General features: G+C 42.0%; 12 non-coding genes and 8 pseudogenes across 12 annotated transcripts; 11 read left to right on the top strand and 9 right to left on the bottom strand.

Moving 5' to 3' along the window:
- Positions 1–20436: 20436 nt before the first annotated feature.
- On the top strand, positions 20437–20525 carry trnay-gua (transfer RNA tyrosine (anticodon GUA)). The gene is given in 2 exon segments: positions 20437–20473; positions 20490–20525. It is a non-coding gene; the product is annotated as a tRNA-Tyr (tRNA).
- A 235-nt stretch (positions 20526–20760) lies between these two features.
- Positions 20761–20833, top strand: trnak-uuu (transfer RNA lysine (anticodon UUU)). The gene has a single exon. It is a non-coding gene; the product is annotated as a tRNA-Lys (tRNA).
- Positions 20834–24089: 3256 nt separating this feature from the next.
- On the top strand, positions 24090–24178 carry trnay-gua (transfer RNA tyrosine (anticodon GUA)). Its single transcript is given in 2 exon segments — positions 24090–24126; positions 24143–24178. It is a non-coding gene; the product is annotated as a tRNA-Tyr (tRNA).
- A 235-nt stretch (positions 24179–24413) lies between these two features.
- On the top strand, positions 24414–24486 carry trnak-uuu (transfer RNA lysine (anticodon UUU)). The gene has a single exon. It is a non-coding gene; the product is annotated as a tRNA-Lys (tRNA).
- An 8999-nt stretch (positions 24487–33485) lies between these two features.
- On the top strand, positions 33486–33574 carry trnay-gua (transfer RNA tyrosine (anticodon GUA)). The gene is given in 2 exon segments: positions 33486–33522; positions 33539–33574. It is a non-coding gene; the product is annotated as a tRNA-Tyr (tRNA).
- Positions 33575–33809: 235 nt separating this feature from the next.
- Positions 33810–33882, top strand: trnak-uuu (transfer RNA lysine (anticodon UUU)). Its single transcript has one exon. It is a non-coding gene; the product is annotated as a tRNA-Lys (tRNA).
- Positions 33883–42883: 9001 nt separating this feature from the next.
- On the top strand, positions 42884–42972 carry trnay-gua (transfer RNA tyrosine (anticodon GUA)). Its single transcript is given in 2 exon segments — positions 42884–42920; positions 42937–42972. It is a non-coding gene; the product is annotated as a tRNA-Tyr (tRNA).
- Positions 42973–43191: 219 nt separating this feature from the next.
- trnak-uuu (transfer RNA lysine (anticodon UUU)) lies at positions 43192–43264 on the top strand. Its single transcript has one exon. It is a non-coding gene; the product is annotated as a tRNA-Lys (tRNA).
- Positions 43265–46516: 3252 nt separating this feature from the next.
- trnay-gua (transfer RNA tyrosine (anticodon GUA)) lies at positions 46517–46605 on the top strand. Its single transcript is given in 2 exon segments — positions 46517–46553; positions 46570–46605. It is a non-coding gene; the product is annotated as a tRNA-Tyr (tRNA).
- Positions 46606–49983: 3378 nt separating this feature from the next.
- On the top strand, positions 49984–50072 carry trnay-gua (transfer RNA tyrosine (anticodon GUA)). The gene is given in 2 exon segments: positions 49984–50020; positions 50037–50072. It is a non-coding gene; the product is annotated as a tRNA-Tyr (tRNA).
- Positions 50073–50307: 235 nt separating this feature from the next.
- trnak-uuu (transfer RNA lysine (anticodon UUU)) lies at positions 50308–50380 on the top strand. The gene has a single exon. It is a non-coding gene; the product is annotated as a tRNA-Lys (tRNA).
- Positions 50381–51774: 1394 nt separating this feature from the next.
- Positions 51775–51881, bottom strand: LOC136746224 (U6 spliceosomal RNA). Its single transcript, XR_010816336.1, has one exon. It is a non-coding gene; the product is annotated as a U6 spliceosomal RNA (small nuclear RNA).
- A 979-nt stretch (positions 51882–52860) lies between these two features.
- Positions 52861–52979, bottom strand: LOC136746216 (uncharacterized; annotated as a pseudogene).
- Positions 52980–53188: 209 nt separating this feature from the next.
- LOC136746222 (uncharacterized) lies at positions 53189–53307 on the bottom strand (annotated as a pseudogene).
- A 218-nt stretch (positions 53308–53525) lies between these two features.
- LOC136746210 (uncharacterized) lies at positions 53526–53644 on the bottom strand (annotated as a pseudogene).
- A 215-nt stretch (positions 53645–53859) lies between these two features.
- On the bottom strand, positions 53860–53978 carry LOC136746218 (uncharacterized; annotated as a pseudogene).
- A 209-nt stretch (positions 53979–54187) lies between these two features.
- LOC136746211 (uncharacterized) lies at positions 54188–54306 on the bottom strand (annotated as a pseudogene).
- A 210-nt stretch (positions 54307–54516) lies between these two features.
- LOC136746230 (uncharacterized) lies at positions 54517–54635 on the bottom strand (annotated as a pseudogene).
- Positions 54636–54844: 209 nt separating this feature from the next.
- On the bottom strand, positions 54845–54963 carry LOC136746220 (uncharacterized; annotated as a pseudogene).
- A 216-nt stretch (positions 54964–55179) lies between these two features.
- On the bottom strand, positions 55180–55298 carry LOC136746214 (uncharacterized; annotated as a pseudogene).
- Positions 55299–71731: the final 16433 nt, after the last annotated feature.

The following is a 71731-nucleotide window of genomic DNA, read 5'->3' as shown; positions in this document are numbered from 1 at the left end:
GTCACGAAGAGTTGCGAAGGGGAACAGCCTCTAGACAAGATGAGGTCTAACTGGCAACCTGCACTGTGAGTGGGTGGAGACGAAGAGAGAAGTTAAAGGAGTAAAAGAGAGGAAGAAATCCGGCAGAGTGGGAGGGTTTGGAGAGGATGGTAGGTGAGGACAGCGAGGGGAGGGAGGAGAGAAGAAAGTCGAGTTCATCCAGGAAGGTGGTGAGTGGACCAGGAGGACAGTAGAGAACTAGAAGAAAGAGGTGAGAGGGAATTCAAAGCTGTTGGAGGCGATAGAGGAGAGAGAAGGGGGTGGCACAGAGAAGAGCAGAGAAGGGGAGATCAGGAGCCCTATTCCCCCCCCACCCAGTAAGACAGGGGGAGTGGGACAGGACAAACACAGAGGATAAGGCAGCAGGGGTGGATGAGTTCTCCGGGGAAATCCATGTCTCAGTGAGAGCAAGGAAATCCAGAGAGTGGTGGGAGGCGAAGGCGGAGATGAAGTCGGCCTTGTTGGAAGCATACTTTACACATTTGGATGCCTGTGTGTATGTGTGTTTACTACATGTATGAATAAACTTTATTGCAAACTGCTATGCCCTGTACATGAAAAAGCAAAAGCCACAAGTGTTTTTCATTTATACTATCATTCATGCTTAGTTGGCGCTTTGTGTGCCTATTCAAATAATGGTTTGTGTGTACTGTATTGCATACGCAACCTATCGTTATCTTTCAAGTCGGAAGCACTGCCCAAGGGGGAGGGGTTGCTGTATAACAAAGCTGTCGCAGGGGCAGAGGCAGCGAGCTGATAAGGGAGCCTGCCACGAGGTGCACCGCAAGTGTGCCTAGGCAACACAACTCCAGACAGTTACCTCAGGGATCCCGTAGGGCCGCACCTGAGCCGTCCAGGAGCGAGGACCATAGTCACGCTCTACCGGGAGCTGTCTGCTATCAGCATATACAAAGCGGGGCTACAGAGGTTAACTCTTATGCCCTCCACTTACAAGAACAAGGCCGGCTGCTCTACTAGTGCAGCTAGGAGCGAGGCCGTAATCTACTTGCACAATGTCTGGTGTAGGCAATCAAGCACTTGTGCGGCCTCCGTGCAATATCATGGCAGTGGACCCCTGATCCAATAGGAGCGGGTCACAGACCCAATGAGAAAAATACAATATAATACATAGCTGGCTAATCAGCAGAGTAGCCGAGCTGAACAATATACAATATAAACATATCGCATGACAGGAAGACCTTCATGGATTTTACTGCCGCTGCTAGCACTCCTGCTGTGGAGGAAAAAGCCCTGTGGACAAACAACCAACACAGCAAGCAGTCGGAATATATATAGAACTATATAAATACGACTATTATTTTTTAAAGGGTCTTCTTGTGAACGAAACTGAAACCGAAAGGGGCAGAATTGGGATTAGCTATCAATAATAACTAAACACACACCAGACAGAGACTATGTGTAGTGAAAAACGGTGGTGAACAACACTATGAAGTGAGCCAGCTAGCCAGATGAAATACGCAGTTTGAATGTTTATTACAAACACAGAGAGCTTACATTCCTGAGTCCAGCGAAGAGGCAAAAGAGGATGAACCTCCGCTGACGTCACATTTTATAGAACAGGAAGTGGGAAGGGACCTGTTCTGAGTGACGCGCGCAGGTGCCAATGCCAGCTTTGATAGAGTGATGTTTCGATCGGGTTCCTACGGAAGTGCGCAGAAACCCCTCCCCCTTGGGCAGTGCTTCCGACTTGAAAGATAACATAATGATATGATTATCTGTAACCCACTTTACTCTTATATCTGACAATTGAGATTCACACAGAAATGTTTTTACTTTGATTAACTTTAGTCAATCTCTCAATGAAGCTAAATAAAATGTATTGTGTTTGTTGAACGAAAGTTGTTGATTGATTTTGAAGTCGTGAAAAATGTTTTATAGTCTGTAATTAGTAAGCAAACTTCGGAGGTTTCAGGAGAAGCATGCAATCTGCCTTAATGTTTCTAAATAGCCCTATTGTAAATATAAACCAAAGATATTAAATGTTGTAATTTCCAAAACAGGGCAGTTGCCATAATATCAGGTACTGTCAAATGTTCTCTAGCCGAAAACTGTTTTTTTCAGTTTGTTACGCCATGGCGTCCAACTCGTAACACCTTTTTTCACTATGTCACCATAGAGACATTTCAAGCCAGGCAGTTTATTAGGTTTACAAATAATAATAAATAATCTAGCTGCTGTTTGACGTCTCCCATGTCAGCTTCTCCTTGTACTGCTTCGAGACAGGACAGAAGATTGCTTTAGTTTCTATGTCGCCACAGTTTCAATGAAGGCACTGTTCCTCGGAAGATGTCACAGAAAATATACAGTATCCTCTTGGACTGGGGCTGGTATTGCGAGACCATGACCGTGCAGGCCCCACACCCCCATCTCCACAGCCATACTTCGTCCCAGTCAGCCTCACTGCGGAGAATAAAGGAGTCAAGGAAAAACATCCTTGGCAAGAATTCATGAGCTCGGCAGGATGACACAAAGAAGGAAATACTACAGAGTAACGAAACAATCACCAATCTAGATGTACACGTAATGTCACTTAAGGAAATATTGAAAGTTTAAAGTTTTTAAATACTGATTATCCCCCAGTCCATTATACTGTGGGTGCAAATATTATATTTCCTCATAGTTTACATTTGCTTACTATAGTATGTTTTTCCAAGGTTTTGCATGTAAACAATACATTAGCTGTTCTTCTCTTATAATATTATTATTGTTATACTGTTTAAAGTTATTGGATCCTATAGGGTATGAAGTTAAAAGTCACACATGAAAGAAGACAACAACATGCCAAAAAATGCAACGAAGTATCCCATAACCACAATATGTAATCTTTACATGCAAAAGTTAATAGAAACAAGAATATCGAAGTTGCCATGGTAAGAATACATAATGTCTCCGTATAGAATAGTATTCAAAGTTATACAGTATATCTAACCTTTAATTAGTTATTTTAAATCAAACTTATGTGTAATGATTGTAGGCTATTCATATTGCAGATATTAAACCACTAAAAACATGATCCTAAGTCAAACTCACTAACAAGCCATTCAGCGGTGGTTCTAGCCCCTTTCATCTCGGGGGGCATGGCTGGGGCCAGTTGTAATCGTAGCGGGGCCATCATCGGGGGGGTGTATTGTCCATGATGTTAGTGGTGGGGGGGATGCTGACAGTGTTTTGTCCACGGTGCCAGTTAGGGGGGCCACAGGGGGTATGTGCCAAATTTGAGGTATGTGCCTATCCTGCGTTTTCTTTTTTTTCTTATTTCTTTTTTTTTTTACATACCAAAGTAAAGCTGTGACCTTATTTGGCAAAGTAGGGTTCAGGATTTAAATTCACAGTGGCTACCTGAACTAACAGTAATGGGGCACACAACAAGTAAACAGAGAAAATAACTACACTATTCCTACCCTCCCAAATCTTACAGGACAGGACAGGTGAGATGCCCCTACTCCAAGATACTTATACAATAGAAAAACTATGGTAATAATAATATAGCCCAAGACAAAAAATATTAATCTTTCTAGACTGTATTAAAGTTCAGCACTTCGGAAAAATAGAATTATTTTGTATTTCAATAAAACAAAAATTATTACTGGTATCCACACACCCAACCAATGTAAATGTCACGGACGGTGTTAATTAGCTCCTTAATCACCATTACTTATTATATTTATATTTCACTTCACTTTATGCAATATGGCTTGTGTATTTTGTTTGGTTCTATATTGCCATTATTTTGTGTGTTGATTATCTTTCACTTTATTGTTTAATTTGTTATTCACTTAGTATTATTTTGATTGTTTGCACGCGTGCCTTATTATTTGTGTTTCTTTGAGCCAATCACCACCGCACAACTCACCTGGGTCCACCTGCACTCTTCACACGCGTCCCCACTTAATCACCCTGCCCTGGGAGAGGAGAGGAGGGAGCGTCTGATACGAGCCGCAGAGACCTCCCACATTGGAAAGTGGACTACAGCAGACAGGAGGGGAGGTGGCAGACCTGGGAGCAGGACCCAGATCAACACGGCGCACAGGGACAGAATAGTGATGTCGTTCGCGAATGTGCCGGGTCCCGTCTGAGAAAGGATGTCTGTTCTTATGTTTTTATTTCTTATAAATGAATACAAGACAGAAAAAAAGTATGAATGTTGTGTTGATGTGCTGCGTATGATGACATTGTCCCGGTGCTCCCGTTTGGTGCAGCACACACACCTCAACACAAGATTCAGTCAGTGCGAGTGGTGCGGCCGAGCAGTGTGGCGAAAAAAAAATACGATCTTCCAACAGCAATTTCAACTAAAAAAGGAACACAATACAAACTCTTCAATGTAAAGCCAAAATTCACAACAAGCCAAAAAAAAATAAAAAACGGGTTAATTGTTGTTTTAGATCAATTGATTGGAATATAGCTAATAGGATCAGCACAATCCAATCAATCAATCACTCACTCACTTGGCCCTGTTACACAGACTGATTAATAGCAGTATGTTTAAGTCTAACCATAAATTCATAAATTAAAGCAAAGAAACTATTACTATGGGCAAGGACTTGTATAAAATCAAGTTTAAACAATGAAAACATGTAATCAAATACACATAATCCCACAAACAAATACATATAGATTTAAAATAGAGTCAGAGAGCTCCCGTCAACTGAACAGCTCCCCAGCATTTGGCGCACACTGCACACTGCACACTGCACATGTAAAAACAAGCAGCCCCCTATTATCTGCACACAAACCAACACAAGCAATGCTAGCCATAGAAAGAGTCTCTCTTGTGTCTTCTGAGCACTGCTTATATCCCCATCTGCTCCCGGTATGACATCCCGTGATTGGTCGCAATGCTCAGTCCAATTAGGGTTAATAAGAGCCAATTCAATCAGTGACAGAGCCGACTGGCTCATCACAGTACTACTATATTTACAGCATGACATAACAGCGTGGCGCTGGAGCGGGAAAGTGCGCTTCTTTTTGCACATCGTCTACATGCGCGAAAAGCCTGGACACTTGGGCTAAAAAAAAGACAAAAATAGAAAGTGTGAAATATGAACGTTAACATTGTAGCGCAAACATTGGGCTTCGAGCCACGTGTAACAGACAGTGCGATTCAGAACAAAGTCAAAAATAGCTTCTGCACAACAATACAACTCTTAGCTAGTAAATTCATGTGGAAAATGGACGCCCCGTCTACAGGGCTGCGGCAAGTCGTGGCCTATTTGTTGGGGAAGGATGTTGAGCTCGGTTTTCCAAACGAGCCGCTGCATATTGACCTATGTCTATTGTCTAAATGTCTATTTATTTATTGATGTATTCATTTATTTATTTCAACATGTATTGATTCATTGATGATTTTCTCTGTGTATTCATTTTTAATTCTGGCATGGATTATCCTGCATACAAAAGCAAAGGCCCGGGACAGTGCGAGCATGACTTATACAGCGCAGTGCAATCATGGTCGCTGCTTGACATCGTCCTGCAAATAAAAAAACATTGGCTGGATGTCAAGTCACACATTGCCGGGCCAGACCTCGAACCCGGATCCTCCGGATCGTCACCCTGCTGCTCTCCAGCTGAGCTACTCCGGCAACGGAACATCGGCGCGGAAGGGCGCTATTAACTGTGCGCTGTTTCTGCCGTCACTCATCTCCTGCAATGCCGTGTTTATGTGAGAGCTGTGACGCGCTGTAGCAGCAACTACATGTTTACTACATCTCATCTCCTCTGGGGTTTCAGTGTTTGTGAGACGGTGACACTAAACGCTGAAGTATAATGTCGGCCAATAAGCGCACTGGACACCGCCCATTGGCTGTGATTGACACAGCGGGTTTGTATGACGTCATTCACTGCTACAATGATCGAGTCCAGAAATACACCGTGGTCGTGCAAAAATGCTTTTTCTACTCTTGCGGTTTTTATTTTACACTACAGGAATAAATAACTAAACGAATATTAAATACATAGATACATGTCCCTGCCGATTCCAATGTTGGCGATTCATTGAACATGTAGCACTATTTGCACATGCATGTATTTATTGTCTCACATTAGAGATGAGATGTAGAAAACATGTAGTTGCTGCTACAGCGCGTCACAGCTCTCACATAAACACGGCATTGCACATGCCTGTAGCCAAAGTCCGTTTTTTTGTCTTCATTAAAATGATCCTTTACAGGAGTATTACATGCGAAGCCAAGGCCGGCCCTATCGGAATAGGCAAATGCTAGGGGCGCCCGAAAGAGTGAACATTTGTACGGAGGTTTGTTGCACTCAGTGCTTGTTATTGTGTGGAACCAAGTCACAGCAATTCCTGGTTATTAGCCAATAGGATGTGAGTGTTAATATGGGATGTCCTGTATAGAGCTGCTGTTAGGGAGTCAGTCAGTGAGTTGCACTGGGCAACAGCGGCACTTTGTACTGTCAAAAACAACACAAAAACAGCTATTGGGTTTTGCTGATTTCTATACATAAGCAGCTAAAATTGGACATTGTCAACCTCGCCTCTAAAATATAAAAGTGCGCACACGACCGGGGGTCACGGTGCCATAGCTTGTGTTCACCTAGAAACTCGTCCGGCAGCGGCGGACACAGCGGATTTCAGTGCAGACGCGTTTCAGCAGCGACACGTTTCCATCACACCCACCGGCACCGCGTCCAGTTTGCATATATAATGTTGCTTGATATGGGATTTTCCGCTGCTGATGTGTGGTTGTGAAGCAAGGATATGTTTGAGTCCAAATCTGCCTGATTTCATGGAGATTTTGAGCTGTTTTTTGACTTGTCTCCAGTTGTTAAAATCTTCCCCAGAACCCGCACCCTGAATTACTCAATCGTCTTCGCCCTCATTTTTCAACACTAATTTTGTGCAGTGCACAGTGGGACAAAGGGAAATGGTACAGACTTTAATCTAATAAGACACAAAATGCTTGAAAGTTTCTATTATGTTTATCTATATGACTACAATAATCTTTAACAAATTAAAATGTAAGTGGTCTGAAACAGTTTTAATACAAATATATACATTTATTTAACCAGTTGATTTTTGTACTTTGTGAAATGAATGTACTAAATATAAGCAACGGGGTAAATGACTAATTCACAGATTTAGTCCATGTCTGGACCTTGACTATACCTTGACCAAGAAATGTGGACCCTGACACAACATAATTGACTACCCCTGCTGTAGAACATTGCTACATTATGCATATTGCACTAAGGTGTCTGTAATATCGTTTTTTCGTGCAATACTTTTTTAATACTGTATTTATAATTCATTTTATGTCACTTGTTTCTTTAAATTATGTTTTTATACTGTTTGTGTGGGGGTTTTGTTTCTAAAATAAAGAAGATCTCAAAGACATAAAGCTATGCAGTCTGTGAGTGTATGAACACAATGACCCTGCGATGCAGGGGGCACCACTTAAAATCTTGCCTAGGGCACCAAATTGGCCCTGTGCGCAGCAACTGACGTTATGCAAACGACATCCAGCTGGATAGTGAGTATGGGGTGAAAAGAGCAGGAGAGACGGGAGAGAAAGCAGGCAGCAGCGTCATTGTCGCAGAATATTGAACATATGTTCAAAAACACTGCCAAACAGGGTAAGGTTGTTATATGTACTACCTAATCTAACAGTTGAGATAGATAACGCTAACTACGTGCTAGCAAACAGTCGTCAACTCCACGCAGAAGGTAGCTAATGTTTTTACTCGTGTGTGTCTGTGTCTGTCAGGATTACACAAAAACTACAAGACCGATTTTCACAAAACTCAGTGGAGGGGTGTAGCATGGGTCAAGGAAGAACACAGTAAATTCTGACCATTATCCATCCAGTGGGACTAGCTAGCTACAGTGACCGATTCAGAAGATTTTTACCCTGAATATGTGTGATGTGTCGGTGCTCCATTCACGTGTGTGTGTGTGTGTGTGTGTGTGTGTGCATGTGTCTGTGTGTCTGTGTGCGTGCATGCGTGTGTTTGGACTGAAAAAGGTGGTACATGATCTTGGTAAGCAATTTGACAGCATTGTAGTAAATATTTTCGGTGCATCAAAAAGCGTCCTCGTTAAGATACCAGCAGACAAGCTAATCCAGCACAAATTAGTGCATAAAAAGTAACCAAAATGAAGTATTTAAACCTCATAATTGAATACAAAATGAGGGGAAAAACTGCAAAAAGGTCCACTTTTTGAAAAAAAGAACCCCCCTTCCACTAGGCTGGCTACGGGCCTGTTGCAGGAGATGAGTGACAGCAGAAACAGCGCACACTTAATAGCGCTCTTCCGGGTCTTTCCGGAGTTGCCCGAGTAGCTCAGTCGGGAGCGCGTCAGACTGAAGGTATGAAGCCCCAGGTCCGATCCCTGGCTCTGGCAATGAGCTACACTGTTTCCACTTCCACACTTTTACTCTGTACAACAATCTGACGCAGAGCAACCATGATTTTACAGCGAAGTGAAATCATGGTCACTCTGCTTCAGATTGTTCTGCAAAGTAAAAGCTTTCATTACATGTCGTGTAAAAAAAGTGCAAAAGTCCAAAAGTGTCTTGACAAGTGTTGAAATTAAAGCTAGACCCACGCTAACGCGATTCTTTAAATCCCAGACGATATTTAAAATGGTGGGCTGCTCACATTTAATGACAGGCAGGATTTCACGGAATTTAGGTCTTTTGCATCATGATGCCCCAAAACAACTATTGTTATTTGAGGTATTTGAATCAATACTTATGAAAATCAAAATCAAAAACTCAAAATAATGTAACTTGTTTTCGTGGATGTGCTCGACTCTCATTGGCTGCTGCCGGTCTCGGACCCGAGTCGCATCTTTAATATGAATTGTGTTGAATCTACTCGCCTGCCTGGCGAGCTGCAGGTTTGAGCAGAGGGCAGCGGCTCATCGGTTAGGCCCCGACCTGCTGCTTTCTGTTCAACCGGACACTTAATGACTCCATTGAATGAACAACCGGCTTAGATTGTACTTTTCAAATTGTGTAAAAAAGAGTTGGTTCTTTAATATGTTATTCATACAATTCTATGCTTAACTTAAACCCTCTACAGTTAAAAATAATGAAAATGCTCTGATTAAGGTTGAGTTAAGCAATCGAGAGCTCTGTTGGAACAGATACCACAGGCAGTGCCCATCTTGCCCATCTTGCCAAAGACTATCAACATCAATATTATTAGCATTAGTAATGTAACTATTCTCAATTTCCCAGCTGAGCTCACAGACACTTTCACTGACCCCCCCCTCCTTCCTGGGGGGTGAATCCCTTCCTAATTGATAGGGTATTTCTGTTAGTGAAAGGACTATTTCCATACAATTTCATGACTTTAGACTTTAAACTATATCTCATTCAATGATTTATTTATTTTACATTAAGTTATACCTTCAGTAGCTTCCTTATTTTCCCTCATATTCCATTCAACCACCATCACAACTCTCATGCTGAAAGTGGCAGCACATGTCTTTCACACATATCAAACTCCCTTTTTCCAGCTTCCCAAGCCTTATTAACTCTTAAACCCCTCGTCAACTTCCTCAAACCTTCCTCAACATCGCTCAGACCCACTAAATTGCTCTGTATCCTAACAGCTGTTCTTTCTCCTTTTCCTAATTTCTTACAAGAAAATTCAAGTTATATTTATTGACATGTATTATTACTATTTATACACACATTTCACTCCATTATTTTAACTAAAATATTTACTTAACAAAATATCTTTTAGAAAATAAGCCTTTTAATTGATTTCAATAATGATTCCCAGGTACCTCAGGAAAACAAAGTTTCAAAAAATGTGTCCAGTCAATGATTTCCCCAATGAAGAGTTTGCGTGAGCACTAAGACTGTCCACCTGCGCGGCTCATATGTCCTTATTGTGTCAACTTCCTCCTATTGAAGTCCAATCTACACCGGTACATGTTCAGAAGAACTGTTCCCGAAACCAGATTGAACTGATCAATAGTTAATTTCTTACCTACACACTGTATTTAGGGATCTTATATCTGGGAATTTCAAAAACTCTTCATTGTGGAACTCACAGCTACCAAATGACCCTTTAATTTCCTGGAGTATCTGGTTATCTATTGAAGACTCTGTATAGGAAGTTGAAGAAAGTGTTTTGTGATAATTATATAATGTTTTATATTAATACTAGCATTAGAAGTAGTTTTGTATACAGACTGAGCAGATTCGATTTAGCAGGACAAGTAAAGGGTCAACAAGGTTGATTTGTTAGAAACTCCTGTCAGAAATGAAAGATCACCCAGTGCCGAAATAGCCTACAGATGTCTGCTGAGAATTTGTTTATGACTTAATCATTTCTCCAGATAGGCAGGAATTGTTTCTGTTAACGAGCGATTGACACTAGGTAAATGACGACCGTGGGATCGCATCTTCCTAGTGCACATCAAAGACGGACATCTGCTTTGGATCCATCACCTCTTCACGGGAGGACAGATCATAAAACGGACCCGGACCTGTATCTTCTGATTGGATGAACGGCCATAAGATGTTACGTCATTTTCCTATAAAGCTGCACTCATGTTGGTAAACATTAAGTTCTCACTGAAGGAATTATGCCTGACGTGGGGCTTCCGAGCGGCTTGATTAAAGTTCTATTTGCTTTATCTCCACGATTTCTCCACTTATTTCCGAGACGGTTCTACATCTATGTATTCATATCTTCACCATATTTTACTGTTTCCTCAGATTCCCATTTCAGAAATTAGCTCAAATTCAATTTTCAACATTTTATTTTGTAGTTCTGGTTTGTAAAATAGTATTTTATTTTTATTTTCTCCTTTAAATGGTTCAATGTTAATTTAGCTCACTTATTCAATGCTTGTCATTTTATATTTCTATAGTATCCTTCAAATTCGTACCCTTTGACTATTTCACTCATCTTAAATCCAAGGTCTAATTTTAACATTTATTTCAGGTATTTTATGCTGGCCCCAAACATTTTCTGAAAATAAGACTATAATATATAACTATTCTGTTTACATTCTCCTGCCTGGATTTTACATCAGGCTGTCAGGGCTGCACCAGAGTGCTGCTCCTGTGGATTTCAGCCTTTCATTTCCCTTTAATTTGACTTTATAGAATTTGTCCATAATATGATTTTTAACAAACAAATCCTTGTCCTTCTGGGTCTTAGACGACACCATTACTATTTATTTACTTTATTATTACTTTATTTTTATTATTTAGTGTATATTGTGTATTACTTTAACATTATTCTCATAATAGAATATATAATTTATTTATAATTTGTGATGCCTTATGCACTCTATATGCACTCTATATACAGTTAAATGTTTAGATCCAGCCTGGAGCTGAACCTCTGGAGCCACTGGGGAGCTGTTCAGTTGACGGGAGCTCTCTGACTCTATTTTAAATCTATATGTGTTTGTTTGTGGGATTATGTGTATTTGATTACATGTTTTCATTGTTTAAACTTGGTTTTATACAAGTCCTTGCCCATAGTAACAGTTTCTTTGCTTTAATTTATGAATTTATGGTTAGACTTAAACATACTGCTATTAATCAGTCTGTGTAACAGGGCCAAGTGAGTGATTGATTGATTGGATTTTGCTGATCCTATTAGCTATATTCCAATCAATTGATCTAAAACAGCAATTAACCCGTTTTTTTTTTGTTTTTTTTTGGCTTGTTGTGAATTTTGGCTTTACATTGAAGAGTTTGTATTGTGTTTTTTTTTTAGTTGAAATTGCTGTTGGAAGATCGTATTTTTTTTTCGCCACACTGCTCGGCCGCACCACTCGCACTGACTGAATGTTGTGTTGAGGTGTGTGTGCTGCACCAAACGGGAGCACCGGGACAATGTCATCATACGCAGCACATAAACACAACATTCATACTTTTATTCTGTCTTTTTTTTTTTTTGGATTGTTGTGAATTTTGGCTTTACATTGAAGAGTTTGTATTGTGTTCTTTTTTAGTTGAAATTGCTGTTGTAATTGTGGTAACTTATATTGGTGTGTTTATTGTATGGTTTATCTGATGTTTATATTGTGGTTTCTTTTCACTTACATTGGTGTTTATTGTATGTTTTTTTTTAGTATTTCTTTAATGAAGGTCAATTGCGGTTTTATTATAATAATTGGTCGTATGTATTTGAGGGAGAAATTAACTTAACTGTTTAATGGATATTGACTTTTTATGGATTGTTTAGTGATACTGTGATTGTTATTCTATTTGCCTAAATTGCACATTGTGTACCCAGCGTATTAAATTGGTTATTAAAAAGACTTGGTTATATACTTCCTCTTGGCTTTTCACTCTCCCTTTACATCACTAATTTTAGCTTCCAGGGTTATTCGACCGGACCGTCCGGTAAACCAAAGGTGGTGGCAGCTACACGCTCCTCTGTCAAATCCAGTTAGGACACGACCTTACTAGGACAGGTTTCGTTACAGTACATATTGATGATCCTGTACTGTTATCCTTACCAACAAAGGCAGATGTGACAAATGAATGCATAACAATAATATTAGTAAATTGGGTTTGATGTATAAGGTGTTGTAGATTATGCAATAGATCTCAACGTCATTTACTGATAGACATCACTCTTTATCACTTTCACTTTTGAAGGAACTGCTTTGTATTCTGTGTATTGTTTTATTGTAGTGCTGCTTCCTTTCTTGGCCAGGTTTTACTTGCAAAAGTGATTTTATTCTCAATGTAAGCTCAAAGTCAAATAGTTTAAATAAGAAAACAATGTATTGAAATGAGAACATCATGAACCTGTGTAATTATGCTGAAGGACAAGCACTGAAAGCAGAGAGAATTTTGTGTTTGGCATTGAATAGCCTTAAAGAAAACTATGCCGTTTTTGGAAACTTTCATATTTAAGTTGAATGTAGGTAAAAACATTCCAGTCACTCTGAAGAGAGAATACAGTTTACTGTGCGAATAAGTAGCCCCTGAATTGAAGATAAAAATCAAAAGTGCTGTTCGTAATTAGTTTACACTTTTACATCAGATGTCTTGTTTTTGCTTTCCAAATTGAGGAGTTGTGGCATATAATGTAAATGAAGTTACTTCACTAGTAGTGTGATTTCTACGTTGTGTATGTGTGTTTGTATATATGAACTCATACATTTTTTAAAGATTGTATTTGGAAAACAAATTCAGGTATAGCACGTGTCCCCCTTTTGAATGGGTTCTATATATAACATTTTAAAACGAATGATTCTGTATAGAACGCTATGTTTGGGGGTTCTTCATGTAACCCCTTTGAAGGGGTTCTACATAGAGCCATAAAGGGATCCACCAGAGCGATTACTCGAGGAACCCTTTATGGTTCTGTGCAGAACAATTTCTTCTAAGAGTGTGGAGTGTCGCCACACAATTTCTCTCAGAGGGCTTTTGACCAATGGCAATCCAATCCTGAATGACGTCACCACTATCCTGTTGTACTTTATGGGAGAGATGTATTAAGTAGTTTATAATGAGAAGAATAACAATAATCACCTGTTTTTCATAGTTGCCTATAGGTTTTGTAGTTTTGTATCCATTGTCTCCTTCATATTAGGAAAGGAAGTTGATCCATAGCCTACTCAGAGACAACTGAGAGTTGGTCTCTGAGCAGCAGCACAAAGGGGTCGAGTCTCTCAATGTCCGTGTGTTGGAGATATTCCACCATATTGGTCCCAGCCTTTAAAACAATGTTAATGAAAGGTACTCACAGTCATTTTAAATATTACATCCTGTAGTGTTTCCTTTCAAAATATGATCTTATTATGACTTGAACTAAATAAATCCTTTGACCCACTAATACCAAATTACAGTTAGGGGGGCCACAGGTGTGATTTGAAAAAACGATCTTCCATGTCTTTCTGTTGTGTTTTGACCTGGGGATCTGTAATTGTCCAAGTGGCTACTGCACATGTACTTATTTTATATTAAATGTGTTATTTAATTAGGCTTGGTTCTGGTGAGCATGTACAAGACGTCAGCTTTTTAAATAACTGTGTGTATTGGATCATACACATTTTAGAAATACTCTCTCAAACTTCCCGCATTGGTACCTCACCAGGGAGGTAGAAAACAGCAATAGCATTGAAAAAGTGTGATTGTAGTTCTGCTCTTCTGCAATATATTTCTACAAGATCAAGAACGGGCTCTGAAAACACTGAGGGTACAGGACGAGGACAGCGAAGCAATGAGCAACACTTGATACAGGATAAGAGCAACGGATACTTAGAATTTATAGGTGTAGGCCCCGTAGTAAAATATTCCCATCCGTTTTCATGGTACAATACTTTGATAATGACCCCCAATAGTCTTTCAAATGCCAGAATATCTGATAAACATTTTTTTTTCTGAATTGAAAACCCTAGCTGGCTATGCATTCGTTTGGCACCATCTAACATTTCGGAATCTGTGCATTCTTTACCCTTCCACAGGCGGTACACACTGGCAGCAAAACATAAATTGTTACCTTGGTTTATGTCTATTATTTTACTAAATAAAATACCTTTTAAGCGCCTCCGCGCACCACCACCACCTTGCATATTTCTAATCACAGTGACCGTTATTCGCAAACTCCCATGTGTTAGAATTTCGGTGTGACTTTGTAGTAAATTAGCTATGCTCTCTAAGAAATCTGCAGCGTCCAGCTCCCCCACATTTCGCCTCCTCGATTAGAAAGGATTATTTAATGACCCCGAGCTCGGTCTCAGCTGTACAAAATCATTAGGACCCACATTGTGTGATATTTCATTTAGCAATCCTTGCACAGCTCCATGCACAATACGGACAGCATTCATATAAGATTGTACCAGATCCAGGTTCACAAACCTGAATTCTTCATAAAACTCCATATCCCGAAACCTATTAATTTCTCGGTCATAGCGACGAATAATCTCCAAAAACCCCCGAGGAGGGTCCCCGCCAACGCCACCCTCAGCCATTTGTTCATCATTTTCATTATTCATCTCTAACATTGCAGCATCACCACCCCCAATCTGATTATCATTGTTATTAGCTACCGATGCTAGTTCCTTAGATACATCCTGATCTATATATTCCTGAATTTCCAAGTTTACCGGATGGCCTCCCGTCTGGAGAGTGTGCAACAGTGTCTGTGACCGTGCTAATTGTGACACATTTGTTCTAAATTTAAGCCTACGCAGCATTCTTTTCGCAGCATTAATTTTATTTCTCATTACCCCCCTAATTACACAAGCAGACTGACAGTTTTTGTGCTTCTCCTTTTTCATTGTTTGTCAATTGTTGTTTTCAGAATTGGTTGTTTTTTGTAACAACCCTTCTCGATCGTGCAGAGACTGATTGATTCACAGTGTTAATTACAGATTCATCAAACTCTCATCAGAAACGGGGCAATTCCCTATTTGTTTTAACAAATTTGTCAAAACATGTATTTTGCACTGAGCGGTGTTTAACGCCTCCACAAGCTGACTTGCTTGCTTGCTAAACACCAGGGCCCTACAATCACCAGGGGTCTGTATGTCAACACAGGGTGATTGATCACATTTCATCTCAGTATCCCCACTAGTGGTGGCTTTAACCGTGCTTTTACCCCGTTTACCTCTTTTTACAGTAGCGGAGCTCGGTCGGTTCACTTTCACACATTGCACCCCCACATCGGTGGTGTCGTGTGCCACCCGGTTTGTCTTACTCAGGGCTTTTCTGGGCGCTGTGTTTCCCCTTTGTGTGACTGGTGGCTGTCTCCCCCGCTGTAGAACGGACCTCCCTTTATCAGCACGATCGGATCTCTTCAGCTGTTTTCCACTTGACACGCCTCTCAAGCAGGGCAATGCAGGCTGTGCCGCATTTTTAGCTATAATAAAACAAACATGTCAATTACACTTTATACAGTGACTTTTCACTACATTTCGAACAAATACAAAATATAATAATATTATTATTATTATTATTATTAATAACATTGGTAAAAACGGTGAATGTTACACACCTCCATTCAAAGTTTGCTCTGTGACTTGGGGTGGGTGGGGGAGTGCTTAGTTATGTGGGTTAAACAACTGTCAATTCAAAAAACAAACATTGGTCCCATAAATGTACACAATATAATGTTTTAGAAGATGTAATTAATTTATAATATATAACAACTTGTTCTATGGCATACCATGGAATCTGAATAAAACTGGCCATTAAACGGACCCCATCATCATCAAATGGACCCCAGTCAGATGCCATTATGAAGAGTGTGTCCCTTCATATATTATATTGGATGTGTAAAATTAACTGCTTGGAGCGGCTTATTTATGGGGGGGCAAAATGGTATTTCATAATTTTTCTAAGAATCACACAAAATTGTATTCCACATAACATACCAGGAAACCGCCAAAAATGTTGTTCTCATTACAGAATTCAGTTGGGGCGGAATGTTGGGGTGTCTATTTCACTCCGATAAAGTTGATCTCCAACAGACATCTGTATCTATGCGTGCTATGGTCATGGTCTCACGTTCAAAACAACGTGTACACACTGGGTGAGGTGACCATTTGGAGAGATAAATTGTTATCACATATTTGTTATGGACACGAGCCTAATGGGTACAAATGACTGTACCCACGTGGCACCCATACACGCACCCAACTCCGTCCACACTCCTCCTCCTCTGTATAGCCACTGCCCCCCATTTACCCACGTGTCCCCACACACGCCCCCAACCCCGCCCACACCCCGCCTCCTCTGTAGAGCCGCCGGCCACCATTTACAGTATAAAGAGCATGCTGGTAAACACAGAAAACATGTCACCCGTTCGGGACAGAACAGGTCTGCGGTAACTGGTGGAAACCCCCATAGCGCACTATGGCTACACCAGCTAAGAAGACACCCCCTAGCGACCACGCTGCTGATGAAGATGCGGGGGCACCTAACACAAAATTAAGATGGTCGGAAGACAGGGACCCAAAAGAGGTAACACTTTATTTTACTTTAAAAACGTGTTTAGAATATTATTATTAATTTTAAACGTATGCCGGTGTTTACATGCTGTTAGGCCGTATGTGTGTATATATGAATTTCAATGCAAAGTGAATTTAAATGCATGTTTTCTTCTTTGTATGTTTATCAAAAGAATAGTGTCAGCGCTCCTCCTCTGAGCCCCAGGGATGCTCTCCCAATGTCTGATGAAGACGAAGGTGTCAACACTGGTGATGAGTCTGAAGATGATGACAAGGACCATGAACATGGCAGGGAGGATAAAACCTCAGACACTGATGATGGAGTTGGACCATCAATGGAAAGAGAGGTAAATATAGAGGTCCTACAACTGTGTTTAGTTGTGTACTTCTTTACTGACCGACACACATTACAGTTTTAAGTGTTATTTTCTTTTCTCTTCATTAGAATAGTGGAGTACCAGACACCAGTGATATTGATTCCTCTGTCAACTCTTTAAGACCCCGAACAAGATTGAACATTGCATGCTTCTGTTCTTGCCTTGCTAGAACCCACAAGAGTTTTGATTCAGACAGGGAAGTTCCGAGATATAATTGTAAAAACTATGATGATCATGTAACACTAGTGATGACACACACCATAAAGGGCATTATTGCGCTAGTGTTACAACATTGTATTGGCCGTGAATTAGTTGATAAGTGTGAGGCCTGTCTGATAGGTGACCCCAGCCAAGCACAGCATCTCTGTCTAACTTTAGATCACGAGCAAGGGAGTGTCTGGAGTAGTGTCGCTCTTATATGTAACAAAATAAGTGTCACCCGCTTTCTAAATGTTGTGTTATGTGTTGCACGTGCCCTATGTGGGCTATGCATCACCAGACAGACTGAGAAACAAGTGAAATCTCTTTTGCATAGCTTAGAAACATGCACAAAGGAATTAATGTTTAGTTCCCCCCCCCGCTGTACCGAACCCATAACGAACCGAGACTTCAAAACCGAGGTACGTACCGAACTGTCAGTTTTGTGTACCGTAACGTTACACCCCTAACAAATGCTGTTAAACGGCATATTTGAAACAATACATTTTTGGGAAACAGTCGCGGCTATCTAAGTTTATTTATTCAACGTTGCAGAACCTGAAGGGGAGGGAGTCATATCTCAAAGGAGATCTGATAACACTTTATTTTAAGGGGCCAGAAGTATGCATTAGTTAAGCACAAACACACTCGTAATTAATTTTTAACTTTACATATTAGTCATTATTTATTAAACATTTGAAGGATCCACATTCATGCAATAAATAAACATAAACCTAGTAATTAATGATTAACCGAATGCACAGTAAATGCATTTTAGCCATTATTTACAACTTAGCAAACCATATATTATTGTAGTGTTATGTTGGGTGTATTTTGATAAGAGCATTTTAGCTCTGAGCTGAAGCACTGATCTAAAGAAGACCTCTTCCCCCACCAAAAGTTATCAGATTTCCTTAACTCATCAGCTTGGAACTGGTTTACATCAAAGTGACAGTTTTGGGGAGGATGGCACCGAGAATAGGCCAAATAGTTTGGAATCCTGCTATGAGATAGGAGAAAGGGGCCTGTAGGTAATAAAAACTCTTTGAAGTGGACGAGAGCCGAAATCCCGACATAGAGCTACGAACCCGGGCCAACCGGCATTTCCAAAAGATGGCATGGATTGACATCAGTCATAAATCAAGCCCCCCCCCATTAGGACACTGGGGGCTGAAACCGAAATCCAATCTAAAAAAATCAAGAACCAATCACCTATTGATCTGACAGACTATAAAGAACAGCGCACGGTCTCTCTCTCTTACTCTCTCTCTCACCTGAACCAGAAACTCGCAACCTGTAGCTCTGTTGCCAGAACCGGAACCAGAAACCAACCAAGTCTTTGCCGGCAACAGAAGAATTAAACTGGGAGAAGGAGATTGAGCCGTACGAAGAATTCTTTTAAAGGACTTTATTAAATAAAGAACTTTACAGACCCACCTGATCAGTGGAGTTTTACAGCTGGACAATTGACTAAGTCGACTGAATACGAAAGTGCCAGTCATTTAAATAGCTATTTGAGTCTTAAGAAACTTGACCCTTGGAACAAACAGGGCCCTGCTTTCCTCAAAGACTTTGTCTTCAAGTAACTACGGTGGAACCCTGCTTACAAAGAAGATTTTGTGCACAACCTTGGAGCCTTCAAACCAATGGAAAATCTGTTTGGAAAAGACTCTACATTCGCGAAACCCCAACTTCCAGGTGCATCGACTGAGTGGAAGTTCTTGGACAAAGCTGAACCGGACTGCCTTTGTTCCAACCACACGGACCTCGTGCCGTGTGCTGTTATCTGAGCCCGAAGCCAGAGAGGCCTCTCTGCGACGAAGTTCAGATAAGTTTAAGAAATCAATTAGAAATGTTAATCTGTGATTCATAACTCTAGAATGTGTAATATCATTTAGTTTTCTTAAATATAAATGTGTGTTGCATTCAACTGTTTTGTTGATAATTTTAGAAATAAAATCTGTCAACGCCGAGAAATATCTTCTCATTCCTGTTTAACTGTTTAGTCTGAAATTGACACAAGTCAATAGACGTTAGATTATTGGTGGCCCTGCCTATCCTTGATCATTGAATAATAATCAGTTAAGGGAAATTGTGGTAACAAGTAATGATAGGATCTTTCTCGGCACCTAAACGTAAATGAGACTGATATATATATAACGAGAAGTTACCTGACATAAATACTAACCTGCGTAGTTATTTAATGTCTGACTAACAATACTAACGAGAGACTCACCTTCGTCTTACTAACCGGTATTGTAGTTAATGTGTTTATAACCTTTTTTGTTTAACGATTTGTGTGTTATCATATGCGATCCCATGGTCTTTGATTTGGTCACGGAAGTGATTTGTCTTTGATTTGTTGATCTAGAGTTGAATTTTGATTAGCTTTTCCCTTTTGTATAATTAGTGTAGTGCTACATTTAGTCTTTGTTTTTGAATAAATTTAACAATTTATATCTTTGGAATTGGTGTCTGTGTCCAATTATTACAGAAATTGAGTTCTACAAGATTCCAGGATTCGTGATAAGGTGATACTATAAATTCACTTCTTAAATTGAAATTTATAAGTGTACCTTACGATACAACTGATAGCACTGCAACTCAGTGTAGGTGTGCGTTCAGTCCGGCAAACACAACATTTCAGTTATGAAACGCTTTCTACAGGTGATGTATAAATGTAATATTTTCACACATTTGAATAAGTTTGATTTGATACAAGATTTATGAAGTTGACCAAACAAAATGACATAATATTTTTCAGGGGATAAAAATCTCACGACACAATTGGGTAGTCCTCACGGCACACGGGTTGAAAACCACTGAGCCAAGCCACGGTGCTTCTTGGCTTTGCACGACCACTGAGACTGCCAGGGGAAGACGGTGAGAAGCTTCCCTTCGATAGCTCAGTTGGTACAGCGGAGGACTGTAGGTTTCAGGCAGCGGGCATCCTTAGGTCGCTGGTTCAATTCCGGCTCGAAGGAAGGCGTGATTATGGTTTGACATCGGTTTTGGACGAGCTCCCAAATGTCAAGCCATTGGAATTGCATGAGGACAAGGAGAAAACACCGGAAATTCGGATTTGCTGTGGAGAACTCGCATTGCCCAAACATCTCATATGCATGTGACCCTTTTCACCCTGAGCCCAGTTTTCTAAACCGGCCAGAAAGCGGTCTGGAACAATCATGAAGCCAACACATTGTGAAGCACTTCACTGAAGCCCGGGTAGCTCAGCCGGTAGAGCATCAGACTTTTAATCTGAGGGTCCAGGGTTCGAGTCCCTGTTCGGGCGCCTTGTTGACCGAGGGCCATGATGGTGAAAAGCCTGGATGGCCTTCCAGGTGACAATGAAATATGCAGTTGCGTCTAGGCAAGGTGTCTAGTCCTCTTTGCTTCTTTCGGCAAATATCCAGCCTGGGCAAGTGTTGTCTTCCAGAGGCAAGTCAAGCCAGGAACTCTGAGAGATGTTTTTGCCGTTGACGACGTGTCACTTTAGAACAGCACAACATGCATCTCTACTTGACTTGGCACAATCTGTGAGGGTTGGGCCAACACAACGTGTCCACACATTTGCAGGCGTCTTGAAATACTTGGAATGACCTGTGGCCCCATGCCATGCAGAAGTCCACAGCTATGCGTGTCAGCATGCTCTGCTCCTCATCCCCAATGTGCCACTTGTAAGAACTTTGTAAAAAGCGACAGAGAACATGATCAGCAAAGAAACACAATTCTCCTGAGAACGACAATCATCGTGCCGATCGTAATCTCAGTGCATACCTGGATGCCCAACAAGCCAAGCCAGTGGTTCCCAAGCGTTGTAATGCCACGGCACACTTTGCTGAGACCAAAAACCTTCGCGGCGCACCAACATGAAAAAAAAAAAAAAGGATTTACTAGGTATTGTCTCACCTGAATGGCAACAGGCTGCTAAAACTATTATCACACGCACATTGCATGTTAAAGTATGTCAGTAAGGGAGTAATTAAAAGGGCAAATGTGTGAAGTGCAAGGAGTGGCCCTTAGTGGTTAGGTAAAAAAGTACACAGACAAACTAAATAATCCCTTGATACAAATCATTTATTTAGTGCAGACAGACCAAGACCAGCCACAATAAACTATTCGCAGTAAATATAAATTCACAGCAAAATAGGTTCAGTTCACAATATCCTATAACAAGCTGCACAAAGGCAGCGCTAGCAGTGGAAAGAACGAAGAACTGCAGGAGAAACGCCGGGGCTATTTAGAGCCCGATTATTCAACACAGAGGGGGAAAACCAGGGCCAAATGAGACTTAGAGGAACAGGAGACATCCAACAACAGTATAAAGATAAAAAGGAATTCACCACATGTCCCTTTAATCAATTGCCTTGCAGTTCCACTGTGTAGCGTTATGTTGGGTGTATTTTGATAAGAGCATTTGGGCTCTGAGCTGAAGCACTGATCTAAAGAAGACCTCTCCACCCCCAAAGTTATCAGATTTCCTTTGCTCATCAGCTTGGAACTGGTTTGCATCAAAGTGACAGTTTTGGGGAGGATGGCACCGAGAAGAGGCCAAATAGGTTGAATCCTGCTATGAGATGTCTGGAGAAAGGGGCCTGTAGGTGATAAAAACTCTTTGAAGTGGACGAGAGCCGAAATCCCGACATAGTGCTACGAACCCGGGCCAACCGGCATTTCCAAAAGATGGCATGGATTGACATCAGTCATAAATCAAGCCCCCCTCCATTAGGACACTGGGGGCTGAAACCGAAATCCAATCTCAAGAACTCAAGAACCAATCACCTATTGATCTGACAGACTATAAGGAACAGTGCACAGTCTCTCTCTCTCTCTCTCTTTCTCTCTCTCTCTCTTTCTCTCTCACCTGAACCAGTAACTCGCTGCCACAGCTCAACCTGTAGCTCTGTTGCCCGAACCGGAACCAGAAACCAACCAAGTCTTTGCCGGCAACAGAAGAGTTAAACTGGGAGAAGGAGATTGAGCCGTACGAAGAATTCTTTTAAAGGACTTTATTAAATAAAGAACTTTACAGACTGCGCATGCCCGCCTGTGCCCACCTGATCAGTGGAGTTTTACAGCTGGACAATTGAGTAAGTCGAATGTATATGAAAGTGTTCAGTCATTTAAATAGCTATTTGAGTCTTAAGAAACTTGACCCTTGGAACGAACAGGGCCCTGCTTTCCTCAAAGACTTTGTCTTCAAGTAACTACGGTGGAACCCTGCTTACAAAGAAGATTTTGTGCACAACCTTGGAGCCTTCAAACCAGTGGAAAATCTGTTTGGAAAAGACTCTAATTTCGCGAAACCCCAACTTCCAGGTGCATCGACTGAGTGGAAGTTCTTGGACAAAGCCGAACCGCACTGCCTTTGTTCCAAACCACACGGACCATGTGCCGTGTGCTGTGATCTGAGCCCGAAGACAGAGAGGCCTCTCTGCGACGAAGTTCAGATAAGTTTAACAGTTTGGAGTTCATGATTCATGACATTTGAGAAATCAATTAGAAATGTTATTCTGTGATTCATAACTCTAGAATGTGTAATATCATTTAGTTTTCTTAAATATAAATGTGTGTTGCATTAAACTGTTTTGTTGATAATTTTAGAAATAAAATCTGTCAACCCCGAGAAATATCTTCTCATTCCTTTTTAACTGTTTAGTCTGAAATTGACACAAGTCAATAGACGTTAGATTATTGGTGGCCCTGCCTATCCTTGATCATTGAATAATAATCAGTTAAGGGAAATTGTGGTAACAAGTAACGATAGGATCTTTCTCGGCACCTAAACGTAAATGAGACTGATATATATATAACGAGAAGTTACCTGACATAAATACTAACCTGCGTAGTTATTTAATGTCTGACTAACAATACTAACGAGAGACTCACCTTCGTCTTACTAACCGGTATTGTAGTTAATGTGTTTATAACCTTTTTTGTTTAACGATTTGTGTGTTATCATATGCGATCCCATGGTCTTTGATTTGGTCACGGAAGTGATTTGTCTTTGATTTGTTGATCTAGAGTTGAATTTTGATTAGCTTTTCCCTTTTGTATAATTAGTGTAGTGCTACATTTAGTGTTTGTTTTTGAATAAATTTAACAATTTATATCTTTGGAATTGGTGTCTGTGTCCAATTATTACAGAAATTGAGTTCTACAAGATTCCAGGATTCGTGATAAGGTGATACTATAAATTCACTTCTTAAATTGAAATTTATAAGTGTACCTTACGATACAACTGATAGCACTGCAACTCAGTGTAGGTGTGCGTTCAGTCCGGCAAACACAACATTTCAGTTATGAAACGCTTTCTACAGGTGATGTATAAATGTAATATTTTCACACATTTGAATAAGTTTGATTTGATACAAGATTTATGAAGTTGACCAAACAAAATGACATAATATTTTTCAGGGGATAAAAATCTCACGACACAATTGGGTAGTCCTCACGGCACACGGGTTGAAAACCACTGAGCCAAGCCACGGTGCTTCTTGGCTTTGCACGGCCACTGAGACTGCCAGGGGAAGACGGTGAGAAGCTTCCCTTCGATAGCTCAATTGGTAGAGCGGAGGACTGTAGGTTTCAGGCAGCGGGCATCCTTAGGTCGCTGGTTCAATTCCGGCTCGAAGGAAGGCGTGATTATGGTTTGACATCGGTTTTGGACGAGCTCCCAAATGTCAAGCCATTGGAATTGCATGAGGACAAGGAGAAAACACCGGAAATTCGGATTTGCTGTGGAGAACTCGCATTGCCCAAACATCTCATATGCATGTGACCCTTTTCACCCTGAGCCCAGTTTTCTAAACAGGCCAGAAAGCGGTCTGGAACAATCATGAAGCCAACACATTGTGAAGCACTTCACTGAAGCCCGGGTAGCTCAGCCGGTAGAGCATCAGACTTTTAATCTGAGGGTCCAGGGTTCGAGTCCCTGTTCGGGCGCCTTGTTGACCGAGGGCCATGATGGTGAAAAGCCTGGATGGCCTTCCAGGTGACAATGAAATATGCAGTTGCGTCTAGGCAAGGTGTCTAGTCCTCTTTGCTTCTTTCGGCAAATATCCAGCCTGGGCAAGTGTTGTCTTCCAGAGGCAAGTCAAGCCAGGAACTCTGAGAGATGTTTTTGCCGTTGACGACGTGTCACTTTAGAACAGCACAACATGCATCTCTACTTGACTTGGCACAATCTGTGAGGGTTGGGCCAACACAACGTGTCCACACATTTGCAGGCGTCTTGAAATACTTGGAATGACCTGTGGCCCCATGCCATGCAGAAGTCCACAGCTATGCGTGTCAGCATGCTCTGCTCCTCATCCCCAATGTGCCACTTGTAAGAACTTTGTAAAAAGCGACAGAGAACATGATCAGCAAAGAAACACAATTCTCCTGAGAACGACAATCATCGTGCCGATCGTAATCTCAGTGCATACCTGGATGCCCAACAAGCCAAGCCAGTGGTTCCCAAGCGTTGTAATGCCACGGCACACTTTGCTGAGACCAAAAACCTTCGCGGCGCACCAACATGAAAAAAAAAAAAAAGGATTTACTAGGTATTGTCTCACCTGAATGGCAACAGGCTGCTAAAACTATTATCACACGCACATTGCATGTTAAAGTATGTCAGTAAGGGAGTAATTAAAAGGGCAAATGTGTGAAGTGCAAGGAGTGGCCCTTAGTGGTTAGGTAAAAAAGTACACAGACAAACTAAATAATCCCTTGATACAAATCATTTATTTAGTGCAGACAGACCAAGACCAGCCACAATAAACTATTCGCAGTAAATATAAATTCACAGCAAAATAGGTTCAGTTCACAATATCCTATAACAAGCTGTATTTAACGAAGTAGTTAAACGTTACAAAGGGCATTACAATTGTTGAAAAACAATAGCACACGGATCAAACATGCTATCCCCGCCATTTTATTCGATTTGATTAGACGTTTCGCGACCGAAATGTTTTGTGTGCAGACTGAACGCACACCTGAGCCGAGCACGATCACTATACATATCCACAGTTAATCTAAGCAGTATCATATTGTAACCGTTTCGGTCTGTTATCAACCCTTCCGGATCCAAAACCAGGAGTCAGACACCCTTTTCGGTGGACATGCTGTTGACTTCTCACAAGCACCATCTGCCTTCACAAAGGCAGCGCTAGCAGTGGAAAGAACGAAGAACTGCAGGAGAAACGCCGCTGCTATTTAGAGCCCGATTATTCAACACAGAGGGGGAAAACCAAGGCCAAATGAGACTTAGAGGAACAGGAGACATCCAACAACAGTATAAAGATAAAAAGGAATTCACCACATGTCCCTTTAATCAATTGCCTTGCAGTTCCACTGTGTAGCGTTATGTTGGGTGTATTTTGATAAGAGCATTTGGGCTCTGAGCTGAAGCACTGATCTAAAGAAGACCTCTCCACCCCCAAAGTTATCAGATTTCCTTTGCTCATCAGCTTGGAACTGGTTTGCATCAAAGTGACAGTTTTGGGGAGGATGGCACCGAGAAGAGGCCAAATAGGTTGAATCCTGCTATGAGATGTCTGGAGAAAGGGGCCTGTAGGTGATAAAAACTCTTTGAAGTGGACGAGAGCCGAAATCCCGACATAGTGCTACGAACCCGGGCCAACCGGCATTTCCAAAAGATGGCATGGATTGACATCAGTCATAAATCAAGCCCCCCTCCATTAGGACACTGGGGGCTGAAACCGAAATCCAATCTCAAGAACTCAAGAACCAATCACCTATTGATCTGACAGACTATAAGGAACAGTGCACAGTCTCTCTCTCTCTCTCTCTCTCTCTCTCTTTCTCTCTCTCTCTCTTTCTCTCTCACCTGAACCAGTAACTCGCTGCCACAGCTCAACCTGTAGCTCTGTTGCCCGAACCGGAACCAGAAACCAACCAAGTCTTTGCCGGCAACAGAAGAGTTAAACTGGGAGAAGGAGATTGAGCCGTACGAAGAATTCTTTTAAAGGACTTTATTAAATAAAGAACTTTACAGACTGCGCATGCCCGCCTGTGCCCACCTGATCAGTGGAGTTTTACAGCTGGACAATTGAGTAAGTCGAATGTATATGAAAGTGTTCAGTCATTTAAATAGCTATTTGAGTCTTAAGAAACTTGACCCTTGGAACGAACAGGGCCCTGCTTTCCTCAAAGACTTTGTCTTCAAGTAACTACGGTGGAACCCTGCTTACAAAGAAGATTTTGTGCACAACCTTGGAGCCTTCAAACCAGTGGAAAATCTGTTTGGAAAAGACTCTAATTTCGCGAAACCCCAATTTCCAGGTGCATCGACTGAGTGGAAGTTCTTGGACAAAGCCGAACCGCACTGCCTTTGTTCCAAACCACACGGACCATGTGCCGTGTGCTGTGATCTGAGCCCGAAGACAGAGAGGCCTCTCTGCGACGAAGTTCAGATAAGTTTAACAGTTTGGAGTTCATGATTCATGACATTTGAGAAATCAATTCGAAATGTTATTCTGTGATTCAAAACTCTAGAATGTGTAATATCATTTAGTTTTCTTAAATATAAATGTGTGTTGCATTAAACTGTTTTGTTGATAATTTTAGAAATAAAATCTGTCAACCCTGAGAAATATCTTCTCATTCCTGTTTAACTGTTTAGTCTGAAATTGACACAAGTCAATAGACGTTAGATTATTGGTGGCCCTGCCTATCCTTGATCATTGAATAATAATCAGTTAAGGGAAATTGTGGTAACAAGTAACGATAGGATCTTTCTCGGCACCTAAACGTAAATGAGACTGATATATATATAACGAGAAGTTACCTGACATAAATACTAACCTGCGTAGTTATTTAATGTCTGACTAACAATACTAACGAGAGACTCACCTTCGTCTTACTAACCGGTATTGTAGTTAATGTGTTTATAACCTTTTTTGTTTAACGATTTGTGTGTTAGAGCATCAGACTTTTAATCTGAGGGTCCAGGGTTCGAGTCCCTGTTCGGGCGCCTTGTTGACCGAGGGCCATGGTGGTGAAAAGCCTGGATGGCCTTCCAGGTGACAATGAAATATGCAGTTGCGTCTAGGCAAGGTGTCTAGTCCTCTTTGCTTCTTTCGGCAAATATCCAGCCTGGGCAAGTGTTGTCTTCCAGAGGCAAGTCAAGCCAGGAACTCTGAGAGATGTTTTTGCCGTTGACGACGTGTCACTTTAGAACAGCACAACATGCATCTCTACTTGACTTGGCACAATCTGTGAGGGTTGGGCCAACACAACGTGTCCACACATTTGCAGGCGTCTTGAAATACTTGGAATGACCTGTGGCCCCATGCCATGCAGAAGTCCACAGCTATGCCTCATCCCCAATGTGCCACTTGTAAGAACTTTGTAAAAAGCGACAGAGAACATGATCAGCAAAGAAACACAATTCTCCTGAGAACGACAATCATCGTGCCGATCGTAATCTCAGTGCATACCTGGATGCCCAACAAGCCAAGCCAGTGGTTCCCAAGCGTTGTAATGCCACGGCACACTTTGCTGAGACCAAAAACCTTCGCGGCGCACCAACATGAAAAAAAAAAAAAAGGATTTACTAGGTATTGTCTCACCTGAATGACAACAGGCTGCTAAAACTATTATCACACGCACATTGCATGTTAAAGTATGTCAGTAAGGGAGTAATTAAAAGGGCAAATGTGTGAAGTGCAAGGAGTGGCCCTTAGTGGTTAGGTAAAAAAGTACACAGACAAACTAAATAATCCCTTGATACAAATCATTTATTTAGTGCAGACAGACCAAGACCAGCCACAATAAACTATTCGCAGTAAATATAAATTCACAGCAAAATAGGTTCAGTTCACAATATCCTATAACAAGCTGCACAAAGGCATCGCTAGCAGTGGAAAGAACGAAGAACTGCAGGAGAAACGCCGGGGCTATTTAGAGCCCGATTATTCAACACAGAGGGGGAAAACCAAGGCCAAATGAGACTTAGAGGAAGAGGAGACATCCAACAACAGTATAGAGATAAAAAGGAATTCACCACATGTCCCTATAATCAATTGCCTTGCAGTTCCACTGTGTAGCGTTATGTTGGGTGTATTTTGATAAGAGCATTTGGGCTCTGAGCTGAAGCACTGATCTAAAGAAGACCTCTCCACCCCCAAAGTTATCAGATTTCCTTTGCTCATCAGCTTGGAACTGGTTTGCATCAAAGTGACAGTTTTGGGGAGGATGGCACCGAGAAGAGGCCAAATAGGTTGAATCCTGCTATGAGATGTCTGGAGAAAGGGGCCTGTAGGTGATAAAAACTCTTTGAAGTGGACGAGAGCCGAAATCCCGACATAGAGCTACGAACCCGGGCCAACCGGCATTTCCAAAAGATGGCATGGATTGACATCAGTCATAAATCAAGCCCCTCCCCATTAGGACACTGGGGGCTGAAACCGAAATCCAATCTCAAGAACTCAAGAACCAATCACCTATTGATCTGACAGACTATAAGGAACAGTGCACAGTCTCTCTCTCTCTCTCTCTCTCTCTCTTTCTCTCTCTCTCTCTTTCTCTCTCACCTGAACCAGTAACTCGCTGCCACAGCTCAACCTGTAGCTCTGTTGCCCGAACCGGAACCAGAAACCAACCAAGTCTTTGCCGGCAACAGAAGAGTTAAACTGGGAGAAGGAGATTGAGCCGTACGAAGAATTCTTTTAAAGGACTTTATTAAATAAAGAACTTTACAGACTGCGCATGCCCGCCTGTGCCCACCTGATCAGTGGAGTTTTACAGCTGGACAATTGAGTAAGTCGAATGTATATGAAAGTGTTCAGTCATTTAAATAGCTATTTGAGTCTTAAGAAACTTGACCCTTGGAACGAACAGGGCCCTGCTTTCCTCAAAGACTTTGTCTTCAAGTAACTACGGTGGAACCCTGCTTACAAAGAAGATTTTGTGCACAACCTTGGAGCCTTCAAACCAGTGGAAAATCTGTTTGGAAAAGACTCTAATTTCGCGAAACCCCAACTTCCAGGTGCATCGACTGAGTGGAAGTTCTTGGACAAAGCCGAACCGCACTGCCTTTGTTCCAAACCACACGGACCATGTGCCGTGTGCTGTGATCTGAGCCCGAAGACAGAGAGGCCTCTCTGCGACGAAGTTCAGATAAGTTTAACAGTTTGGAGTTCATGATTCATGACATTTGAGAAATCAATTAGAAATGTTATTCTGTGATTCATAACTCTAGAATGTGTAATATCATTTAGTTTTCTTAAATATAAATGTGTGTTGCATTAAACTGTTTTGTTGATAATTTTAGAAATAAAATCTGTCAACCCCGAGAAATATCTTCTCATTCCTGTTTAACTGTTTAGTCTGAAATTGACACAAGTCAATAGACGTTAGATTATTGGTGGCCCTGCCTATCCTTGATCATTGAATAATAATCAGTTAAGGGAAATTGTGGTAACAAGTAACGATAGGATCTTTCTCGGCACCTAAACGTAAATGAGACTGATATATATATAACGAGAAGTTACCTGACATAAATACTAACCTGCGTAGTTATTTAATGTCTGACTAACAATACTAACGAGAGACTCACCTTCGTCTTACTAACCGGTATTGTAGTTAATGTGTTTATAACCTTTTTTGTTTAACGATTTGTGTGTTAGAGCATCAGACTTTTAATCTGAGGGTCCAGGGTTCGAGTCCCTGTTCGGGCGCCTTGTTGACCGAGGGCCATGATGGTGAAAAGCCTGGATGGCCTTCCAGGTGACAATGAAATATGCAGTTGCGTCTAGGCAAGGTGTCTAGTCCTCTTTGCTTCTTTCGGCAAATATCCAGCCTGGGCAAGTGTTGTCTTCCAGAGGCAAGTCAAGCCAGGAACTCTGAGAGATGTTTTTGCCGTTGACGACGTGTCACTTTATAACAGCACAACATGCATCTCTACTTGACTTGGCACAATCTGTGAGGGTTGGGCCAACACAACGTGTCCACACATTTGCAGGCGTCTTGAAATACTTGGAATGACCTGTGGCCCCATGCCATGCAGAAGTCCACAGCTATGCGTGTCAGCATGCTCTGCTCTTCATCCCCAATGTGCCACTTGTAAGAACTGTGTAAAAAGCGACAGAGAACGTGATCAGCAAAGAAACACAATTCTCCTGAGAACGACAATCATCGTGCCGATCGTAATCTCAGTGCATACCTGGATGCCCAACAAGCCAAGCCAGTGGTTCCCAAGCGTTGTAATGCCACGGCACACTTTGCTGAGACCAAAAACCTTCGCGGCGCACCAACATGAAAAAAAAAAAAAAGGATTTACTAGGTATTGTCTCACCTGAATGGCAACAGGCTGCTAAAACTATTATCACACGCACATTGCATGTTAAAGTATGTCAGTAAGGGAGTAATTAAAAGGGCAAATGTGTGAAGTGCAAGGAGTGGTCCTTAGTGGTTTGGTAAAAAAGTACACAGACAAACTAAATAATCCCTTGATACAAATCATTTATTTAGTGCAGACAGACCAAGACCAGCCACAATAAACTATTCGCAGTAAATATAAATTCACAGCAAAATAGGTTCAGTTCACAATATCCTATAACAAGCTGCACAAAGGCAGCGCTAGCAGTGGAAAGAATGAAGAACTGCAGGAGAAACGCCGGGGCTATTTAGAGCCCGATTATTCAACACAGAGGGGGAAAACCAAGGCCAAATGAGACTTAGAGGAACAGGAGACATCCAACAACAGTATAAAGATAAAAAGGAATTCACCACATGTCCCTTTAATCAATTGCCTTGCAGTTCCACTGTGTAGCGTTATGTTGGGTGTATTTTGATAAGAGCATTTGGGCTCTGAGCTGAAGCACTGATCTAAAGAAGACCTCTCCACCCCCAAAGTTATCAGATTTCCTTTGCTCATCAGCTTGGAACTGGTTTGCATCAAAGTGACAGTTTTGGGGAGGATGGCACCGAGAAGAGGCCAAATAGGTTGAATCCTGCTATGAGATGTCTGGAGAAAGATGCCTGTAGGTGATAAAAACTCTTTGAAGTGGACGAGAGCCGAAATCCCGACATAGAGCTACGAACCCGGGCCAACCGGCATTTCCAAAAGATGGCATGGATTGACATCAGTCATAAATCAAGCCCCCCTCCATTAGGACACTGGGGGCTGAAACCGAAATCCAATCTCAAGAACTCAAGAACCAATCACCTATTGATCTGACAGACTATAAGGAACAGTGCACAGTCTCTCTCTCTCTCTCTCTTTCTCTCTCTCTCTCTTTCTCTCTCACCTGAACCAGTAACTCGCTGCCACAGCTCAACCTGTAGCTCTGTTGCCCGAACCGGAACCAGAAACCAACCAAGTCTTTGCCGGCAACAGAAGAGTTAAACTGGGAGAAGGAGATTGAGCCGTACGAAGAATTCTTTTAAAGGACTTTATTAAATAAAGAACTTTACAGACTGCGCATGCCCGCCTGTGCCCACCTGATCAGTGGAGTTTTACAGCTGGACAATTGAGTAAGTCGAATGTATATGAAAGTGTTCAGTCATTTAAATAGCTATTTGAGTCTTAAGAAACTTGACCCTTGGAACGAACAGGGCCCTGCTTTCCTCAAAGACTTTGTCTTCAAGTAACTACGGTGGAACCCTGCTTATAAAGAAGATTTTGTGCACAACCTTGGAGCCTTCAAACCAGTGGAAAATCTGTTTGGAAAAGACTCTAATTTCGCGAAACCCCAACTTCCAGCTGCATCGACTGAGTGGAAGTTCTTGGACAAAGCCGAACCGCACTGCCTTTGTTCCAAACCACACGGACCATGTGCCGTGTGCTGTGATCTGAGCCCGAAGACAGAGAGGCCTCTCTGCGACGAAGTTCAGATAAGTTTAACAGTTTGGAGTTCATGATTCATGACATTTGAGAAATCAATTAGAAATGTTATTCTGTGATTCATAACTCTAGAATGTGTAATATCATTTAGTTTTCTTAAATATAAATGTGTGTTGCATTAAACTGTTTTGTTGATAATTTTAGAAATAAAATCTGTCAACCCCGAGAAATATCTTCTCATTCCTGTTTAACTGTTAGTATGAAATTGACACAAGTCAATAGACGTTAGATTATTGGTGGCCCTGCCTATCCTTGATCATTGAATAATAATCAGTTAAGGGAAATTGTGGTAACAAGTAACGATAGGATCTTTCTCGGCACCTAAACGTAAATGAGACTGATATATATATAACGAGAAGTTACCTGACATAAATACTAACCTGCGTAGTTACTAAATGTCTGACTAACAATACTAACGAGAGACTCACCTTCGTCTTACTAACCGGTATTGTAGTTAATGTGTTTATAACCTTTTTTGTTTAACGATTTGTGTGTTATCATATGCGATCCCATGGTCTTTGATTTGGTCACGGAAGTGATTTGTCTTTGATTTGTTGATCTAGAGTTGAATTTTAATTAGCTTTTCCCTTTTGTATAATTAGTGTAGTGCTACATTTAGTCTTTGTTTTTGAATAAATTTAACAATTTATATCTTTGGAATTGGTGTCTGTGTCCAATTATTACAGAAATTGAGTTCTACAAGATTCCAGGATTCGTGATAAGGTGATACTATAAATTCACTTCTTAAATTGAAATTTATAAGTGTACCTTACGATACAACTGATAGCACTGCAACTCAGTGTAGGTGTGCGTTCAGTCCGGCAAACACAACATTTCAGTTATGAAACGCTTTCTACAGGTGATGTATAAATGTAATATTTTCACACATTTGAATAAGTTTGATTTGATACAAGATTTATGAAGTTGACCAAACAAAATGACATAATATTTTTCAGGGGATAAAAATCTCACGACACAATTGGGTAGTCCTCACGGCACACGGGTTGAAAACCACTGAGCCAAGCCACGGTGCTTCTTGGCTTTGCACGGCCACTGAGACTGCCAGGGGAAGACGGTGAGAATCTTCCCTTCGATAGCTCAGTTGGTAGAGCGGAGGACTGTAGGTTTCAGACAGCGGGCATCCTTAGGTCGCTGGTTCAATTCCGGCTCGAAGGAAGGCGTGATTATGGTTTGACATCGGTTTTGGACGAGCTCCCAAATGTCAAGCCATTGGAATTGCATGAGGACAAGGAGAAAACACCGGAAATTCGGATTTGCTGTGGAGAACTCGCATTGCCCAAACATCTCATATGCATGTGACCCTTTTCACCCTGAGCCCAGTTTTCTAAACCGGCCAGAAAGCGGTCTGGAACAATCATGAAGCCAACACATTGTGAAGCACTTCACTGAAGCCCGGGTAGCTCAGCCGGTAGAGCATCAGACTTTTAATCTGAGGGTCCAGGGTTCGAGTCCCTGTTCGGGTGCCTTGTTGACCGAGGGCCATGATGGTGAAAAGCCTGGATGGCCTTCCAGGTGCCAATGAAATATGCAGTTGTGTCTAGGCAAGGTGTCTAGTCCTCTTTGCTTCTTTCGGCAAATATCCAGCCTGGGCAAGTGTTGTCTTCCAGAGGCAAGTCAAGCCAGGAACTCTGAGAGATGTTTTTGCCGTTGACGACGTGTCACTTTAGAACAGCACAACATGCATCTCTACTTGACTTGGCACAATCTGTGAGGGTTGGGCCAACACAACGTGTCCACACATTTGCAGGCGTCTTGAAATACTTGGAATGACCTGTGGCCCCATGCCATGCAGAAGTCCACAGCTATGCGTGTCAGCATGCTCTGCTCCTCATCCCCAATGTGCCACTTGTAAGAACTTTGTAAAAAGCGACAGAGAACATGATCAGCAAAGAAACACAATTCTCCTGAGAACGACAATCATCGTGCCGATCGTAATCTCAGTGCATACCTGGATGCCCAACAAGCCAAGCCAGTGGTTCCCAAGCGTTGTAATGCCACGGCACACTTTGCTGAGACCAAAAACCTTCGCGGCGCACCAACATGAAAAAAAAAAAAAAGGATTTACTAGGTATTGTCTCACCTGAATGGCAACAGGCTGCTAAAACTATTATCACACGCACATTGCATGTTAAAGTATGTCAGTAAGGGAGTAATTAAAAGGGCAAATGTGTGAAGTGCAAGGAGTGGCCCTTAGTGGTTAGGTAAAAAAGTACACAGACAAACTAAATAATCCCTTGATACAAATCATTTATTTAGTGCAGACAGACCAAGACCAGCCACAATAAACTATTCGCAGTAAATATAAATTCACAGCAAAATAGGTTCAGTTCACAATATCCTATAACAAGCTGTATTTAACGAAGTAGTTAAACGTTACAAAGGGCATTACAATTGTTGAGAAACAATAGCACACGGATCAAACATGCTATCCCCGCCATTTTATTCGATTTGATTAGACGTTTCGCGACCGAAATGTTTTGTGTGCAGACTGAACGCACACCTGAGCCGAGCACGATCACAATACATATCCACAGTTAATCTAAGCAGTATCATATTGTAACCATTTCGGTCTGTTATCAACCCTTCCGGATCCAAAACCAGGAGTCAGACACCCTTTTCGGTGGACATGCTGTTGACTTCTCACAAGCACCATCTGCCTTCACAAAGGCAGCGCTAGCAGTGGAAAGAACGAAGAACTGCAGAAGAAACGCCGGGGCTATTTAGATCCCGATTATTCAACACAGAGGGGGGAAACCAAAGCCAAATGAGACTTAGAGGAACAGGAGACATCCAACAACAGTATAAAGATGAAAAGGAATTCACCACATGTCCCTTTAATCAATTGCCTTGCAGTTCCACTGTGTAGCGTTATGTTGGGTGTATTTTGATAAGAGCATTTGGGCTCTGAGCTGAAGCACTGATCTAAAGAAGACCTCTCCACCCCCAAAGTTATCAGATTTCCTTTGCTCATCAGCTTGGAACTGGTTTGCATCAAAGTGACAGTTTTGGGGAGGATGGCACCGAGAAGAGGCCAAATAGGTTGAATCCTGCTATGAGATGTCTGGAGAAAGGGGCCTGTAGGTGATAAAAACTCTTTGAAGTGGACGAGAGCCGAAATCCCGACATAGAGCTACGAACCCGGGCCAACCGGCATTTCCAAATGATGGCATGGATTGACATCAGTCATAAATCAAGCCCCCCTCCATTAGGACACTGGGGGCTGAAACCGAAATCCAATCTCAAGAACTCAAGAACCAATCACCTACTGATCTGACAGACTATAAGGAACAGTGCACAGTCTCTCTCTCTCTCTCTCTCTTTCTCTCTCACCTGAACCAGTAACTCGCTGCCACAGCTCAACCTGTAGCTCTGTTGCCCGAACCAGAACCAGAAACCAACCAAGTCTTTGCCGGCAACAGAAGAGTTAAACTGGGAGAAGTAGATTGAGCCGTACGAAGAATTCTATTAAAGGACTATATTAAAGAAAGAACTTTACAGACTGCGCATGCCCGCCTGTGCCCACCTGATCAGTGGAGTTTTACAGCTGGACAATTGAGTAAGTCGAATGTATATGAAAGTGTTCAGTCATTTAAATAGCTATTTGAGTCTTAAGAAACTTGACCCTTGGAACGAACAGGGCCCTGCTTTCCTCAAAGACTTTGTCTTCAAGTAACTACGGTGGAACCCTGCTTACAAAGAAGATTTTGTGCACAACCTTGGAGCCTTCAAACCAGTGGAAAATCTGTTTGGAAAAGACTCTAATTTCGCGAAACCCCAATTTCCAGGTGCATCGACTGAGTGGAAGTTCTTGGACAAAGCCGAACCGCACTGCCTTTGTTCCAAACCACACGGACCATATGCCGTGTGCTGTGATCTGAGCCCGAAGACAGAGAGGCCTCTCTGCGACGAAGTTCAGATAAGTTTAACAGTTTGGAGTTCATGATTCATGACATTTGAGAAATCAATTAGAAATGTTATTCTGTGATTCAAAACTCTAGAATGTGTAATATCATTTCGTTTTCTTAAATATAAATGTGTGTTGCATTAAACTGTTTTGTTGATAATTTTAGAAATAAAATCTGTCAACCCCGAGAAATATCTTCTCATTCCTGTTTAACTGTTTAGTCTGAAATTGACACAAGTCAATAGACGTTAGATTATTGGTGGCCCTGCCTATCCTTGATCATTGAATAATAATCAGTTAAGGGAAATTGTGGTAACAAGTAACGATAGGATCTTTCTCGGCACCTAAACGTAAATGAGACTGATATATATATAACGAGAAGTTACCTGACATAAATACTAACCTGCGTAGTTATTTAATGTCTGACTAACAATACTAACGAGAGACTCACCTTCGTCTTACTAACCGGTATTGTAGTTAATGTGTTTATAACCTTTTTTGTTTAACGATTTGTGTGTTAGAGCATCAGACTTTTAATCTGAGGGTCCAGGGTTCGAGTCCCTGTTCGGGCGCCTTGTTGACCGAGGGCCATGATGGTGAAAAGCCTGGATGGCCTTCCAGGTGACAATGAAATATGCAGTTGCGTCTAGGCAAGGTGTCTAGTCCTCTTTGCTTCTTTCGTCAAATATCCAGCCTGGGCAAGTGTTGTCTTCCAGAGGCAAGTCAAGCCAGGAACTCTGAGAGATGTTTTTGCCGTTGACGACGTGTCACTTTAGAACAGCACAACATGCATCTCTACTTGATTTGGCACAATCTGTGAGGGTTGGGCCAACACAACGTGTCCACACATTTGCAGGCGTCTTGAAATACTTGGAATGACCTGTGGCCCCATGCCATGCAGAAGTCCACAGCTATGCGTGTCAGCATGCTCTGCTCCTCATCCCCAATGTGCTACTTGTAAGAACTGTATAAAAAGCGACAGAGAACGTGATCAGCAAAGAAACACAATTCTCCTGAGAACGACAATCATCGTGCCGATCGTAATCTCAGTGCATACCTGGATGCCCAACAAGCCAAGCCAGTGGTTCCCAAGCGTTGTAATGCCACGGCACACTTTGCTGAGACCAAAAACCTTCGCGGCGCACCAACATGAAAAAAAAAAAAAAGGATTTACTAGGTATTGTCTCACCTGAATGGCAACAGGCTGCTAAAGCTATTATCACACGCACATTGCATGTTAAAGTATGTCAGTAAGGGAGTAATTAAAAGGGCAAATGTGTGAAGTGCAAGGAGTGGCCCTTAGTGGTTAAGTAAAAAAGTACACAGACAAACTAAATAATCCCTTGATACATATCATTTATTTAGTGCAGACAGACCAAGACCAGCCACAATAAACTATTCGCAGTAAATATAAATTCACAGCAAAATAGGTTCAGTTCACAATATCCTATAACAAGCTGCACAAAGGCAGCGCTAGCAGTGGAAAGAAAGAAGAACTGCAGGAGAAACGCCGGGGCTATTTAGAGCCCGATTATTCAACACAGAGGGGGAAAACCAAGGCCAAATGAGACTTAGAGGAACAGGAGACATCCAACAACAGTATAAAGATAAAAAGGAATTCACCACATGTCCCTTTAATCAATTGCCTTGCAGTTCCACTGTGTAGCATTATGTTGGGTGTATTTTGATAAGAGCATTTGGGCTCTGAGCTGAAGCACTGATCTAAAGAAGACCTCTCCACCCCCAAAGTTATCAGATTTCCTTTGCTCATCAGCTTGGAACTGGTTTGCATCAAAGTGACAGTTTTGGGGAGGATGGCACCGAGAAGAGGCCAAATAGGTTGAATCCTGCTATGAGATGTCTGGAGAAAGGGGCCTGTAGGTGATAAAAACTCTTTGAAGTGGACGAGAGCCGAAATCCCGACATAGAGCTACGAACCCGGGCCAACCGGCATTTCCAAAAGATGGCATGGATTGACATCAGTCATAAATCAAGCCCCCCTCCATTAGGACACTGGGGGCTGAAACCGAAATCCAATCTCAAGAACTCAAGAACCAATCACCTATTGATCTGACAGACTATAAGGAACAGTGCACAGTCTCTCTCTCTCTCTCTCTCTCTCTTTCTCTCTCTCTCTCTTTCTCTCTCACCTGAACCAGTAACTCGCTGCCACAGTTCAACCAGTAGCTCTGTTGCCCGAACCGGAACCAGAAACCAACCAAGTCTTTGCCGGCAACAGAAGAGTTAAACTGGGAGAAGGAGATTGAGCCGTACGAAGAATTCTTTTAAAGGACTTTATTAAATAAAGAACTTTACAGACTGCGCATGCCCGCCTGTGCCCACCTGATCAGTGGAGTTTTACAGCTGGACAATTGAGTAAGTCGAATGTATATGAAAGTGTTCAGTCATTTAAATAGCTATTTGAGTCTTAAGAAACTTGACCCTTGGAACGAACAGGGCCCTGCTTTCCTCAAAGACTTTGTCTTCAAGTAACTACGGTGGAACCCTGCTTACAAAGAAGATTTTGTGCACAACCTTGGAGCCTTCAAACCAGTGGAAAATCTGTTTGGAAAAGACTCTAATTTCGCGAAACCCCAACTTCCAGCTGCATCGACTGAGTGGAAGTTCTTGGACAAAGCCGAACCGCACTGCCTTTGTTCCAAACCACACGGACCATGTGCCGTGTGCTGTGATCTGAGCCCGAAGACAGAGAGGCCTCTCTGCGACGAAGTTCAGATAAGTTTAACAGTTTGGAGTTCATGATTCATGACATTTGAGAAATCAATTAGAAATGTTATTCTGTGATTCATAACTCTAGAATGTGTAATATCATTTAGTTTTCTTAAATATAAATGTGTGTTGCATTAAACTGTTTTGTTGATAATTTTAGAAATAAAATCTGTCAACCCCGAGAAATATCTTCTCATTCCTGTTTAACTGTTTAGTCTGAAATTGACACAAGTCAATAGACGTTAGATAATTGGTGTCCCTGCCTATCCATGATCATTGAATAATAATCAGTTAAGGGAAATTGTGGTAACAAGTAACGATAGGATCTTTCTCGGCACCTAAACGTAAATGAGACTGATATATATATAACGAGAAGTTACCTGACATAAATACTAACCTGCGTAGTTATTTAATGTCTGACTAACAATACTAACGAGAGACTCACCTTCGTCTTACTAACCGGTATTGTAGTTAATGTGTTTATAACCTTTTTTGTTTAACGATTTGTGTGTTAGAGCATCAGACTTTTAATCTGAGGGTCCAGGGTTCGAGTCCCTGTTTGGGCGCCTTGTTGACCGAGGGCCATGATGGTGAAAAGCCTGGATGGCCTTCCAGGTGACAATGAAATATGCAGTTGTGTCTAGGCAAGGTGTCTAGTCCTCTTTGCTTCTTTCGGCAAATATCCAGCCTGGGCAAGTGTTGTCTTCCAGAGGCAAGTCAAGCCAGGAACTCTGAGAGATGTTTTTGCTGTTGACGACGTGTCACTTTAGAACAGCACAACATGCATCTCTACTTGACTTGGCACAATCTGTGAGGGTTGGGCCAACACAACGTGTCCACACATTTGCAGGCGTCTTGAAATACTTGGAATGACCTGTGGCCCCATGCCATGCAGAAGTCCACAGCTATGCGTGTCAGCATGCTCTGCTCTTCATCCCCAATGTGCCACTTGTAAGAACTGTGTAAAAAGCGACAGAGAACGTGATCAGCAAAGAAACACAATTCTCCTGAGAACGACAATCATCGTGCCGATCGTAATCTCAGTGCATACCTGGATGCCCAACAAGCCAAGCCAGTGGTTCCCAAGCGTTGTAATGCCACGGCACACTTTGCTGAGACCAAAAACCTTCGCGGCGCACCAACATGAAAAAAAAAAAAAAGGATTTACTAGGTATTGTCTCACCTGAATGGCAACAGGCTGCTAAAACTATTATCACACGCACATTGCATGTTAAAGTATGTCAGTAAGGGAGTAATTAAAAGGGCAAATGTGTGAAGTGCAAGGAGTGGACCTTAGTGGTTAGGTAAAAAAGTACACAGACAAACTAAATAATCCCTTGATACAAATCATTTATTTAGTGCAGACAGACCAAGACCAGCCACAATAAACTATTCGCAGTAAATATAAATTCACAGCAAAATAGGTTCAGTTCACAATATCCTATAACAAGCTGCACAAAGGCAGCGCTAGCAGTGGAAAGAACGAAGAACTGCAGGAGAAACGCCGGGGCTATTTAGAGCCCGATTATTCAACACAGAGGGGGAAAACCAAGGCCAAATGAGACTTAGAGGAACAGGAGACATCCAACAACAGTATAAAGATAAAAAGGAATTCACCACATGTCCCTTTAATCAATTGCCTTGCAGTTCCACTGTGTAGCGTTATGTTGGGTTTATTTTGATAAGAGCATTCGGGCTCTGAGCTGAAGCACTGATCTAAAGAAGACCTCTCCACCCCCAAAGTTATCAGATTTCCTTTGCTCATCAGCTTGGAACTGGTTTGCATCAAAGTGACAGTTTTGGGGAGGATGGCACCGAGAAGAGGCCAAATAGGTTGAATCCTGCTATGAGATGTCTGGAGAAAGGGGCCTGTAGGTGATAAAAACTCTTTGAAGTGGACGAGAGCCGAAATCCCGACATAGAGCTACGAACCCGGGCCAACCGGCATTTCCAAAAGATGGCATGGATTGACATCAGTCATAAATCAAGCCCCCCTCCATTAGGACACTGGGGGCTGAAACCGAAATCCAATCTCAAGAACTCAAGAACCAATCACCTATTGATCTGACAGACTATAAGGAACAGTGCACAGTCTCTCTCTCTCTCTCTCTCTCTCTCTCTCTCTCTCGCTCTATTTCTCTCTCACCTGAACCAGTAACTCGCTGCCACAGCTCAACCTGTAGCTCTGTTGCCCGAACCGGAACCAGAAACCAACCAAGTCTTTGCCGGCAACAGAAGAGTTAAACTGGGAGAAGGAGATTGAGCCGTACGAAGAATTCTATTAAAGGACTTTATTAAATAAAGAACTTTACAGACTGCGCATGCCCGCCTGTGCCCACCTGATCAGTGGAGTTTTACAGCTGGACAATTGAGTAAGTCGAATGTATATGAAAGTGTTCAGTCATTTAAATAGCTATTTGAGTCTTAAGAAACTTGACCCTTGGAACGAACAGGGCCCTGCTTTCCTCAAAGACTTTGTCTTCAAGTAACTACGGTGGAACCCTGCTTACAAAGAAGATTTTGTGCACAACCTTGGAGCCTTCAAACCAGTGGAAAATCTGTTTGGAAAAGACTCTAATTTCGCGAAACCCCAATTTCCAGGTGCATCGACTGAGTGGAAGTTCTTGGACAAAGCCGAACCGCACTGCCTTTGTTCCAAACCACACGGACCATGTGCCGTGTGCTGTGATCTGAGCCCGAAGACAGAGAGGCCTCTCTGCGACGAAGTTCAGATAAGTTTAACAGTTTGGAGTTCATGATTCATGACATTTGAGAAATCAATTAGAAATGTTATTCTGTGATTCAAAACTCTAGAATGTGTAATATCATTTAGTTTTCTTAAATATAAATGTGTGTTGCATTAAACTGTTTTGTTGATAATTTTAGAAATAAAATCTGTCAACCCCGAGAAATATCTTCTCATTCCTGTTTAACTGTTTAGTCTGAAATTGACACAAGTCAATAGACGTTAGATTATTGGTGGCCCTGCCTATCCTTGATCATTGAATAATAATCAGTTAAGGGAAATTGTGGTAACAAGTAATGATAGGATCTTTCTCGGCACCTAAACGTAAATGAGACTGATATATATATAACGAGAAGTTACCTGACATAAATACTAACCTGCGTAGTTATTTAATGTCTGACTAACAATACTAACGAGAGACTCACCTTCGTCTTACTAACCGGTATTGTAGTTAATGTGTTTATAACCTTTTTTGTTTAACGATTTGTGTGTTATCATATGCGATCCCATGGTCTTTGATTTGGTCACGGAAGTGATTTGTCTTTGATTTGTTGATCTAGAGTTGAATTTTAATTAGCTTTTCCCTTTTGTATAATTAGTGTAGTGCTACATTTAGTCTTTGGTTTTGAATAAATTTAACAATTTATATCTTTGGAATTGGTGTCTGTGTCCAATTATTACAGAAATTGAGTTCTACAAGATTCCAGGATTCGTGATAAGGTGATACTATAAATTCACTTCTTAAATTGAAATTTATAAGTGTACCTTACGATACAACTGATAGCACTGCAACTCAGTGTAGGTGTGCGTTCAGTCCGGCAAACACAACATTTCAGTTATGAAACGCTTTCTACAGGTGATGTATAAATGTAATATTTTCACACATTTGAATAAGTTTGATTTGATACAAGATTTATGAAGTTGACCAAACAAAATGACATAATATTTTTCAGGGGATAAAAATCTCACGACACAATTGGGTAGTCCTCACGGCACACGGGTTGAAAACCACTGAGCCAAGCCACGGTGCTTCTTGGCTTTGCACGGCCACTGAGACTGCCAGGGGAAGACGGTGAGAAGCTTCCCTTCGATAGCTCAGTTGGTATAGCGGAGGACTGTAGGTTTCAGGCAGCGGGCATCCTTAGGTCGCTGGTTCAATTCAGGCTCGAAGGAAGGCGTGATTATGGTTTGACATCGGTTTTGGACGAGCTCCCAAATGTCAAGCCATTGGAATTGCATGAGGACAAGGAGAAAACACCGGAAATTTGGATTTGCTGTGGAGAACAAGCATTGCCCAAACATCTCATATGCATGTGACCCTTTTCACCCTGAGCCCAGTTTTCTAAACCGGCCAGAAAGCGGTCTGGAACAATCATGAAGCACTTCACTGAAGCCCGGGTAGCTCAGCCGGTAGAGCATCAGACTTTTAATCTGAGGGTCCAGGGTTCGAGTCTCTGTTCGGGCGCCTTGTTGACCGAGGGCCATGATGGTGAAAAGCCTGGATGGCCTTCCAGGTGACAATGAAATATGCAGTTGCGTCTAGGCAAGGTGTCTAGTCCTCTTTGCTTCTTTCGGCAAATATCCAGCCTGGGCAAGTGTTGTCTTCCAGAGGCAAGTCAAGCCAGGAACTCTGAGAGATGTTTTTGCCGTTGACGACGTGTCACTTTAGAACAGCACAACATGCATCTCTACTTGACTTGGCACAATCTGTGAGGGTTGGGCCAACACAACGTGTCCACACATTTGCAGGCGTCTTGAAATACTTGGAATGACCTGTGGCCCCATGCCATGCAGAAGTCCACAGCTATGCGTGTCAGCATGCTCTGCTCCTCATCCCCAATGTGCCACTTGTAAGAACTGTGTAAAAAGCGACAGAGAACGTGATCAGCAAAGAAACACAATTCTCCTGAGAACGACAATCATCGTGCCGATCGTAATCTCAGTGCATACCTGGATGCCCAACAAGCCAAGCCAGTGGTTCCCAAGCGTTGTAATGCCACGGCACACTTTGCTGAGACCAAAAACCTTCGCGGCGCACCAACATGAAAAAAAAAAAAAAGGATTTACTAGGTATTGTCTCACCTGAATGGCAACAGGCTGCTAAAACTATTATCACACGCACATTGCATGTTAAAGTATGTCAGTAAGGGAGTAATTAAAAGGGCAAATGTGTGAAGTGCAAGGAGTGGCCCTTAGTGGTTAGGTAAAAAAGTACACAGACAAACTAAATAATCCCTTGATACAAATCATTTATTTAGTGCAGACAGACCAAGACCAGCCACAATAAACTATTCGCAGTAAATATAAATTCACAGCAAAATAGGTTCAGTTCACAATATCCTATAACAAGCTGCACAAAGGCAGCGCTAGCAGTGGAAAGAACGAAGAACTGCAGGAGAAACGCCGGGGCTATTTAGAGCCCGATTATTCAACACAGAGGGGGAAAACCAAGGCCAAATGAGACTTAGAGGAACAGGAGACATCCAACAACAGTATAAAGATAAAAAGGAATTCACCACATGTCCCTTTAATCAATTGCCTTGCAGTTCCACTGTGTAGCATTATGTTGGGTGTATTTTGATAAGAGCATTCGGGCTCTGAGCTGAAGCACTGATCTAAAGAAGACCTCTCCACCCCCAAAGTTATCAGATTTCCTTTGCTCATCAGCTTGGAACTGGTTTGCATCAAAGTGACAGTTTTGGGGAGGATGGCACCGAGAAGAGGCCAAATAGGTTGAATCCTGCTATGAGATGTCTGGAGAAAGGGGCCTGTAGGTGATAAAAACTCTTTGAAGTGGACGAGAGCCGAAATCCCGACATAGAGCTACGAACCCGGGCCAACCGGCATTTCCAAAAGATGGCATGGATTGACATCAGTCATAAATCAAGCCCCCCTCCATTAGGACACTGGGGGCTGAAACCGAAATCCAATCTCAAGAACTCAAGAACCAATCACCTATTGATCTGACAGACTATAAGGAACAGTGCACAGTCTCTCTCTCTCGCTCTCTCTCTCTCTCTTTTTCTCTCTCACCTGAACCAGTAACTCGCTGCCACAGCTCAACCTGTAGCTCTGTTGCCCGAACCGGAACCAGAAACCAACCAAGTCTTTGCCGGCAACAGAAGAGTTAAACTGGGAGAAGGAGATTGAGCCGTACGAAGAATTCTTTTAAAGGACTTTACTAAATAAAGAACTTTACAGACTGCGCATGCCCGCCTGTGCCCACCTGATCAGTGGAGTTTTACAGCTGGACAATTGAGTAAGTCGAATGTATATGAAAGTGTTCAGTCATTTAAATAGCTATTTGAGTCTTAAGAAACTTGACCCTTGGAACGAACAGGGCCCTGCTTTCCTCAAAGACTTTGTCTTCAAGTAAGTACGGTGGAACCCTGCTTACAAAGAAGATTTTGTGCACAACCTTGGAGCCTTCAAACCAGTGGAAAATCTGTTTGGAAAAGACTCTAATTTCGCGAAACCCCAATTTCCAGGTGCATCGACTGAGTGGAAGTTCTCGGACAAAGCCGAACCGCACTGCCTTTGTTCCAAACCACACGGACCATGTGCCGTGTGCTGTGATCTGAGCCCGAAGACAGAGAGGCCTCTCTGCGACGAAGTTCAGATAAGTTTAACAGTTTGGAGTTCATGATTCATGACATTTGAGAAATCAATTAGAAATGTTATTCTGTGATTCAAAACTCTAGAATGTGTAATATCATTTAGTTTTCTTAAATATAAATGTGTGTTGCATTAAACTGTTTTGTTGATAATTTTAGAAATAAAATCTGTCAACCCCGAGAAATATCTTCTCATTCCTGTTTAACTGTTTAGTCTGAAATTGACACAAGTCAATAGACGTTAGATTATTGGTGGCCCTGCCTATCCTTGATCATTGAATAATAATCAGTTAAGGGAAATTGTGGTAACAAGTAACGATAGGATCTTTCTCGGCACCTAAACGTAAATGAGACTGATATATATATAACGAGAAGTTACCTGACATAAATACTAACCTGCGTAGTTATTTAATGTCTGACTAACAATACTAACGAGAGACTCACCTTCGTCTTACTAACCGGTATTGTAGTTAATGTGTTTATAACCTTTTTTGTTTAACGATTTGTGTGTTATCATATGCGATCCCATGGTCTTTGATTTGGTCACGGAAGTGATTTGTCTTTGATTTGTTGATCTAGAGTTGAATTTTAATTAGCTTTTCCCTTTTGTATAATTAGTGTAGTGCTACATTTAGTCTTTGTTTTTGAATAAATTTAACAATTTATATCTTTGGAATTGGTGTCTGTGTCCAATTATCACAGAAATTGAGTTCTACAAGATTCCAGGATTCGTGATAAGGTGATACTATAAATTCACTTCTTAAATTGAAATTTATAAGTGTACCTTACGATACAACTGATAGCACTGCAACTCAGTGTAGGTGTGCGTTCAGTCCGGCAAACACAACATTTCAGTTATGAAACGCTTTCTACAGGTGATGTATAAATGTAATATTTTCACACATTTGAATAAGTTTGATTTGATACAAGATTTATGAAGTTGACCAAACAAAATGACATAATATTTTTCAGGGGATAAAAATCTCACGACACAATTGGGTAGTCCTCACGGCACACGGGTTGAAAACCACTGAGCCAAGCCACGGTGCTTCTTGGCGTTGCACGGCCACTGAGACTGCCAGGGGAAGACAGTGAGAAGCTTCCCTTTGATAGCTCAGTTGGTAGAGTGGAGGACTGTAGGTTTCAGGCAGCGGGCATCCTTAGGTCGCTGGTTCAATTCCTGCTCGAAGGAAGGCGTGATTATGGTTTGACATCGGTTTTTTGACGAGCTCCCAAATGTCAAGCCATTGGAATTGCATGAGGACAAGGAGAAAACACCGGAAATTCGGATTTGCTGTGGAAAACTCGCATTGGCCAAACATCTCATATGCATGTGACCCTTTTCAATATCCAGCCTGGGCAAGTGTTGTCTTCCAGAGGCAAGTCAAGCCAGGAACTCTTAGAGATGTTTTTGCCGTTGACGACGTGTCACTTTAGAACAGCACAACATGCATCTCTACTTGACTTGGCACAATCTGTGAGGGTTGGGCCAACACAACGTGTCCACACATTTGCAGGCGTCTTGAAATACTTGGAATGACCTGTGGCCCCATGCCATGCAGAAGTCCACAGCTATGCGTGTCAGCATGCTCTGCTCCTCATCCCCAATGTGCCACTTGTAAGAACTGTGTAAAAAGCGACAGAGAACGTGATCAGCAAAGAAACACAATTCTCCTGAGAACGACAATCATCGTGCCGATCGTAATCTCAGTGCATACCTGGATGCCCAACAAGCCAAGCCAGTGGTTCCCAAGCGTTGTAATGCCACGGCACACTTTGCTGAGACCAAAAACCTTCGCGGCGCACCAACATGAAAAAAAAAAAAAAGGATTTACTAGGTATTGTCTCACCTGAATGGCAACAGGCTGCTAAAACTATTATCACATGCACATTGCATGTTAAAGTATGTCAGTAAGGGAGTAATTAAAAGGGCAAATGTGTGAAGTGCAAGGAGTGGCCCTTAGTGGTTAGGTAAAATAGTACACAGACAAACTAAATAATCCCTTGATACAAATCATTTATTTAGTGCAGACAGACCAAGACCAGCCACAATAAACTATTCGCAGTAAATATAAATTCACAGCAAAATAGGTTCAGTTCACAATATCCTATAACAAGCTGTATTAAACGAAGTGGTTAAACGTTACAAAGGGCATTACAATTGTTGAAAAACAATAGCACACGGATCAAACATGCTATCCCCGCCGTTTTATTCGATTTGATTAGACGTTTCGCGACCGAAATGTTTTGTGTGCAGACTGAATGCACACCTGAGCCGAGCACGATCACAATACATATCCACAGTTAATCTAAGCAGTATCATATTGTAACCGTTTCGGTCTGTTATCAACCCTTCCGGATCCAAAACCAGGAGTCAGACACCCTTTTCGGTGGACACGCTGTTGACTTCTCACAAGCACCATCTGCCTTCACAAAGGCAGCGCTAGCAGTGGAAAGAACGAAGAACTGCAGGAGAAACGCCGGGGCTATTTAGAGCCCGATTATTCAACACAGAGGGGGGAAACCAAAGCCAAATGAGACAAAGTGACAGTTTTGGGGAGGATGGCACCGAGAAGAGGCCAAATAGGTTGAATCCTGCTATGAGATGTCTGGAGAAAGGGGCCTGTAGGTGATAAAAACTCTTTGAAGTGGACGAGAGCCGAAATCCCGACATAGAGCTACGAACCCGGGCCAACCGGCATTTCCAAAAGATGGCATGGATTGACATCAGTCATAAATCAAGCCCCCCTCCATTAGGACACTGGGGGCTGAAACCGAAATCCAATCTCAAGAACTCAAGAACCAATCACCTATTGATCTGACAGACTATAAGGAACAGTGCACAGTCTCTCTCTCTCTCTCTCTCTCTCTCTCTTTCTCTCTCACCTGAACCAGTAACTCGCTGCCACAGCTCAACCTGTAGCTCTGTTGCCCGAACCGGAACCAGAAACCAACCAAGTCTTTGCCAGCAACAGAAGAGTTAAACTGGGAGAAGGAGATTGAGCCGTACGAAGAATTCTTTTAAAGGACTTTATTAAATAAAGAACTTTACAGACTGCGCATGCCCGCCTGTGCCCACCTGATCAGTGGAGTTTTACAGCTGGACAATTGAGTAAGTCGAATGTATATGAAAGTGTTCAGTCATTTAAATAGCTATTTGAGTCTTAAGAAACTTGACCCTTGGAACGAACAGGGCCCTGCTTTCCTCAAAGACTTTGTCTTCAAGTAACTACGGTGGAACCCTGCTTACAAAGAAGATTTTGTGCACAACCTTGGAGCCTTCAAACCAGTGGAAAATCTGTTTGGAAAAGACTCTAATTTCGCGAAACCCCAACTTCCAGGTGCATCGACTGAGTGGAAGTTCTTGGACAAAGCCGAACCGCACTGCCTTTGTTCCAAACCACACGGACCATGTGCCGTGTGCTGTGATCTGAGCCCGAAGACAGAGAGGCCTCTCTGCGACGAAGTTCAGATAAGTTTAACAGTTTGGAGTTCATGATTCATGACATTTGAGAAATCAATTAGAAATGTTATTCTGTGATTCATAACTCTTGAATGTGTAATATCATTTAGTTTTCTTAAATATAAATGTGTGTTGCATTAAACTGTTTTGTTGATAATTTTAGAAATAAAATCTGTCAACCCCGAGAAATATCTTCTCATTCCTGTTTAACTGTTTAGTCTGAAATTGACACAAGTCAATAGACGTTAGATTATTGGTGGCCCTGCCTATCCTTGATCATTGAATAATAATCAGTTAAGGGAAATTGTGGTAACAAGTAATGATAGGATCTTTCTCGGCACCTAAACGTAAATGAGACTGATATATATATCACGAGAAGTTACCTGACATAAATACTAACCTGCGTAGTTATTTAATGTCTGACTAACAATACTAACGAGAGACTCACCTTCGTCTTACTAACCGGTATTGTAGTTAATGTGTTTATAACCTTTTTTGTTTAACGATTTGTGTGTAATCATATGCGATCCCATGGTCTTTGATTTGGTCACGGAAGTGATTTGTCTTTGATTTGTTGATCTAGAGTTGAATTTTAATTAGCTTTTCCCTTTTGTATAATTAGTGTAGTGCTACATTTAGTCTTTGGTTTTGAATAAATTTAACAATTTATATCTTTGGAATTGGTGTCTGTGTCCAATTATTACAGAAATTGAGTTCTACAAGATTCCAGGATTCGTGATAAGGTGATACTATAAATTCACTTCTTAAATTGAAATTTATAAGTGTACCTTACGATACAACTGATAGCACTGCAACTCAGTGTAGGTGTGCGTTCAGTCCGGCAAACACAACATTTCAGTTATGAAACGCTTTCTACAGGTGATGTATAAATGTAATATTTTCACACATTTGAATAAGTTTGATTTGATACAAGATTTATGAAGTTGACCAAACAAAATGACATAATATTTTTCAGGGGATAAAAATCTCACGACACAATTGGGTAGTACTCACGGTACACGGGTTGAAAACCACTGAGCCAAGCCACGGTGCTTCTTGGCTTTGCACGGCCACAGAGACTTCCAGAGGAAGACGGTGAGAAGCTTCCCTTTGATAGCTCAGTTGGTAGAGTGGAGGACTGTAGGTTTCAGGCAGCGGGCTTCCTTAGGTCGCTGGTTCAATTCCGGCTCGAAGAAAGGCGTGATTATGGTTTGACATCGGTTTTGGACGAGCTCCCAAATGTCAAGCCATTGGAATTGCATGAGGACAAGGAAAAAACCCCGGAAATTCGGATTTGTTGTGGAGAACTCGCATTGCCCACACATCTCATATGCATGTGACCCTTTTCACCCTGAGCCCAGTTTTCTAAACCGTCCAGAAAGCGGTCTGGAAATATCATGAAGCCAACACATTGTGAAGCACCTCACTGAAGCCCGGGTAGTTCAGCCGGTAGAGCATCAGACTTTTAATCCGAGGGTCCAGGGTTCAAGTCCCTGTTTGGGTGCCTTGTTGACCGAGGGCCATGATGGTAAAATGACAATGAAATCTGCTGTTGCGTCTAGGCGAGGTGTCTAGTCCTCTTTGCTTCTTTCGGCAAATATCCAGCCTGTTGTCTTCCAGAGGCAAGTCAAGCCAGGAACTCTGAGAGGTGTTTTTGCCGTTGACGACGTGTCACTTTAGAACAGCACAACATGCATCTCTACTTGACTTGGCACAATCTGTGAGGGTTGGGCCAACACAACGTGTCCACACATTTGCAGTCGTCTTGAAATACTTGGAATGACCTGTGGCCCCATGCCATGCAGAAGTCCACAGCTATGCGTGTCAGCATGCTCTGCTCCTCATCCCCAATGTGCCACTTGTAAGAACTGTGTAAAAAGCGACAGAGAACGTGATCAGCAAAGAAACACAATTCTCCTGAGAACGACAATCATCGTGCCGATCGTAATCTCAGTGCATACCTGGATGCCCAACAAGCCAAGCCAGTGGTTCCCAAGCGTTGTAATGCCACGGCACACTTTGCTGAGACCAAAAACCTTCGCGGCGCACCAACATGAAAAAATAAATAAAAGGATTTACTAGTTATTGTCTCAGCTGAATGGCAACAGGCTGCTAAAACTATTATCACACGCACATTGCATGTTAATGTATGTCAGTAAGGGAGTAATTAAAAGGGCAAATGTGTGAAGTGCAAGGAGTGGCCTTTAGTGGTTAGGTAAAAAAGTACACAGACAAACTAAATAATCCCTTGATACAAATCATTTATTTAGTGCAGACAGACCAAGACCAGCCACAATAAACTATTCGCAGTAAATATAAATTCACAGCAAAATAGGTTCAGTTCAAAATATCCTATAACAAGCTGTATGTAACGAAGTGGTTAAACGTTACAAAGGGCATTACAATTGTTGAAAAACAATAGCACACGGATCAAACATGCTATCCCCGCCATTTTATTCGATTTGATTAGACGTTTCGCGACCGAAATGTTTTGTGTGCGGACTGAACGCACACCTGAGCCGAGCACGATCACAATACATATTCACAATTAATCTAAGCAGTATCATATTGTAACCGTTTCGGTCTGTTATCAACCCTTCCGGATCCAAAACCAGGAGTCAGACACCCTTTTCGGTGGACACGCTGTTGACTTCTCACAAGCACCATCCGCCTTCACAGAGGCAGCGCTAGCAGTGGAAAGAACAAAAACGGAGGGAAAATTCGCTTGCGCCGAACGGGGTCGAGAGATCCGCTGTGACGCAGGAGTGCGAGAGGACTCGACACCACCGAGCACGGGCGCGAGAGGGAGAGATACCCACGGTGTGAGAAACCGCCCGCGACGCAAGCACCAGATGCCCGCAAGGACAATGGGAACCGGCGCGCTACCGAGAAACTGACCAAGATATGGAACGCTTCACGAATTTGCGTGTCATCCTTGCACAGGGGCCATGCAAATCTTCTCTGTATCGTTCCAGTTTTATTATACGTATTGCCGTCGCGAACACAAGGGCTGGGTTAGAGAGCACCCGCCTTTGTACCCAGGTGGGCCGGGGGAGCGAGGCGACTCGCTGTTTGGGGCCGGGAAGCCTGTCCCACTCCCTGCTCGTTGGCGGTGAGGCCGGGGGCCTTCCCTGGAGAGACTCTAGCGCCTCTCTTTCACCAAACGTCCGTACCACCATGGCAGACAGGGACACTTCACCCCATCCCCATGCCGGGCAGAGGCATGCTGGGGGAATGTGCAAATCCGGAGAGGTAATCAATCAACCGTAATCCCAAGTGTCATTGGAAAACGGAGCAGAAATCCACTACAATCCCCGATACGCCAAAGTAGTGGGCAGAGATGCTTCCCCCCTGCCAGCCGCCAGGCGGAGCGGCCGGGGCTGCGCTGGTGAGGTGAGGTGTATCGTATCGTATCGTATCGTATCTTGATGTTCCCTTACAGCCCCCCTCCCCTGAGCCATTAACGATGACTCCATACCTGGTCTGCAATGATTAGCTCACAATGTGGGCTGCAGGACGTGCGTGACCTGTAGATTTCTCCACTGCACCTGTGTAACGTCTTGAACACGTCATTGGTACTAAGCCTTGGTGGGTAATTTGATTCTGAATTGCACCATTATAAAAATCTCTTGTGCCTTGGCAAGTCGCACAGGAAGAGGGCGTCTGCTAAGAAAGAAGTAGTGAGAAATGACAATCGGTCGCCTGCCCCGTTTAGCTTCCGAGATCTGACGAGATCGGGCGCGTTCAGGATGGTGTGGCCAAAAGCAGAGAGGCCTGGCTGCATGATGTCGCTTAAAGGCTGGTGGGTATTGACGGAACTTCCAGCAAAAAAAAAAAAAAAAAAAAAAAAAATGGAGGGAACAATATCAGTGCAGCAAAGGGTGTTGTAAGTAGCGGGGTACGTGTAAAATTCTTCAATTATATCTCCTCCAGACAGAAAGAGAGTATTAAGAGCTACGATGAAGTTACCCAAGTGACGTAAAAAGCTTGCAGCACCTGGTATTTCCAGGAGGTCTCCCATCCAAGTACTGACCAGGCCCTGACCCGTTTAAGTTCCGAGATCTGACGAGACGGGGTGCGTCCAGGACGGTGTAGCCGCAAGCCGAGAGGCCTGGCTGCATGATGTCTCTTTAAGGCAGACGGGTGTTGACGGAACTTCCAGCAAATAAAAAAAGAAAAATGGAGGGAAAAATATCAGTTCAGCAAAGGGTGTTGAAAGTAGCCGGGTACGTGTACATTTCTTCAATTATATCTCCTCCAGACAGAAAGAGAGAATTAAGAGCTACAATGAAGTTACCCAGGAGACATAAAAAGCTTGCAGCACCTGGTATTTCCAGGAGGTCACCCATCCAAGTACTGACCAGGCCCTGCCCCGTTTAGCTTCCGAGATCTGACAAGATCGGTAGCGTTCAGGACGGTGAGGCCGCAAGCCGAGACGCCTGGCTGCATGATGTCTCTTAAAGGCTGGCGGGTATTGACGGAACTTCCAGCAAAAAAAAAAAAAAAAAAAAGAAAAATGGATGGAAAAATATCAGTGCAGCAAAGGGTGTTGAAAGAAGCCGGGTACGTGTACAATTCTTCAATTATATCTCCTCCAGACAGAAAGAGAGAATTAAGAGCTACAATGAAGTTACCCAGGAGACGTAAAAAGCTTGCAGTACCTGGTATTTCCAGGAGGTCTCCCATGCAAGTACTGATCAGGCCCTGCCCCGTTTAGCTTCCGAGATCTGATGAGATCGGGCGTGTTCAGGACGGTGAGGCCGCAAGCCAAGAGGCCAGGCTGCATGATGTCTCTTAATGGCTGGCGGGTATTGACGTAACTTCCAGCAAAAAAAAAAAAAAAATGAAAAATGGAGGGAAAAATATCAGTGCAGCAAAGGGTGTTGACAGTAGCCGGGTACGTGTACAATTCTTCAATTATATCTCCTCCTGACAGAAAGAGAGAATTAAGAACTACGATGAAGTAACCCAGGAGACGTAAAAAGTTTGCAGTACCTGGTATTTCCAGGAGGTCACCCATCCAAATACTGACCAGGCCCTGCCACGATTTGCTTCCAAGATCTCACAAGATTGGGCGCGTTCAGGACAGTGTGGCCGCAAGCAAAGAGGCCTGGCTGCATGATGTCTCTTAAAGGCTGGCGGGTATTGACGGAACTTCCAGCAAAAAAAAAAAGAAAAATAGAGGGAAAAATACCAGTGCAGCAAAGGGTGTTGAAAGTAGCCGGGTACGTGTACAATTCTTCAATTATATCTTCTCCAGACAGAAAGAGAGTATTAAGAGCTACGATGAAGTTTCCCAGGAGACGTAAAAAGCTGGCAGCACCTGGTATTTCCAGGAGATCACCCATCAAAGTACTGACCAGGCCCTGCCCCGTTTAGCTTCCGAGATCTGTCGAGATCGGGCGCGTTCAGGACGGTGTGGACGCAAGCCAAGAGGGCTGGCTGCATGATATCTCTTAAAGGCTGGCGGGTATTGATGGAACTTCCAACAAAAAAAAAAAAAGAAAAATGAAGGGAAAAATACCAGTGCAGCAAAGGGTGTTGAAAGAAGCCGGGTATGTGAATAATACTTCAATTATATCTCCTTCAGACAGAAAGAGAGTATTAAGAGCTACGATGAAGTTACCCAGGAGACGTAAAAGCTTGCAGCACCAGGTATTTCCAGGAGGTCTCACATTCAAGTACTGACCAGGTCCTGCCCCGTTTAGCTTCCGAGATCTGACGAGATCGGTCGCGTTCAGGATGGTGTGGCCGCAAGCCAAGATGCCTGGCTGCATGATGTCTCTTAAAGGCTGGCGGGTATTGACGGAACTTCCAGCAAAAAAAAAAAGAAAAATAGAGGGAAAAATACCAGTGCAGCAAAGGGTGTTGAAAGTAGCCGGGTACGTGTACAATTCTTCAATTATATCTTCTCCAGACAGAAAGAGAGTATTAAGAGCTACGATGAAGTTCCCCAGGAGACGTAAAAAGCTGGCAGCACCTGGTATTTCCTGGAGATCTCCCATCCAAGTACTGACCAGGTCCTGCCCCGTTTAGTTTCCGAGATCTGACGAGATCGGGCGCGTTCAGGACTGTGTGTCCGCAAGCCGAGAGGCCTGGTTGCATGATGTCTCTTAAAGGCTGGCGGATATTGACGGAACTTCCAGAAAAAAGAAAAAAGAAAAAGAAAAATGGAGGAAAAAATATCAGTGCAGCAAAGGGTGTTGAAAGTAGCCGGGTACGTGTACATTTCATCAATTATATCTCCTCCAGACAGAAAGAGAGTATTAAGATCTACGATGAAGTTACCCAGGAGACGTAAAAAGCTTGCAGTACCTGGTATTTCCAGGAGGTCTCCCATCCAAGTACTGATCAGGCGCTGCTCCATTTAGCTTCCGAGATCTGATGAAATCGGGCGCGTTCAGAACGGTGTGGCCGCAAGCCAAGAGGCCTGGCTGCATGATGTCTCTTAAAGGCTGGAGGGTATTGACAGAACTTCCAGCAAAAAAAAAAAAAAAAAGAAAAATACACATACCACGTGGGCAATTCTAGAGCGTCCCCTAGAGTACAAACAGTGTATCGTGCCTACAAAAGTTTTCTTGTTACTAACCTTTGGAATCTGGATTTCTGGACAAAGCTCTCCAATAACTATTACAGAACTTAGTTCTTTTCAGTCTAAGATTCCTCTCACGGGGCACCAATTATGTAGCGTAAGGTACACTTATAAATTTCAATTATAGAAGTGTATTTATAGTATCACCTTATCACGAATCCTGGAATCTTGTAGAACTCAATTTCTGTAATAATTTGACGCAGACACCATTTCCAAAGATATAAATTGTCAAATTTATTCAAAACAAAGACTAAATGTAGCACTACACTAATTATACAAAAGGGAAAAACTAATTAAAATTCAACTCTAGATCAACAAATCAAAGACAAATCACTTCCGTGACCAAATCAAAGACCATGGGATCGCATATGATAACACACAAATCGTTAAACAAAAAAGGTTATAAACACATTGACTACAATACCGGTTAGTAAGACGAAGGTGAGTCTCTCGTTAGTATTATTAGTCACACATTAAATAACTACGCAGGTTAGTATTTATGTCAGGTAACTTCTCATTATATATATATATATATATATATATATATATATATATATATATATATATATATATATATCAGTCTCATTTACGTTTAGGTGCCAAGAAAGATCCTATCATTACTTGTTACCACAATTTCCCTTAACTGATTATTATTCAATGATTAAGGATAGGCAGGGCCACCACTAATCTAATGTCTATTAACTTGTGTCAATTTCAGAATAAACAGTAAAACAGGAATGAGAAGATATTTCTCGGCGTTGACAGATTTTATTTCTAAAATTATCAACAAAACAGTTTAATGCAACACACATTTATATTTAAGAAAACTAAATGATATTACACATTCTAGAGTTATGAATCACAGATTAACATTTCTAATTGATTTCTCAAATGTCATGAATCATGAACTCCAAACTGTTAAACTTATGTGAACTTCGTCGCAGATAGGCCTCTCTGGCTTCCGGCTCAGATAACAGCACACGGCACGAGTTCCGTGTGGTTGGAACAAAGGCAGTCCGGTTCGGCATTGTCCAAGAACTTCCACTCAGTCGATGCACCTGGAAGTTGGGGTTTCGCGAAAGTAGAGTCGTTTCCAAACAGATTTTCCACTGGTTTGAAGGCTCCAAGGTTGTGCACAAAATCTTCTTTGTAAGCTGGGGTTCCACCGTAGTTACTTGAAGATGAAGTCTTTGAGGAAAGCAGGGCCCTGTTTGTTCCAAGGGTCAAGTTTCTTAAGACTCAAATAGCTATTTAAATGACTGACACTTTCGTATTCAGTCGACTTAGTCAATTGTCCAGCTGTAAAACTCCACTGATCAGGTGGGCACAGGCGGGCAGTGCAGTCTGTAAAGTTCTTTATTTAATAAAGTCCTTTAAAAGAATTCTTCGTACGGCTCAATCTCCTTCTCCCAGTTTAACTCTTCTGTTGCCGGCAAAGACTTGGTTGGTTTCTGGTTCCGGTTCTGGCAACAGAGCTACAGGTTATGCTGTGGCAGCGAGTTACTGGTTCAGGTGAGAGAGAGAGAGAAAGAAAGGCCGTGTTTGTCCTTTATAGTCTGTCAGATCAATAGGTGATTGGTTCCTGAGTTCTTGAGATTGGATTTCGGTTTCAGCCCCCAGTGTCCTATTGGAGGGGGGCTTGATTTATGACTGATGTCAATCCATGCCATCTTTTGGAAATGCCGGTTGGCCTGGGTTCGTAGCTCTATGTCGGGATTTCAGCTCTCATCCACTTCAAAGAGTTTTTATCACCAACAGGCCCCTTTCTCCAGACATCTCATAGCAGAATAACAAACTATTTGGCCTCTTCTCGGTGCCATCCTCCCCAAAACTGTCACTTTGATGCAAACCAGTTCCAAGCTGATGAGCTAAGGAAATCTGATAACTTTGGGGGGGAGAGGTCTTCTTTAGATCCGTGCTTCAGCTCAGAGCCCAAATACTCTTATCCAAATACACCCAACATAACGCTACACACCACATCCCAAAGATGCTCTATTGGGTTGAGATCTGGTGACTGTGGTTGCCAGTTTAGTACAGTGAACTCATTGTCATGTTCAAGAAACCAATTTGAAATGATTCGACCTTTGTGACATGGTGCATTATCCTGCTGGAAGTAGCCATCAGAGGACGGGTACATGGTGGTCATAAAGGGATGGACATGGTCAGAAACAATGGGCCGTGGCATTTAAACGATGCCCGATTGGCACTAAGGGGCCTAAAGTGTGCCAAGAAAACATCCCCCACACCATTACACCACCACCACCAGCCTGCACAGTGGTAACAAGGCATGATGGATCCATGTTCTCATTCTGTATACACCAAATTCTGACTCTGAAATCGAGACTCATCAGACGTATGTATGTATGTATGCATGTCCAATTGCTTTGACAATACAAATGCACTGAATTGAGAGAGAGAGAGAGAGAGAGGTAGTCCAGACCGCTGCAAAATTCCTGCTGAAGTGATCTGGATCACCACACAATGGCCCAAGGACCACTGCAAACTTGGATTTCAATGTATTTGTGTAATGTGTGTTGCAATAGCACCTACCATGTTCCTTTGTGGTGATCTGGTTAATTCTGATCTGGGAAAACCACAATCCTGCAGGTTTAATAAGTCTCTCTACACATCAGTCCCTGAGTACCTTCAACCAATGGTCATTTTGACCAATTAAGCCCAAGATTTGAGTCAATTAAGTTGTCAAGGACTACCCAGTGAAGACGTGAACTCACGACTAGGTCACACTGTGAGCTCACCAGAGCAGACATTACACTGAGCTCACTGTGAGCTCACTTAGTGCTTTTCCAGCGACATGGTGATGGTGCTGGAGCCGGAGCCGCTGCCCTTACTCGGTGGCTAACCCACCTCTATGTTACAAATGTTCCCTAAACACTTATTTTGCAAGATCAATAAAAATCCTTTAGGAAATTTAAACTTTTACTGACACACATAGTTAATAGCAATGTATTATAACTTTACCAAAAATAATAATCTGTATATCTTTAATTGTTTAGACATTATTAAGATATAATGCATCTTTCACATAGGGAACATTTGTAACATGTTAGGAAAAACAAACAAATGATTTGAAAATATTCATAATTACAGCATACAATTTGTCAGGCTTCATAAGAATGGTATTTATAACATACTCTGTAAAAATCAAGCAAATAGCATTTGTGGTTCACAAGAAAATATATATATATATATATATAATCAAAGCTATCAGACTATAGCAGCCGTTGTATGAAGACACATACGATTATACAGCATTATTTGGCAGCTTCGCAAGACCTAATTTTAAACGTTGTTGGTAAGTTAGATAATTAGTGGGGACCCTCTATTTGCAGTTCTTCCCCTCCATAATTGCTAAAATAAAGTTTTACTGACATTTTATTGACCCTACCACTGCATAGGGCATATCTGTAACATGAACGCTACTGAATGGCACATACATTGAAAACTACAGAGAACTGAGACAAATCCACTTTACACTTCATAAATAATCTTAAAACGTTTCCAACCAAGGCAACACCCACTTGAAATACATTAATTCTCATTTTTGGTAAACAAAAAGAGAGATTGTTACATATGTTCCCTATGATGCATCTACAGAGAGAGAGAGACAGACAGACACTAACACTCTCTCTCTCTCTCTCTCTCAGCTGGGAGTGTGTGGGAGGGGTCTGCAGTGAGCGGGAGTGCTGCTGAGAGCTCTGTCCTTTGGCTGCGTTTTTTTGTTGCTTTACTTTTTTCAGTTTGTTTATTTTGTCTTCTGTTTTCAGTGCTTTTCTTATTGTGGGGGAACAGGGGAGGGGAGGGGGGAGTACCGGTAGTTCTTCCCGGGTCGGGGGGTCGGACCCCCTGAATGCGTCTTTGATAAGAAAAACTGACCCGACGCCATGGAGTCAAGATCGCTCCGGTGCAGTTCTGCCCCCTAGAGCAGTGTGTGTTAGCGGTTGGGGAGGTAGCAGGGTGTGAAAATATCAAGTCTGCTGCCATTGTTATCTTCTTAAAAACCACTGATCTGCTCAATCAGCTAGTGGCTAATGGCACAGTGTTAGACGACACTTTCACCCCGGTGTTGCCGCTCGCTGCTCCTGCCCGGAAGGTAACGCTGTCTAACGTCCCTCTGTTCATCCGCACCGGCTCGGGCAGCTGATGTCCGGCATTAAGAGGGTCCCGCTGGGCTGCAAAGCCCCGCAACTGAAACACGTCGTGTCCTTCCGAAGGCAGCTGTATATGATCCTCAATAACATCAATGAGGATCTTAATGTCTCCGAAGTTGGATCTCTCTTTCTGCCACCACCACGAAGATTGCTCTTTAGTAATGTTGGAAAGTCAAAGACAGCAACCGTCAGGGTTCTTGCATATGACGTATTCGTGCTGCACCTCTCTGCAAGGATCCAGGACAGTTTGTCAATGTAAACTCCAGTGCCTGGGAATATTTCCACCTAAAAGACAATGGTAAATAAAAAACAAGTTTATCCCCAAACTATTCTTATATTATGTTAAGTGGAATACTCAGACATTATCAGTGAGGCTGTGATTTTGTTACAGAAATGTGTTATTAAAGACCACAGTATGTCTCAATTCTAAGTTTATTAATTTACAGACATAATAAAGTCAGTGAATCTGTGACACCCATAATTCAATTACATTCTTATTATCAACTATAACTATGAATATACCTGATAATGTAGCATCATTAGATTGTTTACAACCAATATTTGTTTTCAATATATATATTTTTACCTTGTCTTTGTAATATTGTAGACCAAGAGTGTTACACCTGTTTTGGTGATTCTTTGTCAGATTCAGAACAATTTGCTGTGGGGCTGTCAGAACCACTTGATGGTGACACACTTTTGTCTTCATTGCTGATAAATGTGGCTTTTGTTACAATTTTTTTCAGATTGTCCAAAATTGATTGATAATCATTTCTAGTAATATATTTAATACAAAGTGAAAACAAAACCATCAATGCCTGCAATTATACTTGAGAGACTTGCTCTATGTTATTGGCAAACTGACCTTTTTGTGGGTCATTAACATTAGCTACGAAAAAAATAAAAAAGATAAAATACAACAATTACCAGGTCTAATGTAATGCATATAGTCATTAATGTAGGATTATGAAGTTATGTTGAAAAACTTTATTTAATAATCAGTATTATTAAACTATTAGACAGTGCACATTACGAGTCTGTATTGTGGTTCTAGATTACTTCAGTATGATCAACTATAATACATTACTCTGGAATCTAAATTACTTAAGAATAACATTTATCAAGGTAAGGAATTATTTGCTATAAATAAAAAAACTTACCATCAACCATACGGTTTCGAAGACATTGGTTTTCATTTTTAAGTCTTGTGTTTTCCTTTTCGAGCTGCTTAACTTTTTGCTGTAGCTCAACTTCACTGGACTCTTTAAATGTCTGTAGAATGTGATGGGATCTAATTCTTGAAGCTCCATCGGTTTTCTTTCTTATTTTGTGCTGTATTCAGAGAGAAAAAGAGTTTAAAATGATATATATATATATATATATATATATATATATATATATATATATATATATGAAAATGATTAAAAAAAAACAATCCTGCAATACATTTATTTAATATTTGCAGTAATTATCTCACCGGTAACTGTGGTTCATCAAGGTCACTATCATCTGAAATTTGAAGTTTTTTGTTTGTTTTAGGTACTCTCTTCATTTTAGGAGAGGGCATTTTTGTTAGGTCATTAAGTTTTCTTCTTAGTTCACCTTCTTTTCCTAAAATAAAAATAAAATAAATAAAACCCTGCATTATGTCCACAGATATTTGGGGATTATATTTATTTGTCATAAAAATACTGTGCTTTGACCATACAAATTAAGATGAACAGCCAACACTGAATCAAAACTGAAGTTAAATTATATCTGGTTTAATTTATTTTGTGATTTGGGGGATTTTATTGTAAAGCACAACACACAATAAATCGTTCTTACAAATGCCAGTCAAGTATGACGAGTTTTTAGTGCCCTCACCACCACCTACCATGTTATAAGAGTATGTTAGAAGTACAACACATTAATAACTTAAACATTCATTTCAAATATACTGTGATTGTATATATCAAATAGCATGTAAAGACTTTAATGTTTTTTTTTTTTAAATAAACATTTTTACCAGTCATAATGATCTGCGCTTCATGGACAGGCCATCCACCTTTTGGAGGTTTGTTCATGTCTCTCCACTCTGCTCTGAAGTTTCGAGTCGTCTCTTCGTCATCATCAGCAATGCTGAATAAATCAAAATTGCGAAAGCAAGCAGTGGGAATCACGCTGTAAGAGTCTTTGTCGACCCCGCTTTCCCACTTCACCAACGCGTGCATCACCGCCATACTACCTTCACCTTCTCATCCGTTTTTTCTGCGCGTTTTTCCCCCGACAAGTCACGGCACAAAAAACAGTCCCGCTCTGCATTCTGGTACTTGGCGTTCTTAATAACACCAACAGGGTGTAATCGCATAGACCACTCGAGTATAAAGTCTGCTAAGGGGACAGGACAACTGCACCGCATCAAAGGGACGATGGACGGGGCCATGTACCGTCAAATCATGGGTGAGAACCTCCTTCCCTAAGCCAGGGCATTGAAAATGGGTCAAATACTTATTTCCTTCATTAACATGCAAATCAATTTATAACTTTTTTGAAATGCATTTTTCTGGATTTTTTGGCTGTTATTCTGTCTCTCACTGTTAAAATACACCTACCATTAAAATTATAGACTGATCATTTCTTTGTCAGTGGGCAAACGTACAAAATCAGCAGGGGATCAAATACTTTTTTCCCCCACTGTACATACATATATATGGAAAAGAAACATTACAAGTATAAATCACAATAAGATGTAATAAAGTACAGATAAACAAAATGTAATAAAATGTGATCTTTTTGAAAATGCAGGGACGTCACTGGAAAAGATGAGGTCTGGATGGCAGCATATGTTGCTCCAAAATGTGTACATCTCTTCTGCAAAAATGGTGCCCTCACAGATGTGCGAGTTATATGACAGACAAACAGACAGACAGACAGACAGACACTCACACACACTGTCACACCCCCACACACACACACTTTCACAGAGAGACATACACACACACACACTCACTTTCACACAGAGACAGGCACACACACGTACAGACACACACACTAACTTTCACACAGAGACAGACACACACACACACACACATACATACAGGATAACGCCAAACCACATTCTGCCCAGATTTCAAGCGCATGGTTGCATAGGCAGAGAGTGCGGGTGCTAGCATGGCCTGCCTGCAGTCCTGACCTGTCTCCAAATTGAGAATGTGTGGCGCACTAGTGCAAATTAAGACAACGAAGGCCCTGTGCAGTTGCGCAGCTGAGGAAATGCATAATGGATGAATGGGGGAAAATCCCGCTTGCTAAACTTAACCAAGTGGTGTCTTCAGTGCCCAAGTGCTTAATAAGTGTTATTAAAAGAAAAGGTGATGTTACATAGTGGTAAACAGTCGACTGTCCCAACTTTCTTGGTTTCTTTTCACTGCTAATGAGATGCTGTAGAGTGAGTTAGTTATATTGCTTTCAGGAGCTCTAATCGTATTGATGAGTTCATGCAGCATTTTTAATTGAATTTCAAAAAGAAATCCTTGCTGTCTGGCCTGTGTGTATGAGATGTACTCTGTCAATCTTTGGCTAACAACTGAAACATTGGTAGAACAGAAATGGCAACATAAAAAAGAAAAGTACATTTTAAAAGAGCACATTAAATAGGATGAATATACAGTTTTTTACAATCACTTTGTCACTAATTTCAGAACCTTGATGTCATTTTTCAAAACTCTAGACACAAAACTCAAAACGGTCATCACTTGTAACACAGGCTGTCCAATGTTCAAGACATTGCATTGTGCATTCATATCTTTAAAGAAACCTTGCACTTGCAGACTTGTTGGTTCAAATAACTCATTTATCATGAAATACCATAGTAACATAGTAAAACAGAAGATACCGATAGTTTCACTGTGTAGTTGTTCGTACAATCATTAAATATTGTAGTACAAAATATGTGATACATGTTTCATTATGGTACTACACATAAATACATCACTGTAAAAGGACTAGTAGAGAGAATACTACAGACACAGTGGAATCATTGAACAAAATCTGAAATACAATACAATACAATACAATCAAATCACACCATAGGTTTCTTTGAATCCATGCAACAATAATTAGCTACAAAAAAGAACAAAACTACAGTAAAATGTCAACTGCAGTGTTCCTCACCTGGCTTAGTGTAAAAAGCAAAACAAAGGATTGATTACCGTACTTCTAAATTTCCATCAGCCCTGTGTTCAGGTTCAGGTTCTCACAACCATTTTTCACAAGAGGCATCTTGAAACTGAACATACCTGAACATATTCAGTCATCAGCTGCTTCACTCTGTCTGCATTTCTTTCAAAAGGCACACTATACTCTGTGCTACACATTGGTATGCAGTATACAGTCATTTGACAATTGAGAGTAGCCTAATGTTTTGTGCATGCTGAAGACTTGCCGCTTCTCAGTACGGAAATTTCTGATGATTGAGGCCACAGTTGATCCTGAGTTGATTCTGAGGTTTGATTGAATCATTGTAGCTGCCTCAGTCATGGTCATGCCATGATTTACAACATGCTCTACAACTATTTCTCGGATTTCACTGGACACTATTTGCTGTTGCTGCCGCTGTCTGGTCCGTGGCCTTGTCCTCTACCACGTTCCCCCAACACCTCTCAAATGAGGCCCATGGCTGCCTCTCTGGTGAGCCCTAAGCCCTCCTCTATGACGAGGCCCATGACCACCTCTCAGAAGGGGTGCATGTCCCCTTCCATTCCTTTGACCACCACGTCTTCCTCCTCCCACTGCTTTACCTCTATTGTGACCTGGATGACCTGCCGGCTCCATGTTATCACTGTGTTGCTGGGGTGGATAGCACTCATTTCACTCGATACTCGTACCACAATGTGAAATCAATCATCAATAACCAGTTGGCAGTATTGGAAAAGCAATTACAAGGGCCTGCATACATACAGTAATGTCAAATCTGATGTGGAAGAACAATCATCTTCAACCAGGTTGGAGCGTTAGTTGCAATGCCTTTAATACACGCAGCGTGGAGAGGAACAGTGACTCAAGAAGATCCCAAAGTCACTCTGCCTTCATTTTAACAGTCAGAGCTTTTATACACAAAAATCAAAGAGCTGGTTATAATCAGAAAGTCATTACTATGTTATCTTAAAAGTTAGCTAAGCAGAATTTATATCATTATAGGACAGAGTTCATAGATCAACACATGGATTAGGGAGCAGGCACTTCAATCATACTGTTTGACATTGTCTCCAAGATTCTCATCGTAAATAAAAAACAGAAATCAAACTACCTTCTGGCCTGACCTTCTAGCTTGACCTTATCTTTCTTAAGTATACAAGAAAGAAAAACAGGTATTAGAGAAAGAATTTCCAACTTTCCTTCCACACTGAAAACATGGTGTGGAAAAGTGCTACATGATGATGAATGATGATGAAATATTACATCCATAGATAATGTAGTCCAACTGGTTCATGCTCCTCGGTTATTGGTGTCAATGGATCTCATTATCCTGAAACTTTCATTATCGAAACATGGAATACTCTTCGTCAGTTTCCATAAAACTATGAATTAAGAGTAATGCAACAGTCACTTATCATTTTGAGCAGCTGTATCAATTGATAGTTAGATCTTTGTAATGAAATGAATAGACAGTGATCTCAGATGTAATGTGTGAATTGCATTTTGAAATGGTAATTCTTTGATGTTAAGTTGTGTCATTTTAGTTCAATGAACAAATGATCTGAGGTTGATGTGTATTGTATCCAAGCAATTGAAAAATGTGCATTTTGATCATTGGGTGTGAGTTTTGTGTCTAGAGTTTTGAAAAATGACATCAAGGTTCTGAAATGAGTGCCAAAGTGATTGTAAAAAAGTGTAATATCAGGGGACAGTGGCTATTACTGATCTGGCCTTCCATGGCCTCTGTATTAATGTAACAGGTCACATTGTATGTGTACACTGATACTTGATAGTATAATATAGTACAAGTAAAAAACATACATAGGTATCATAGAAGTATTTTGCAGAAATGATTAAGGATACTTATCAAAATGGAGAGGAAATGCTAAATCCAGTCTCCCCAGGCTGAGCTTCTATTGCTACACCTGCTAAGTGGCTGCTGGCCCCACTATATGGATAGAGCCACACCAAGTACAAGAGTCTCCCCGTTGCTATTTATATCTCCCTATCCAGTCTTCTATACGTGTCAGGGTGGGGTGCCTATTCCCCTGTGTGTGTGTGAAAGTGTGTCTGTGTGTGTGTCTGTAAGTGTGTGTGTCTGTCTGTGATAGTGTGTGTGTGTGTCTGTCTGTCTGTCTGTCTGTCTGTCTGTGAAAGTGTGTGTGTGTGTGTGTGTGTGTGAAAGTGTGTGTGAGTGTTTGTCTGTCTGTCTGTCATGTAACTTGCACATCTGTTAGGGCACCATTAATGCAGAGATGTACACATATTGTTTATTTTCCATATATATGTATGTATGTATGTATGCATGTCCAATTGCTTTGACAATACAAATGCACTGAATTGAGACAGAGAGAGAGAGAGAGAGAGAGAGAGAGAGAGAGACAGAGAGAGAGAGGTGCTAAGGCACATTTGAAACATAAATTAGGGAACATTTGAAACATGCTTAGGGAACATTCATAAGAACATAAGAACATAAGAACATAAGAAAGTTTACAAACGAGAGGAGGCCATTCGACCCATCATGCTCGTTTGGTGTCCATTAATATCTAAGTGATCCATGGATCCTATCCAGTCTATTTTTAAATGTTCCCAAACTTTCAGCTTCTACCACTTTCCATCTTGAATGCCTTGAAGCCCAATTTCCATTTGTGTCCCCTGGTGTGTGTGTCCCTGCTGATCTGGAAAAGCTCCTCTGGTTTGAGGAACCTTTCATGATTTTGAAGACTTGGATCAAGTCCCCACGTAATCTCCTCTGTTCCAGGGTGAAAAGGTTCAGTTCCCTCAGTCTCTCCGAGTAGGACTTTCCCTTCAGACCTGGAATAAGTCTGGTTGCTCTCCTCTGAACTGCCTCTAAAGCAGCAATATCCTTCTTGAAGTGTGGTGCCCAGAACTGTACACAGTATTCCAGATGAGGTTTAACTAGCGCATTGTACAGTCTTAACATTACTTCCCTTGTTTTAAATTCTACACTTTTGACGATATACCCTAGCATTCTGTATGCCTTTTGTATTGCTTCCCCACATTGTTTGGATGGAGAAAGTGAATCCACATAGATTCCTAGGTCTTTCTCATGCATTACTTCATCTAGATCTGTACCTCCCATAGTGTAATTATAGTGGACATTTTTGTTTCCTGCATGTATTACCTTGCACTTGTCCACATTGAATTTCATTTGCGAGGTGTCAGCCCACAACTGAATTTATCTAAGTTCCTCTGAATAGCATGTGCTGCCAAGATTGTATCTGCTGAGCCACCTATTTTAGTATCATCTGCAAATTTGACAAGGTCGCTAAGTATCCCAGAGTCCAGATCATTAATATAGATTAGAAAAAGCAAAGGCCCTAGTACTGATCCCTGTGGAACTCCACTAACAACCTCACTCCAGTTAGAAGTGACTCCTCTAATCTGTTTCCTATACATCAACCAGTTCATAATCCATCTACTTACATTACCCTGAATGCCGACAGCTTCCAATTTGAGGATCAGTCTTTGGTGTGGAACCTTATCAAAAGCTTTTTGGAAATCTAAGTATATCATATCATATGCTTTCACGTGATCTACAGCTGCAGTTGCATGTTCAAAAAAATTTATTATGTAAGTAAGACATGATCTGCCTCGTCTAAACCCAAGTTGACTATCTCCAAGAATATGGTTTTCATTGAGATGCTCCTCTTATTTTCTGTCTAATCATTTTTTCCAACATTTTACAGGTGATGCAGGTGAGACTGATTGGTCTGTAATTTCCTGGCTCAGTTTTGTCCCCTTTCTTGTGGATTGGTATGAAATTTGCTGTCTTCCAGTCAGTGGGAACATCCCCTGTTCTAAGTGTCATTTGGAATAATCGAGTTAGCAGCCTATACATAATTTCCCTCATTTCTTTAAGTACTGTTGGAAATATCCCATCTGGCCCAGGTGATTTGTTTGATTTTAATTCTGCTAGTCCCTTTAGTACCTCCTCCTCATTTATCCTGATCTCTCTTAGGGTTTGACTGGATTGATTGTCAACCTGTGGCATGTCATCTGTTTCTTCTTTTCTAAAAACCTCTGTGAAATACTCATTTAGAATATTTGACACATCTTGTTCGTTTTCCAAGATACCTCCATTTTTGCTCTTTATCTGTTTCACCTCCTCCTTAATTGACCGCTTGCTGTTGTAATTTTGAAAAAAGCTCATTGCATTGGTTGTAGCTCCAAGAGCTATGTTTCTTTCTATTTCCCTCTTTGCTTTCCTGATCCCTTTCTTAAGATCTCTTTGCAGCTCAACATATTCTATGTATTTTGTTTCATCACCATCCCTTTTGTATGTGCTATACAACATTTTCTTCCTCTTTATATTTTTTTGCATGCCTCTGGTTTGTATGTATGTATGTATGTATGTATGTATGTATGTATGTGTGGAAGGAAAGTTAGAATTTCTTTTCTCACAACTGTTTTTCTTTCTTGTATACTTAAGAAAGATAAGGTCAAGCTAGAAGGTCAGGAGGCCATAAGGTAGTTTGATTTCTCTTTGTTATTTACAATGAGAACCTTGGAGACAATGTCAAACAGAATGACCTACGTGCCTGTTCCCTAATACCATGTGTAGACCTATGAACTCTGTTCTATAATGATATATGTTCTGCTTAGTTAGCCTTTAAGATAACATAGTAATGACTTTCTAGCATGTATGTATGTATGTATATATATATATATATATATATATATATATATATATATATATATATGTATGAATGTATGTATGTCCAATTGCTTTGACAATACAAATGAATAGAATTGAGAGGGAGAGAGAGAGAGAGACAAACAGACAGACTGACAAACAGAAAAACAGACAGACACAGACACACACACACACACACACACAGAGCCAGCCAGCCAGCCAGCTCAGCGATGACATCACGAGCCTCTCTCAGCTGACTTCTATGACATCACAGAGCACGTACATTCCATTGCTTGCCGTCTGTCAACCACCCAGTCACTGCCAGCCAGACTGGCTGGCTGGCTGGATGGGGGGGCTGCTTGCTGCTTCTGCGTACCTTAGCAAGCTTATTTGCTTGACCGGCCTTCCTACTCCTCTGCCCACATGCCCACCTATGCCCGATCTGCTGTTCACCTGGATCACAGCTCCGCCCCAACAAGGCAGATCCTCCCAAAAATGGTACAAACTGATTCACGTTCCCCTCCACGGAAAACTTTAGCCCAAAATAAGGGACACATTCTGTAACAACATAATGGATGCCCACCCAACCTGTGACAAAACTGAGAAAAAAGAAAAACGCTCAGTCCTCCTGGGGTAGGGACACACAGCCACCCTGGCTGCCCAATATGTCAGCGCCTACCACAGCCTGAGGGACACAGTGACACACGAGCACCGACTGTAAATATAATGTAAATACTCGTTTGTAATGCATGTCGTTGTATTTCAAAAAAGGAATCTGGAAATAGTAAACCTATTTTCTTTATTTGTATGTATTAAAGATCACATTTTATTACATTTTCTTTTTCTGTACTTGATTACGTGATTCATAATTCTATTATTCATTTTCCGTGTATATGTATATATGTATGTATGTATGTGTGTATATATATATATATATATATATATATATATATATATATATATATATATATATATGTATATGTATGTATGTCCAATTGCTTTGACAATACAAATGAATTGAATTGAGAGGGAGAGAGAGAAGAGAGAGAGAGAGAGAGAGAGAGAGAGGAATATGAGCTCCTAAAAAACATTTGTTTTTATACATAAGCAGATTTAATTTGTCATTTACAAATGAATATATAGCACTATAAACATACACAGAAGACATGGAATAGAAATTCAGAAGAAAAAGTATTCAAAAAATAATAATTTTAATAAAAACACAAAAAGTAGAAAGCAGAGAGACAGTTCAGGAAGAAAAGTCAGAAAAGAAAAGCTGAAGACAAGAATTGGAGGTAAGACCTTTCACCTATAGACACAAATTATTAAACAAAACAATATATATAAATAAAATAAATAAGCATTCTCAGTAGTTGACTCAGCTAATGAAAATGCAGAGCTCACTTTGAATAGAGTGACAGTAGGAGAGAGCCCAACTGCCACTGAGACTGATACAAATCTATCGAACAGCAGTCTGACTGCAGAGCTGCCTTTTGAAATCCGATACCCTGAAGACATTCGCTCTACACAGGCTAAGAAGGACTACAAACAAGCTGTGATGAGAGCATCTCCTGAGACCCTCATCCTAGACTACACCGGTAAAGGAGAAAACAGGGTCAAGAACAATCTACTGTTCTACACCGCCTTTCACAAAACCCTGTGCCAGACATACCCCAATAACAACAAGAGGGGCATTAGCAGAGGCAGGCAGATCTCAGTGCTGGTAGAGAAAGACACAGACAGTGTGATGCTCACTTTTAATGTATACCACAATGGGACCATCATGGTGCAGGGCAGCGAGAGCAGCCTGGACCAATTATCTCTCGGCTTCCACACCTCAAAGCAGCAGACTGAGGTAGAGAAACAAGTGCCAGAGCCGGCCACCCTGCAGTCTGCCCCCAGCCACACGGAGCCAGACAGTGCCCAATCTCCCACAGACTGCCCTCCTGTCTACCCAAAACTCTCCAGCAACATTAAAACACTAAAGGAATGCCTATCAGTGCTGGAGCTGGAGTTTGCGCAGCTCCGGGATGAGATGCACAGACTAAAGATGCAGCACAAGGCTGAGATCCATGAGCTGAGAGCAGCAGTGAGAGACCTGGAGGAGCAGAGTCAAACCCTGAGGACTGAGCTGTGCAGAGCGAGGGAGGAGCTGACCAGGACACCCCAGCACAGCCAGCTAAGGAGCCTGCAGAGCCAGCTGGAGGAGCTAAGAGAGGAGCTACACATCACTGGAGCACAGAGACTACACTGCACTGACCCCACAACACCTCCAACCCCTGACACCTCCAACACTGACACACCCACTGATCCACCCACACTCCCCACCACTCCTGACACCCCCACTATCACCAGACCTGCCACTAATACACAAACCCCTGAAACGCCACTCCCCCAAAACACACCCGCTGCCCCCACCACTTCCGACGCAAACCCGGAGTGGCAGGTCAACACAGAGGTGGTCATTCTGAGCGACTCCAATGGGAAGTTCCTGGATGAGAGGTGCCTCTTCCCTGGGTGAAAAGTGAAAAAGCTTTGGTGCCCGACAGCACAGAGAGCCCTGGAGCTGCTCTCCAAGAGGAGGCTGTGCCAGGTCAAACACATCCTCATCCACACCGGCACTAACGACCTGAGTGCCCGCATGGGCGATGTGGCCTCAGCCCTGAGACAGGTGGCAACGAAAGCCACAGAGGAATTCCCAACTGCCAAAATCACCATCTCCACACTGCTGCCCCGCACAGACATGCCCCTGCACATCATCCAGGCCATCAACGCAGATGTGTCCCGAAGATGTGCCCTCCTCCCCAATGTACACCTGGCACACCACTGAGACATCCAGCCACATCACCTGTATGACCACGACCACCTCAACAAGACGGGTGTGAGGATCTTCGCAAAGGTCCTCAAGGACACAACCCTGTGCCGAAACCCCACACACCCCCACCTCGAGACCAGGAGCAAACCCCCCAGCCCCCGGCCACATCCCCAGCCACCGGCCCCACTCCAGCCCCAGCCCCTGAGACCCCGCGGCCCCACCCCCCATCCCCAGAGGGCCCGTCCAGCACAGCAGAGCGGACAGCCGGGGACCAGCACAGCCACACAGCCACGCAGCAGCGGCTTCCAGAGCCTGGAGGCCCAATGCCGCCCAGCTGGCCCAGATAAGGCAACTCCTCAGTGTCATCTGTACCACACTGCTGAGTTAACTGAGCCTCAACACACATATATATGGTTGTGGAGATGGAGAGTAAGAAAAAATGT

Source organism: Amia ocellicauda, unplaced genomic scaffold, assembly GCF_036373705.1.
Source record: "Amia ocellicauda isolate fAmiCal2 unplaced genomic scaffold, fAmiCal2.hap1 HAP1_SCAFFOLD_97, whole genome shotgun sequence".
Taxonomy (NCBI): domain Eukaryota; kingdom Metazoa; phylum Chordata; class Actinopteri; order Amiiformes; family Amiidae; genus Amia; species Amia ocellicauda.
This window is presented reverse-complemented; position numbering and strand designations above follow the sequence as displayed.